Source organism: Lepeophtheirus salmonis, chromosome 14 (assembly GCF_016086655.4).
Source record: "Lepeophtheirus salmonis chromosome 14, UVic_Lsal_1.4, whole genome shotgun sequence".
In the NCBI taxonomy this organism is placed as follows: Eukaryota; Metazoa; Arthropoda; class Copepoda; order Siphonostomatoida; family Caligidae; genus Lepeophtheirus; species Lepeophtheirus salmonis.
Window position 1 is genome coordinate 41,863,231 of NC_052144.2, and position 72,089 is coordinate 41,935,319.

The 72,089-nt window shown below is 31.2% G+C and overlaps 2 protein-coding genes and 1 long non-coding RNA gene across 4 annotated transcripts in view; 1 reads left to right on the forward strand and 2 right to left on the reverse strand.

The window, feature by feature from the left end:
• Nucleotides 1-16,020: 16,020 nt before the first annotated feature.
• Nucleotides 16,021-17,508, reverse strand: LOC121129888 (uncharacterized). Its single transcript, XR_005868560.2, has 2 exons — nt 17,276-17,508; nt 16,021-16,347 (listed from the first exon to the last, which is right to left on the reverse strand). It is a non-coding gene; the product is annotated as an uncharacterized lncRNA (long non-coding RNA).
• Nucleotides 17,509-17,713: 205 nt separating this feature from the next.
• On the reverse strand, nt 17,714-42,065 carry BckdhB (Branched chain keto acid dehydrogenase E1 subunit beta). The gene is made up of 6 exons (XM_040724859.2): nt 40,208-42,065; nt 20,211-20,491; nt 19,243-19,398; nt 18,745-18,916; nt 18,453-18,685; nt 17,714-18,398 (listed from the first exon to the last, which is right to left on the reverse strand). The coding sequence occupies exons 1-6, from the start codon at nt 40,317-40,319 to the stop codon at nt 18,258-18,260; spliced, it is 1,095 nt and encodes a 364-aa protein (XP_040580793.1). The 5' UTR covers nt 40,320-42,065; the 3' UTR covers nt 17,714-18,257.
• Nucleotides 42,066-70,926: 28,861 nt separating this feature from the next.
• LOC121129519 (potassium channel subfamily K member 1) overlaps nt 70,927-72,089 on the forward strand; it is a 24,600-nt gene continuing 23,437 nt past the window's right edge. Inside the window, exon 1 of one of the 2 annotated variants that reach the window (XM_040725240.2) lies at nt 70,927-71,233. In XM_040725240.2, coding sequence (XP_040581174.1) covers nt 71,233 — 1 coding nt within the window. In that variant the 5' untranslated portion in view covers nt 70,927-71,232. The remainder of the gene's footprint in view (nt 71,234-72,089) is intronic. The other variant, XM_040725241.2, reaches the window with a different exon arrangement.

The following is a 72,089-nucleotide window of genomic DNA, read 5'->3' on the forward strand; positions in this document are numbered from 1 at the left end:
TTGGATAGTTCATAAAACTAGGTTTTTGAGATAGTTATTTTTTATATTTATGTATGATTTTCCCATTTTATCAAAAGAGAATATTAATATTTGTCTTACCAACAACTTTTCCCATTTGTTTCTAAACCTCTTAAAAGTATTTTACATACACTGTATATAAGTAGGTATATGAATATTGGATAAATCACAGTGAGCATACATTTTAAAAAGTGTAACTGATGTTAAAAGCTCTTATTAATTATTCCTCCCTATTTTTAATATTCTTACGTATAAAACAAGCAAGGAAGACAACAGTTTATAGACTTGGTTAAAGCGCATTTATAATTGCTATCTGAAAAGAATTTTTTTATTTACCAAGTCTGTCATAATTATTATCTTAACCTTGGAGAGAGAACAATAAGTATAAAATAATCACTTGTGCAGGAAAGACGAAGAGTAACTACATAATAATAATAATAAAAAGTAAGAAGATATGCGTGCTAAATTGCATGTACGCACTTCAGTATACACACCTTAAGTCTTTGTTGTACTAAGAGTAGAATTAAGGATTGACATCTCTGTAATTCCTATCTGCATATGTCATTGCTAAACACAGAGTGGAGATTGTGCTGTTATACTTCATGACTTGGTTGCATTGTAACTGTGAAAATTTTCTTGGACAAGAAGATTTTCATAGTTGATCAATTCCACAACTGCTTGCATGTGGAAACAAAAGAAGAGGCCCAAGGAGTTTACCCCACCAAATGTCCGACCCAAATAATGGGCCTCAGCGTTGTGGTATCTGATGGAAAGAAGATGCATCCGTTCTTTTCAATGCTGTAAAGAAAAACAGCTAGGAGGCCTACAATAAGGTGCCTAGGAACATCATCTTACCATATCTGAAACCCAACTACCCGGAGGGTAACAACGTTTGTACTTTGGATGGTGCCCCTTCTCACGTACACATTTCAAAAGTTATGTGCCGATAACATGGCTCAATTCGGGTCCAAAGAGATTTGGCCCCTTCCTCACCAGATTTGAACCCACTTGACTTTTCTAGATGATGTACTTTGGAGAGGGGAACCAACAGGACCTCACACCCAAATATGGACTGACTGAAGTCCTACATATGGGCTGCAGTGGATAACTGGTCGGAGGAGTTTATTATCAACTCGTGCATAGCCTTCAAGCGACGTGTAAAGGCTATGATTGATAATGAAATTTGCCATTTTGAGTGAAAAAAGTTTTGCAAAAAAACCTTGTTTACATGTTTAGTTAACATTATTGTTTCACTTACTATTGGAAATTGGGATGAATGTATTTCTAGATCCATCTCTCCTGTATTTTATTCCCAAGAGGGTGTGACATTCTTTAGATTGGGCTAATCTTAGTATAAATTGCTTGAAGGTGCTGGTGTTTCCTCTATGCAATAATGATATTTATTACACAGAAAGTTTTATTATTTTGTTGCAATACGGCGCTACTCTCTATCACAAACTACTATAAATAAAATACGTTTGCTCCCTATTGCCACGCAGAAATTATTTTCTTGAACTCAATGTGCGTAGATTTGATACACGGTTGTTCCTAGAGAAGGAAATATATTTAATCAATATAATTAGACTTCAAAGACAATTCCCAGATCAGTTTAAGTAATTGTTAACGATTATGTTTACTTATGCTTAATAAGTGCTACTTCATCTGACCAATAAAAAGAGCATATAAATAAAAAAGAGAGAAAGGATTTGTTGCAGTTATAATTTGAAGTCCTTGGTGGACTCAGTAAAATTAAAAAGTGGCGTAATTCTTGCCTATCTCCTATATTTATCTATTTCTTCCCTCCATCAGCCCCTCGTCAAATCTGCTTGTAGCTAATTTTATGAAACGTCGTGATAACTAAGCTACTCTCCTCCAAAACATAACTTCAATGGGTTATCCTGTTGATCTTTAGTTTTGTTTAAACATGCCTTAAATGCTTACGATTTTCATAATTATTTATTTCTGTCGGAAGATGTGTCGTTTCTAAAAGTTAACATATCATTTATTAAATTATCTAAGCAAGGGTTTTTAAACTCAAAGTAATTTAGACAATATTATCATCCCTATATAATCATAAAAGCAGTCCTAGAGTTGTTTCAAATATTACTTTAACGTGTAACGATATTAAAGAGTGAGATGCATTCAAAAACTCCTCCTCATATATTTGTTGAAAAAGGATCCGTTTGACTATTGTATACTTCAACTCACAACTTGAAATGCAAATAAGAATACAAAAGTGTTGAATGATTTTTCCCTTCCTTTTCAAATGCCTTTCAAACTTTCCAATAAAACCTCTGAATCCCTTTACTTCAACTTCTGTTCTAGCCTTTGACAAATATACTCTATTATTATTGAGAGGAATATCAAATATGAGTTTAGATCCAAGCCACAAATTTATCTTTGGAAGATGAGGACGACAATAATTCCTTAACCTAAGTATGTAATAAGTGTTTATTGAAGGAGTTGATTCTGCATTTATAATTTCTTTGATGTCTTCAATGCTGGAGCATTCATTATTTTAGATTTTTATTTTTGACGAAAGTTTTTTTTTTTTTTTGCACTCATGTATGATAACTAAATTACACATAAATGTCAACATTAAGTACCCAATGAAGTAAAAACACGGATTTGAAAAGAGGAAGACAATGGATGGGACGTACAGAAGTTGACTCTTGAGTTCCTTTCTTTTAGTAATTTGAAGAAGCGACTGATGTATATTTGGGTAATACTTCTTAATAATCCCTTTGATGTTATGCATTCTTTACTATAAACTAAATTAAATATATATTACTGGAGAAATTGATGTAGATAGAAGGCCTGAAGTCATTAAAGCTCAATAAGTCCTAAAATATTTTTTCCCCTCTTTTTCTCACAATTGATTTAAGGAGCTATATTCCTTTCTTGATATTGTTTCCTTTCTTCTGTTAAAAGAGCTTTTTCAAATAAATAATTTTTAGGAATCAAAATTGTTACTTATTTAAATGAAATCATTTTCTTTAATATACTCAACAATTTAATTTATTTACTGTTGGACCACTCATTCATTCTTACAATTCCAGGATGATCAGAGGAGAACATAAATACGTGATATACTTTATTCATTTTATCTTACTAAAGCATTCAGACATTTTTTTCTACAATTGAATAAGTTAACTTCATCTTATTTTGGAGACGTATTATTTCTACTGACCGATATAATAACTGGATGCACAACCTATATAATAAAAAGGAGCTTCGCCCTTCATATGTCGGCAGCCATTTTATATATTTCTAAGTAATTCATAGCTAAGCTTTAAAGTACAAATGTGTTTCTCAGAATGAATTTTCATTTAATCAATTTCGAAATTCAAAGATGTGCTGGCAATGGGTAAGGACCCTCAAGTTGAAGAACTTTACTCCAAAGGAGCATTCCAGGCTTTGTTCCAACATTTTGATCCAGAGCATTTTAATAAAACTTTGGATATTATAAAGTAAAGGAAAAACGTTGTGCCTACGATATTTAACGCATTTCCGCCTCACTTTAACGCCCCCAGTAGTGAAAACGTCTCCTGACCCAGCACTAGATATTATACTCTTGCAAGCTCAAAATAATGTAGAATTGGATCACCCCTACCCTCTTTCATCAGCTCAAAACACCAAGAAGAAACTCCAATGGCAAGAAGATATGATTTCCCACCTTTAATCAACATCATAAAAGTCCAGATAGAAAAAAAATAAGTTAGGCAAGAAGTTATCAACCTTAGTTGACGTAGTCAATGAATTGAAGTCCATGAGATGGATGTCAGAAGAGTCAACACACAGTCTTGAAACAATGTCGAACGTACCTAAAAATCTTTTGCAGAGTAGACCACTCGGAAAAAATGGAAAGGGAAGTCGCAGCAGCTACTCCCCTGAGCTTCGAGTGTTCACTTCAACGTTGTCATTTTAATCCACTAAAGCCCATATTTATGTCAGGAAGACTTTTTTTTTTGCTACCAAGTCTCAGTACAATTAGAGACTGTTATTCTAATTTAGATAGTGATCCGTGTTTTACTCAATCTTCTTTTGATATCCTACAATCTAAGGCCAATAAAACCCATGAATCTGACGAAGAAATTCTTGTTAATTTGACCTTAGATAAAATGTCAATATTCAAAAAAACTTAATGGAATGGGAAAGGCTTTAATGGATATGTCAACATAGGGCTTAACGAGGAAGAAATATGTGAAACTTAGGCGACAACTGAGGTTCTTGTTGTTATGTATTTAATATCTCCTTACATGTTTTTATCTTCTTGTATATTCGTCTATGTATTATAAGTACTGTGTTTTACGTATTATAAATAGTATCGTCTTTTGTAAATATATTAGAGTATAATTAGAATACAGATGATCTAAAAACAGTGTTACATTATTCCTCCACGTGAATTCTTCTCCTCATGTCTCTTGGTCATCCTGGATCTCTCCTATTATAAATAAGCTTGTGTCTCTCCCTCGTCAAGACGCAACACTTGTATTCATGGGTGTTTCTATAAACTCGAATTGGAAAGTTCCTGTGGTTCAATTTTTCATTCATAGTTTGACAGGTCCGAAGAAGCCAATCTTGTAAAAGAATAACTTAGAAGACTCCATTCTATTAATATAAAAGTGACTTCGTTAGCTTTTGACAGGCCTAGTAGTTTGTTGAAACAATTGGGAGGTAATTTGGAACCAAGAGTGATATTTCAGACCTATTTCTTTCACCCCAGTGATCGCCACCAAAAAGTATTTATGCTACTACGCATCTCCGGAAGTTATGATGGATAAAGACGGTAGAAAAGTTGAATGGAAGTACCAAGAATTGGAAAAACTTAAAACGTCAGAAGGACTACTAGCTGCAAATAAACTAAGGAAAAATCACATTAACTTCCATAATATGAAAATGAAGGTATGTGAAAAATCTTACAATTTTTTAAACGAAAAAATGGTATTAAATTTGTTTATTTCAACAGGTAACTCATACTCAACTCATTAGTTTATTTGTAGCAGATGGGATCGAGTTCTGTAATAAGGATCTTCAATTACCGGAATTTAGAAACTCTGAAGCAACAGTCGAGTTTCTTAAAAGATTTGATAGATTTTTTGCTTTCACCAACCACAGAAATCCATTGGCAAAGGGATTCAAATCTCCTCTGAGAATTGGAAATGAAGACTATTGGAAACCGATCGTTCAAGATATGTTTTATATATATCTGAATGGAAGGATGACTTTGGTAAACCTTTTGTCAAAACGCGTAAAAGAACTGGTTTTGTTGGATTCATAGCATCAATTACTGTAAGCTGCGATCGTAATAAAATGTTTAAAATGTTGGATCAGTTATGAAGAGGATTTATCACCAACTCTAAATCCTACATTAACTTAAACAATAAATAGTTTATAATTTGTATTAAGATAATCGATATTGATGTTGAAGCCTTTTACATTCTTCGGTTTCATTTCTTATTAATAACTTAGATCACACAGTCTCCCTGAGACATCATTGAATTAAAATTCTACAAATATAAAGTTATTATCTTTCTTGAGAATAGTGTTATTGATTTAGTTGGAAGCATAGAGAAATAAATGGATAGAGACGACAAGGTGTGCAAAAGGTTGAGCAACTAAGAGTATGGGTATGTTGAAAGAAATGAGATTGAGGACTTGGACTACAAAGAGTGATATCTTGGACTAAAAAAAGTATGATCTATTCACAGCAAAGAGAATTGAGTGAATAAGGAGATAATTATAGTGTCATAGCGCTATAACAGATATTTCAGTGAGTTTTTGTGGTTTAAAATTGATTATATAACTATATAGTGTATAGTGATCATGTATTAATATTAAGTTAGATAATACCAGAGCTGCGATACTCGTATTTTTTTATTATAGATTTGTATTCTGATTATGTAGTGACAAAAAGAGCGAATAAAGCCTTAAGTCACAACTAGAATGATTAATCAGACTCAACTCGGAAAACATAGCAGGAAGGCCCTGAGGCATGATAACTTAAAGTTGTCTGGGAATCTTTAAAATAACTTAAACTCGGGAAAAATGGAACTACAGCCAAAATTACATTTAAATGAAGGAGTGTTCTGTTAAAAGTGCTTTGGGCATCTAAGAATTTTTGTGTATTAAGTAAAAAGGAACATCATTATCTTCTCCGCTTTCGTTGTATTTTAAAAGTAACTTGAATGAATAGTGCAAGTTGGATTTAGGAAGAGTACGGAACTGAAATGATCAAACAAACAACTATAATTAAATATTTATATATCTATTCATCATATATTATAAAATAAAAATTAAATATCTATAAGATGTTAGGTACTAACAATTTATTTCAGAGTTTATTCGGAATATTTTTATGTCTTTTATAAGGTGGATCATTGTCTGATCCGTATTTCTTCATGGAGCTGAATACGTTTATCTCGCTATAATTTTATTTTGCAATGGAAGTATTTGTTTTCCAACAAAATTGAACGAGAAGGGTTCCCAGGACAGTAAAAAATAATGTTCTTTAATTTCTTTTAAATCCGAAAAATTTAAGAAATTATTATCATACAAAGAAGAGAGTGATGCCATAAGGATTGAAGTTTTGTTCTTAGCACTTTCACATCTATTAACTGTTTCTGTAACCTTGTCTTGTATCAATTTCATTTCTTTGACTACCATATTGCTATATTTTCTATATCTTATGAGAGATTAAATTAAATTTTCTAGAAACAGCGTTATATTTTAATTTCCTAAAGATTCTCACTTTATTTTTTGCTGTTTAAATGGTCCTCCAGCAAAGTAATCAGGTCATAATTACATATGACATACAGCTTTTATCCATTTATTTCAAATCTTTATCGACTATTAATTATTATAATACAAGAAAACGAAACTTGAAATTGAATAGTATATAATGATTCAATCTAAACTTTACCTGTATCTGTAAGAAATTTATGGAAACTATGTTCAGATCATGGTTAATAGAAAGACACGGTTAAACCATCATCTCATCGGACTGGCTTGAATATTCCATCTGATGTATTGTACCGACTGCTTGGCAAGACAGGCGGATTTTGACAAAACACGCAACCACTTATAGTCTATGACATCACTAGCGCAAGAATTTTCAATTTAATGTATCGTACCGACTGCCGGAAACAAAAACAGATTTTGACAAAACACGCAACTACTCATCTACTATGACGTCAATATCAAAAGCGTGGTGGAAGTCAAACATCAGTCGTACACGCGTTATGGTATAGCCTTGTATTTCTATATACCTTGGTTCAGAAGAAGAACTCCTTGCCCAATTGGCACAAACATAAGCAGCACAATATTTTGCCATTTTATTAAAAATCTAAAACTATCATCAATTTAGAAATACAGAATATGAACTTCATTGACTTAAAAATCTTCTTCTCTTTTCCTGAATTTGAAAGTAACATGGCCCTTCCTCAAGCAGCAGTTCATTGCCGCAGACTGAAGATTTTACCCGGCGTTACATCGATAACACAAAAATACCCTATGTATTTGATTGTCAACAGTCGATTCCCTTTTCTCCCTTCATACGTCATGGCTAATTTATAATTCATTATTTTTGATATATACACAAACTTATAAGTTATTCTTTATGATGCTCGGCTTCCAAAAGAGTAGGAATATAATTTCTTGCTGATCCCTCGTCCTTTATAATATCTATATATTGGGTATTTTTTTTTTTTTTTCATGTTTTTTACGTTTTACGGAAATCTGTGGCAAGTATTTTTTTTAAACCAGATGCATAATTCTACGTAGCCCCATCGGAGGAAAGTATCTTCAAACAAAATTTTGTGTACCTTGCAGCAGCGGCTATAAGTATAGATCTTATATCATTGAGCTTAACAACCCGGTATACACTAATGTTCTGTGCTATAAATGGATTGTAATTACTAAGAGACGCGTTTATTGCCTTTTGTTCTTGAGAAATTTCAGTTCTTCGAGAGGAAACACCAAACAGAATATATCCTTTAAATCCCTCTTCCTTATAGTTCTCCATAAATATTTGATTAAGCACTATAAACAGCTTAATTATTGAAAGAACTGGGCAGTCCACAAAACCGTGGATACTATTATAAAAAATTACCCACAGTCTTTGCAAGGACTTGAAAAATTTAACACTTTTGCCGTTATCAAGAATTTAGCCGTAAATTTCCTCCCATCAATTATCTTCAAAGAGTGTAGAATTTTCTTTTACCAGGATTTGTCAAGGCTGAGAACAGATATGAAATGAACAAGTATTTACTCAGCCTCGTTGAAAAGAGAAATTCTGTTGACTAATTTTTGGCACTAAGGAGTTAGTAGACGATGATATACAGCCATTCTTTGTTAAGAGAAGGAGAATTTACCTGTATCAAAAATTGGGTTGCGTTTTAGGTCATGGAGAGTAAGGATATCTTCGTTTATTAGAAATCCAAGATATTTTACCCTGTGTGAGAACATTAGAGGGATTCCCTTTTGTCTCCATATCGGTTCCAAATCTCAATAGGTACGTAATATTGTCCTCAGGGCATCAAGTGTATATCTTCCCTGTGATGTTATCCGGGCCTGATGCTTTATAATGTTTATAATGGTGATTCATATAGTAGAGTATATTCTCTTCCGTATATACAGAACCATTTCTCACCCTCTTTGGTCTACGAACTCCCTTCCTAGAACCCCCAACAATATTTTGGTAAAACTCATGGAAATATTTGGGAATTTTCCGTTACTGTTTTATTAATTCCTCTAGTCGATAGTTCATTTGTTGACGACATACTTTTCAATCTTTTGTTGGGGCTTCCTTCTATTAAAACTTTATTCCTCATTTCTTGTTCAGAAATGTCAGAAATTCCTATAATGTTTGAAAAGTCCCATGTTATACCTCGAATAAACAAGGAACCTGTCTTCATTATGTCTTCAACATCCTCTTTTAACTGAATCTTTGTTTTCCTCTTCTTATTGATCAAAGTAATGGTTGTATCTCGATTAATTTTTGTTAATATTCTATATAGGTTATTGGACGATAGTGTAGAGTCAAAAGAAATCCTCAATTTATTTTTTAATTTTAATTTATAATCATAAGAGTCAATTACCCAATTAAGAATTCTGATTTTTTTGTAAGGAGGATTGGTATAAAATTCCATGTTGATCAATTTGTGATCCGATCAATCTTCGAAACTAAAGGTTTTTTTTTATGGTATTGTAGAATACTCTTCAAGACTTAGGCATGATCAATTCATGACAAATTCTTGCCCGACCTTCAAGAAACATTGTCATTCACATTGGAGTTTACAAACAGATCGACTAAGTTAAATTCAGGGATAAATTTTTTTAAGTATGGTTACATTTAGGTATAAATTTTTCTGTTTTTCAAGGTCTACATTTAAATCACCATCAGAATCAAAGGGTGTTTGTTGGTCTTCTCGCTATTAATTATTGATTGATAAAACGGGAACGACTTTTCATTAGGACCATAGGTGTTGATAATATCTCATTCCGAGTCGGCTGTGTATAACTTAATCTTATGCCAATCACTCTTATTGGAATATAGCTTTATGCTTTTAGAAGTTTCCCAAAGACTTGGATACCAGTGTGAGGATCCTTCGGCGCAAGTTAGATCCAGTAAAATATCTTGAGTAATTCAATGGAAGGCAAAAAGAGTATGAAATGCAGGAAAAAGACGATACCTTAGACTTTATATCCTGCAAGTATATTATATCTGGCCTTAAAGTTAGGATTCTTTTCATCATTGTGTGTCTGGATTTACAATCCCTTCCTCCTTTAGAGTTTAAGGAGACTATTCTTCGCACACCTATATTCTTTTTCAGATTATAAGAAATTGCCTTGTTATTAATAAAAGTCTGCGTGTCTTTGTTATGTATGTAAAAGGAGTTTCCTTATGATATATAATCAATTACAGTGATTAGGTTCTTGCACTTAGGAATAATTATTCACTTCTTCACCTATTGAGTTCCTTCTTTATTATATAATATACAAGATAATATATACGAAATGACTTTGCATAAAATGTAACGCAACTTAATATACCTAAATAAACACGCAACTTCTCACTCCCACCTAAGATTTTAAGGGAATATATCTAAGGTTTTAAAGGACATTAAATCTTTTTCAAAAAAACATATTTATACACAATTTAGAAGTCAATATTAAATTTAGCAGTTTTCTTTCTATTCCGGTCACTCCTCCTCAACATTCTATGCTCCATGTTTTCTTCTCCAGATTTGAGATTCTCCGAGAATATCCCTGATTAGTTTAGCCTTAGGAACTTCCTGTTTCGAAACAATTCACGATTGTTCTTAATCAATATATTTGATCTCTCATGATCTTGAATGTCTTTGATCACAGCTTCAGTGTTCCAAGTTTTGGAAATAGGGTTTTGTACCAATACATTGTTCCCAATCTTGAAATCTGGTGGATCACCGTTTGAATGCTCGGTAGTTATTGTTTTCTCTCGTTTCTCATCAACATCATTTGAATCGATTTTTTCATAAACATAAGGTAGTGTAGGCAATTAACCACGTTGTCTTCTGCTGAACATCATTTGTGCCGGACTAAATCCATCTGCCCTCGGTGTATTTCTCCAAGCAAATAATTCTACTTCTATATTGGTATTATCTGTTTTCTTGATGATTGACTTAACTGACTTGACTGCTTGCTCTGCTAAACCATTACTTTGACGAACGGCGTTCCACGGAACAAGTTTGTACTGAAAAAAATAAAAAAATCTTAATCGGAATTCATCATACCAATTTTTCTTCATATTCCTGATACGTAGAAGAAACAAAGTTTATTAGATATTAGAAGATATCAGTTTAACTTATTTGTTCTTAAACAAAAATATGTAATATTTGGAATATTCTCAGAAGACAATATACATATTTTTCTCACGGGGCTAGTTTTTTAATGATTCCCTTTCAGACAAAAAAGTTTTGGCACCCCATACATACATGAAAGCGTTCTCGTTCTTTTACTATAACATCCACCTCCAGTATTTTAATCTCAGTAAAGATGGTTAGAACTAACGCAGAGCATCAGCAACCTTTTCACTAGTCAATTAGGGTCAATCCAGATAAAAATACAAAGTGTTTAACTGACAAAGTAGCATCTCAACGTGCGAGCCGTGCTAAAAAAACTACAGCAATGTCAGAAGTAGATCTAAAGGTACAGAGACAACTTGAAAGAGATAGAAAACAGAGGCAGCGAGAGAAAAAAGTCGAGTAAAACTACCACAGGCAAAAATTAAGCCGTTGCCTACTATTTTCAACAAGTATTTAGAACTTTTGTTCATTTTGAGGTAGGTTTTTCTAATAATAGATTTGTTATTTAATAGCCAAATTTGGACCTCGTGAGTCTGAAGGAAAACCCATAAAGCAGCTATATGGATCAATGCCAAAAAGTGCTAGGAAAAGTGGACACGTGGTGCCAAAGGTTGCAACTCAGCTTGGATTACAAATTGTGAATTATGGTAACAAGGAAACAAGATCAGAAAACGATTGTCCAATAAAATATTACAGAATGTCAAACATTAGTGATATATTTGAAGTTTACAAGTCGGAGAACGAAGAAAATCGCACAAAAGGCAATTCAAAATTTGTGGCTTTGCAACAAGAAAACGTTCTATAATTAAACGACCTGCCTCATAATGTTTGCGTCTGTACCACCCCCGAGAACATCCTGCAGTGTGTTTCGGTGCTTTCAAAACTGAGAAATCAAAACTTGCCTACCTCGGGAGAGGAGTTCATCAATCGTTTGATCTGCGACTGCAATACTTCGAAGTGTATGTAAGCACTTAAAAACTCGTGTGAAGGATGAATTTCCATTCGACATTATTACATTCAGCAATTTACAGATCTGAAAGCTAAAAAAGCTTATTTTCAGTGGAAAACAGTCGATAAAAGAGTTCAGAAAGGGGAAGAAGTAGAAGTTGTAGAAGACGTTCTAAAGCTCTTGGAAAAGAAATGGAGACAATTTCTAACTCACTGCTATATTCAGGATGTCCAGGCGTCTAACTATGAGTTAACAAAGAAGGAGCTCACCAGAACTCAAGCTGCTACTCAGACTTCAGTCAAAATTATTAAACTTTCCATCAGGATGACATTCAATCTGCTCACTGGTAGTACAATCAAGTCTCCCCTATTCACCTGCTGCGTGTGGCTGCCCGGAAAAGATATTTCAAGTATCGACTTGGTGAGGGACTGCTTGACCCACGACAAATTCTCTGTACATATATATATGTACCGGCTTCTCTCTATCCTCAATGAAGAAAACAAGGAGATAACTGATATCAAAGTTTTCTCCGATGACTCAGCTATTCCTATTCAAGAATAAGTATCTCCTAGCTAATCTTTCTTGGTTTAAAACCAGCTATGATTTAGAAAATTTTGAGTTGAAGTACTTCGCCACATCTCATGGGAAAGGTCCAGTAAATGGTCTACAGGGAGGGTTGAAGTGTTTAGTGAGAAGACGTATCTTGAGCAGGAAAGTGGTTGTTTCCAATGCAACAGAATTTGCACAGGAGTGCAAGACTTCAACAGCTAAAGTCATTGTCATAACACCTTCCAAAATAGCCAAAAAGCACACTTTTCTACAGCAGTACTTGATGAGGGCCTTTAAGCATAGAAACATCTAACAGATTCATCTCGCCAAAGTTACACGACCACATGCTATTGAATTTAGCAGTATGAAAAGTAAACAACCACAGAATCATTGCTTCAAACAATAGAATTCTTGTAATCAAACATTATGTTGCATTAAAATTTCAATTTACATACTCCTAAAACGTATTAAACATATCATTTTTATCCACAACCTTGTAGTTTCACACTTCAATATAGCATTAATAGTGATAAAATAGAGTATCATGCTAGTTGACATAACATATGTATACTTGTTTGCTAGCAGTCAATTAAATTTTAACAAATGTATGTCCCTAGAATTTCAAATGTCCTGTCACTAAGGTTTTTAAATGGATGTGAAGGATTACCATTATAATTTTAATGCTTGTTCAACTAACTGTCCTAAGCAGAAACATCTCAAAAATAATCTCTAAAAGAAATAGTGAATACTTCAAATATAGACGCAGAATTTATTAAAAACTTGATGGATGGTCAAATATACCCATTTCTCTAATGTTTTGTCACTAAAGGATGTAATCGACTATATCAAGGCACCTAAGCATGCTAAAGAGATAATAATTACATCAATACATTGCTGAGCTAATGATCTTTCAAATTATAGCACTTTTAGATCTAAATTTTTCGTGATATAATCGAAAATGTTTTCTAAATTTACTGAAACTTATTATGGATATGTCCATGTAGGTTAAGACTTCCTTGGAATAAGTTGCTCAACATATTTAAAAAAATAAAAAATGCTAGGATCCTCCAGTATTTAGGAAAAAACAATTTACCACTACATTTGTTACTAAATTCAATTTCTCATTGATTCGATAATTTAAGATTTCATTTATATTGTTTAATTTATAGTTTTACGTATCAATTAAAATAATTATATAATATACAATTCATATATAAATTAATTTTGGTGCTTGAATGATAAATTATTTCGAATATATTTCTTTGATTGGATAATAACCATTTGGTGAGGTGGAGCATAATATTTCTGAATAACTTTCTGTTGTTTTCTCATATATTTCCCTCAATAAAAGATATTTATCCAAATAACTTCCAAATTCAACTCTACACTTTGACATTGCTTCCAATGGAATTGGCGTTAATGCAGTCAGACTTAATATTATTCGTATGAGCATCTGTCAAGGGAAAAAAACAATTATTTATGCTTGAACACAAAATATTGATAGCTTACCAGAGTGATGGGTTGAAGTGAAGCGACTGAAACTCGGAGATACTATATAGACTATACCATACTTAGCTAGGGTTAAAATCCGGAGGGAGGTTTAATTGTAAATTAAATATTGGAGCTATCCATAGAATAAATGGCATTATCTTACCAAATTGAATCTGTTATATTCATTCCAGAGACAGAGTTCGAAAAAGGATGATGATATCCCTTTTAATAATATGATCGACTGGGGATAAAGAGTAAGGGAGGGGTTTCTTTCTATTCTATGTACCGTGCGTCTGTTTCTCCCTTTCTCATTCCTTAAAATATTATCGTTTCATTTGGTTGATTTCACAAACTCAGACACTGTTGACACATTGCCAATTATTTGGTTTATATTATCAGACAGTGATAATTTTGCACAAAATATTATAAAAATGCAGCTAATAAATAAAATAATTATGTCAAAACTCCTATTGATATAAAACATGGTAAGATTGTTCTCATACAACTTAATAAATACAAAATATCTTCACATTATCCCACACCAGAAAATATAAACAATAAATATAAACTGGGCTCAAGGAAAGGCTCGCCTGTTTGGAAAAAAATTAGAAAAATTATTTTTTATTAGTATTTAAAAAAAAAAAAAAGTAAGCGTTCATTTTTTTGCAAAAAAATTCTAAAATCTACTGTTGAATTTTAAATGCATGTTATTGGAACCTCGAACTTTAAAGTTGTGTTACTCAAAAGTATGTTATCAATCGATTTTAAATTTTACAAGATTATTCAGCAATGTGTACAAAATTACAATCTCTCTTGTTATCTTAGGATGAAATACAAAATAATTGTTGTGACTTAACCGTTACATGTCCGACAATTTTAAATCCTACATAGTATTTTATTCGATACTGTATTAGAATATTACAAAGTAACATTTTATTACTAGCGTTTATTAGCAGGCAGCTGATATTAAAAAGGGTAATACAATTTGTCTTGCTCCCGTTTTCTTCTTGCACTCTTACAAAAACCTCATTTCTAATCATTAGTCCTAACTTATTAGTTTGTTTATTCATCAAGAAGAATAAATTATGAAATAGGTATGACGTATGAAATAGCATGAGCTAGATGCCAGCTGAGAACGAAATAAAAAGGGTATTTTTCCTTTAGTAACTATCAGCAGAATATATGTCCCGCCGGTATGTAAAAATAAATTAAACAAAAGATTAATGTGGTCACACTGACAATTTTTATTATACCAACTATTTTAACTAACCGTGAGGGAACGAAAATAAATACAAATCCCACTCCTTATCTAGCAAGAACATAGGTAGGAATTATTCGGATGACGATCATCAATTTTACTCCAAGTCAACAATGAATTATACTTACAACTCTCAAACAAACCCTCATTATTACTCTTTATATTTTATGTGCAAACTCACTAGTTTTTAATGTATACTTAGATGTAGTACCTTCAAAAATTTAATAATTTTGACAACAGCTGTGGAAAATATAAAAAAATGTTCAAATTACCAAATAGAAAGATGTTTTATACATGTTGATATAAGTCATGCAATTTTTTTAATTGGGCCGTTTTTTTTTTTTTGTTGTTTTTTTTGGAATTGATAATATGAAGAATGAATTTTTATTTTCCTTTGCAGTTGCCATTATTATTTAATTCCTGAGTATTGAACTTCCTTTCCTAAATAGATTTAATTATATTCTAAACCTGATGGAACATTCGTGTGTGGTCATACAAGACCGGAAAGTTCTTCGTTCTCACTGCAATGGACCGAATAAATAAGTAGTGACCCAACACTACGGTCCACTCTCTCTCTTTCTTTTCAATTATTATTATTATATTTCTTTTCTTTTAGAACAAGTCAACCGCAGTCATTATTGCACAAATAATTTATTAAATTAATAGTTGATGTATCGTTGAGTGTATGTGATTGACAAAAGTAAATGAATAAATTTATGACAACAAAAAATGAATAAATTAAAAAAAAGAAAGATGTAAGAGCCTTCAAAAAATGTTGGACAAGTCCATAAATAGAAAAAAGGGGAAATGTATTCATAAATATTTATGAGATTCTTTTATACCTTCAATTTAATGAATTTCTCCAACCTTTAACTTTGTTTTTCCTCCCATTTTCTTTGAACAAATTAACATAATGAATTTCCTAATCTATTTTTATAATAAGTATGCATACAAAATTTATAAAATACTTGGCTACAAAATTTATTCACAGTTCGTGCTCAACTATTTTCTACTTTGAATTTCAAAAATTCGTAAAATATAGGAAATTAGGTATTAAATAAATTACTATAATGAAAAACTTTTAGATTTAAAAAGTAACCCGGTAATGCATTAAGCTTTAATTCAACGTTCGTACATGAAGGGGGTCGTAAACAATACCGTACATATTTTCCTTATGTAATCCTTTTTTATAGATCTTTATTTTGATGCTCGGTAATTTTGCTTCAGGGATATGTCACCTAAATATATAAATAAATGAGATTTATACATCGTTATTGTTTATTTTTTTGTTAAAGTTATCTTCCCTTTTAATTTTTTAAATCGAAATATGTATTAATTATTTTTATAAAATTCATTAAATGTTTGTTTTCTGTTAAAATAATAATTTGAATTATGTTCTTCCAACATATTATCCTTTTTTTTCAATCAATTAGTATTTTTTAATTTGAATAATCTGTCATGTCTAATGATAATCACTAACACAGAAGTGATTGACAATTTTTCTATTCGAATCGTTGCTGTGTTTATTAATTACATTTTTTCTTATTTAAATTTTTGTGTACTTAGTTAACAAGGCATACGGAAAAGCTTATTTGCAAATCGTACGGAAAAAACATGATGTAGTTAACAAGCCATACAATTTGGAAAAGCTGATACTCGTAAGGTTATTCTTTAAAAACATGAACATGCAGAGTAATTATTTTCAGACTATAAGTTCTCACTTGGAGTTATATACTGTGTTCTGCTTTTTGAGCTTTTCCACAGTTACTTGTGAAAAAGCTTTGTATAAAGTGTTTTGAAGTGTGATTAGTCTCAAATGATTAATTAATCATTGATCCTTTGCTTATTAGGTATTTTAATTAGTACACTGTCATTTATATATGACGAATAGTTACCCGTCATACGGATCAATTCAAATAGTTCCTTGCGGATTAGTTTAATCTCATCAGCACAAAGTTGACATATGTCAGAACCACATCTTTTTATTTTTGCATGTACAATTATTTTCTAGGAGAAGCGCTTTAATACAATGCCTTCTTGAGGATCAACACAAAAGTAATTGACAAAGTTAACATAATTCATAAAACGACCTCTTTTTAACTTCTGATTACGTTTCACGACAATTATCAAACAAGATACCATTGATTAATTGTCAACTTTCATTACCTTCTTCTAGCTTAATAAGATTTATTGATTTCGCTTTTTTCTTCGCCTCATTCCTACAGCTGGATCTTATAGTTGTTGTTTTTCATGCCGAATCCATATCACTTTTTTCTTTTGACACTTTTCCCCATATCTATCTGAAATTGGAGATAACTGTTCTTTTTTCTTCAGTAATTTTCATTATGCAGAGCTAAATCTTGATATCCTTTTATTTCTTAAATGGTGAATTATTGAAACTCAGCAAAAAAAGATGGATAATTAGATATATTTTTTGGAATAACGAGAAATTCTATAAAACATATTGTTTCATGTTATACTATAATCTTGTTCTTAAACTTGAGATTAAGATCACGAAATAATATGATACAACAATTAAAAAGTAATAGAAACGACTCTAAAGATGAGTATTCTTATGTTATTAGTTACTGATTGAAAATTGGGTTGTTTCTATTAATTTATTAAATTTGACGTTACAAAAGATAATATGGCACAATTTTTCATAACAAAGATTATTTCGGTTAAATTGACATCAATGTAATATTTTGATATCTTTTATTTTTTACTATCCTCGTCATATTCAAAGGTCAAACTCTTGGAATTATCATCTTCAAAATCGTTGACAAAAAGTCCATTTTTCCTTGAAACCCAAAGAAAGTGTTACAAAAAGAATCTCTTGAACCTTAGAAACCTACATGAATAATTTCAGTAAAATCCATTCATTTGTTTGGCCGTAAATCCCAAAGACACCCACAGACAATTGCATTAAATATATAGATAAGCGCATAAATATTATTTATACTTTATTTGGTATGAATAAAGTTGACTTCTTTTACATTTGGACAAAACAAGAGCATAGTAAATGAAACAAAAAATTATTTAAATTCCAAAAATAGTAATAATGTTATATTAAAACTGCAAATTTATCTTTATCACAAAAAATAACGGTTGAGCTCAGAGATTTTCGCGAATATGTACAAAGGTAAAATCAATAGTTGATGGCTTTTTTGATACCTTCCAAGCATCTCCATTTGTCAGGTAAGTAAAAAGGCTCAAATATAAGTGGAAAGGGAGTATCATAGCCACATATTCGCTGAATAGGAGATTCTAAATTGAGAAAGCAATTCTCCTAAAAGGAAACAACAGTGGAATAATTTTTGATTAAATATAAAGTCAAACGTACTGTTATTGAAGCAGCCAGCTCAGCACCAAATCCACCTGTAATGGGAGCTTCGTGAGCAATTAGACAACGTCCTGTTTTTACAACTGACTCAAATACAGTTTCTTTATCCCAAGGAAGAATTGAGAATAAGTCTATAACTTCACATGATACACCCAACTTTTCTTGAACCATGGTTGCGACTTCAAGTAAAACATGAACTTGAGTGCCCCAACCGATAAGGGTTATATCCGATCCTATAAAAGAAGATGACTTATAGTTAATGAAAATGATTGTAACTGACTTATATTGTTACCTTTTTTAACAACTTCAGCCTTTCCAATTGGAATTGAGTAATCCTCTACAGGAACTTCCTCTGAAGCAGATCGATACAATATTTTGGGTTCGAAGAAAATACAAGGATTTTCGTCGTTGACACAAGAACGTAACAAGCCTTTTGCCTTTGTTGGACTTCTTGGAATGACAATCTACAAACAAATAAAAAAATACATATATTTGATACATCTTTTGACATATTTTGTATATCAAAACAACAGAATACCTCTAAAAAGCTTAGGCATATTTAAAGAATTGTTTCCATGTATTTCAGCGTAACAAATCTATCATATTTAATTAAAAAGATTCCATATATATATATTTTGACCTACAAAATCATTCTTTTTAAAAAATAGAAAATGTTGTCAACTAAAAGTGGTAAATAATACTTTAATACAAAATAAGTTAAAATCCGAGACATACTTCATTTTGACATTCTGTTGCTTGTAGTATGAAGTAATTAAATAATGTTATATACCTTTAATCCAGGAGTATGTGCGAAATATGCTTCAGGACTTTGAGAATGATAAAGTCCACCGTGACCAACAGCTCCCCAGGTAGCGCGAATAGTAAGACTACCACAATCAAACAAATTTCCAGAGCGATAACGATACTTTGCAGCTTCGTTGACAATCTATAATTTGACAATTAATTATTTATATGATTTAATCAACAATTATTTGTGCTCTTATAATTAGTTGTTTAGTCCGAGCTTTTTATTTAAAATATATATATATACTGACTAATTAAGCACGCTATACTTGTATTATTGTATCTCACAACTTTACCTCGAAAAAAAAAAAAGGAAAAAAGGTCTAAAAATCCGTTGGTAGTTATCTAATATTCTTCCCTACTATGACATTATTATTCAGTAATTGTGAAGAATTGGTTACAAAACCTAATTCAAATTCAATCAATGAATGTTCAAAATAACTCTGATTAGAGGGAAAAAGAAGAAAAATCGACAAACAGAATACAAATTTTTGTATAATTTAGGTAACGTCGTGTTAGACGAATAAAATGTACATTATAAATAGAGATTGGGATTGGTGTAGGAGTGTGAATAAATACCCTTGTTAATATCAGCTATCTAATTTATATTTTTGGAAGGGAAAAAATGAATTACTGCTATAAAGACATAAAATTTAAAATAGCATTTGTGACGTGAAAATATTATAATTATATTTAAATTCATAAATATATTTACTTTATTATGGATTTTTATATCAAATTATTTGAGAGGGAGATTTTAACACACCTCTACTTATTAAATAAGAAGAAGACCACATCCATTACAAACATCCCCTCTAAGTATAAACAACAATATTCATATAAATTTTACTATCGTACGACTAGACTCAAGTGTATGCCCCGCATGTCTTCAGCAAAATTAATATATTGTAATTATCGATACTAAATTCAAATGGAATAAATCATTCGTCATACTTGATCAAAAGCAGGGAAAATGTAATCTCCAAATTGTATTTCAGCAATTGCTTTAGAGCCAGCTACAGCCATACCAATTCCAAATCCAACAATTCCTTGTTCACAGAGGGGAGTATTAAATACACGATCCTTTCCATATTTATCTTGAAGTCCTACAGTACAACGAAACACACCACCAAAGGCAACATCCTCTCCAAAAATGCAAGTGGATGCATCTTTTTCTAAAGATATATCTAGGGCTGAAGTTATGGATTGAAGCATAGTCATTTTCTCAAGTTGACCTGTAAAAATAAATGCAATCATATAGTTAATATTACAAATACAATATATGGGTTGAATTTAAATGAATTAAACGTAGATAAACTTGTATCCCCCTGCAAACAAAAGTATGTAAAGTTATGTAAACTATAAACTAGTAAATTGAAAAACTATTAATGTAATAAATAAATCTACTTTCAAATCCATTAAGTAGTATTTAAGTTTTCTTTTACATTGTATTTACAGGTGGTAGTCTCTCTCAAATTAAACTTTTATTGTATTTAAATTTGTGTGACCTTTGGTCACTTAGTTAACTAAATAATAAAATTTAATATCTTAAGGAAGAAAAATTATGAACTAAAATATATGGTTTTGAGCATATTGGTGAACAAAATCATGAAAATTGAGTAAAAATAATGGAGTTATTTATACTTGAGAGCGTAGTCCTTAGTTTTTAAGTTCAAAAGAAAATCAAATGGGTTCCATTGATCAGATTAACATAATACAGTCAAATTCGGATATAATATACATACGCTTATGTTCAACGTTCTCTCATATTTTACCAATTAAATATAACATAAAATACTTCAAATAGAATAAAAATGGAGTAAAAAATCCGCATAAAGTCAACTATTTTTTCTCTTTTTCACAAAACTTCATGAGAATAAGTAATTCCTCTAATGATTTTTCTTTTTTAACGAGTACAAAATCGTAAGCTGGTACATTATTTATAAACTGTATTTTTCTTTTTAAATTCATTACACATTGTTTTTCAATCAGTACATATTCATAATATGAGTAGTGTTGTGTCAATCCTAATTTAGGATTGAAGACTTCAGTCCCATTAAGTTCACTCTCGGGTCAGTATAGTTCAGTCATGTAAATCATCCCTAAAAACTTATAGGACTTATGTTCGGTCTTTGATGGCGTCACTCAACTTTATTTCTTCTTTTAAAAAAAAGTTATAGTACTGACTGTCCACAGGACCGGCAGTCTTAAGGATTTGTCAAAAGGGCTGGTGATGGGACCTGTCCTAAGATTGGATTTGACTAAATAAATAACGAATGACACAACCCTAAGCATGAAAAACTCATTAACTTATAAAAATCTTCTACTATCTATCAAAAACAGAATATAATCGAGCACTGGTTTAAATACAAAATTACTTAATTACACATGAGTAAGTATCCAAAAATAGTGGTTTTTTATATATATCAGATATAAGAAAACTGCAGATATAATTAACTTTTACTTTGAAAAATAGCAGTTTCTTTTATCCATATTTGACTTTAATTTTAAAAATCCCTTTTTTTATTGGAAGGATTAAATTGCAAACCAAAATTAAATAATTCAGTATGTAGTGTCATAAATATGTGTGCACTTGACGTGGAATGTCCTTATAACGTCAAGCTAGTCTCAGCCATGTAAGAAAATCTGTAGACAGTTTTACTAAACTAATTCAATTCGTAAACTGAGGAGGTTAATTACTCAATTATAAATATTGAGGATATGTCTTAGAAGAAAGTGTTTACAAATTTGTGACGTTTTTCAAGGATAGATAACAGGAACGAGACAGGCCAGGAATGGTCGATTTTAATTTTGCATCTATTGTGCGTTTACACGTATCAATGTATGGTTATATATATATTATCGGGAGTAGAGTTGCTCTTACAAAACTATCATTTATATATGTACACGTAAAATACATGTGGTAACCCCTCTTTAGGACTGATACAACTCCATGGCCTATGCCCTACACACTATCTTTTAATTCCTCAGTGTTTTCTTTCTACATGGGTTACCTTCAGTCAAGTTTGTGACGATAAATCGTTTTTTTCGATATTTAAATCTTTTTGTAACATTCATAAGGTCCAAGTTTTAAGGCTTTCTCATTTGTAAAAGGAAAAAAAACAAAACATTTTCTGCATTTCTATTTTACCAGCTAGTTCAATATTTTTTAAATGATATTTTAAAGAAAGCATGTTCTTATTCATTGGCTTGAATGGAAAAAAGAGTAGAAAAAAGTACTAAGGAATACAAGAGAATTTATACGTGCACAAATAAGTACAAATCCCATATTTTTAAGAGACAACTAAATAAATATAATTAATTTATGACTAAAATAATTAAAAACATTATATTAACAATATCATTTGATATTTTCTTATTGTGTGGTGTATGTTTTTTTTTAGAATGAGGACTCACTAGAGCATAAACCTCTCCCTAAAATATTTCCACATAAAATCAATATTCATTCGAGTTATGTTTCTTAATTTGTTCAAAAATGATGGTCCATTATGAGTTTTTAATGTTTTGTGTTATCTTAACTACTTAACAATGAACTCTCCAAACTTAATTTGAGTGATGCGTCTCAATTTGTTATGGTCGATATTGTGTTTTTTATATTTTGTAGTATCTTGAACTTTGACTTCTCAAAATGTAATGGATTCTCATACCCCTAATTTATGTTGCCAACAAGACTCGCCACCTGGTCATAACAATTTAAGCTTATTCAAAGAAAATCTCACCGATTGCTGGCCTACAAATTAGGCCCCCTCGTCTCCAAACTGCTCGCCACTGGACTATAGAATATGGGGCTTTGTGAAAAATCCCCACCACAATGTTGATTTATGAATGCTTCCGTTGAGAAGAAGTATGCTTATAGGTAAGTTGACTAGCCATCTAGATGTGCAAGGCCTTCTGGCCCAGACTCGAGGCCATATTGGCCGCATGAAGGCGGAATTTTGAGAAATAATTGTAGATATTATGAGGTATAATTATAATTAACAATACTACTGATACTACGTATGAGTTGTTTTTAATGAAGTTGATTTTAATCTTACTATGAAAAACTTCTCTTACGCACGCTGTATAATATTCCCAATTTTCTGTATGCCTGGAGAAAATAATAGAAGGAAACTACACGGTTCTAGGACAAAAACTCCAATTGGCTAAAAAAAACGTGCATAAAAAGTTAATACGTCGAAGGAATAATTACTCTTAGCTATTTTGTTAAGCTTTTGGCGTCGTTTCTAAAATAGCGTAAGATGAACGTAAATTCCTCTCCATTACAGGTTGCTGAAAAAGTTACTCATAGCGAATAACAATGGCTGACTTCATGTTTTCATGTTTGAATTTGTATGCACACAATAGGTGACGTAAAAAGTTCTGAGCGTTTCTGTACTTTATTTTACTGGATTTTTTGGTGGTTATATACATTTTTTATTAAATATGCTCAAGATAAGGTAATAAATAATTCATTTTTTAAATACTTAAATGTTTTTATCAATTTACTATTTTCTTTGATTTTCATATATATCGTTTTTTCATGTCGAAATATGGAACTGAATCTTAGTTCTACCCTACACTTAATTTTGTTTTAAAGGCTTTAAAGGCCAAACCTTCATGAATTCAAAGTTTTAATGGCCATATTCGTGTTTTACTACTTAAATACCAATAATAAATGTGGGTTTCAGCCAGAGGGCAAAAATGCTGTTGCATTGTGTTATCATTTATGAATAAATATTTTTTTTATCTTGGGGGTGGGCGTTGTTTTTGGAGGATTTTGACCGAAAAAATAAGATATCCTTCTGGTTTTAGTCCTGCTACACAGAGAGTAACTTTATAGCTGACAAGTATCTACAATATTAAGAAACTTAGAATTAAGAAAGAGATGTCCTTTCAGCAGTGTTGTCCTTTTTTGTCCTAAAGCTTTCCTTTTTATAAACAACAATAAAAAAAGGCCAAAAATGTTTCTTTTACAAAACCACAAACGATATCTGTAGTATGTCAACATACTTGCTTCTGGAACAAAAGTCAAGAAAAAGGAAAAATCCTAATTGAATACTTCATATATTAAACAGGCCTATAGTTCATAGACATATTTGAGTCAATTATAGGTATTACATTAAATAAACAAAAAACAAAATATTGTACTCATAAACGTAAGCTATTAAACTTAATGGTTCAACTTCATCTAATGATTTTATAGTTGAAAAAAAAGTAAACAAAAACCGTTGAATAAAATGAAAAGGTTTTTATTCTCATAAAATTTGGTTGTTAATGCTTTCATAATGATGACGTCACGTGAAAGGAGTCTTACAGTATACTGAGATCGATGTATTTTTTGTTGGCCCGAAATAATTCAGGTCTTTTAAGAAATTCGTTCTGAATTAATTTCATTTAGAATTCGGTGTAAACCGATTTTTAAAATGAATTTTAAATGACGTTCTGTGTATTTTTACATTGTAAACATCTAGACAAGGGCGTCAAACGAAGTTTTATGAGTTTTATTTATGCACGCACAAAGGGTTATATAAAATATGACATTCTGATAACTAAAGAAATCATTCAACCCTGACAATCTGAATAATATATTGGAGGAAAATAGTTTATCTGTCACGATGTTTTATATCAGCTGCAAGTAGCCGTGAGAGGAAGTAATAAACTCAAATCCCCCTCTGTAGCTAGTATTGTTGTGTTAATCCTTCTTTATTCAGTCCAGTCTTCCGACCGATCCTATAAGTCCTTGGGATACGTACATTGGACTGTCAGTACAAGAACTGATTAAAAGAAGTAGAAATTAAGTTGAGTAACGTCATGATGGACCAAACTTAATAAGTTTTAAGACTAATATGGAGGACTAGACTGGGCCAAGACTGAACTAGACGAGACTGAAGTCTTCAGTCCCTTATAAGGACTAATGCAACACTAGTAGCTATCATGAACATATGTAGGACTTACTTAGGTGCAGATCCTAAATTAAACGAGGACTTGCACTAATAGTTCCCCTAGTTATTGTCTGTCATTCATGAGCCCACTTACTAGTCATTATTTTATGATTAGATAATCTTTCTTCAAAAATTATGATAACAGCTTTAAAAATAAAATCTAAACATTGTTCAAATTGACAATTAGAAAAAAATAGCAATTATAGATTATATTCTATACAACTCTATACATATAATTCGTACAACTTGAATAAACGGTTTGGCATAAGGGTTCGTCGACTCAAACTCCATATTTAGGAAATGGGGCCATTTTTGAACCTAGAGTTTATAACTTCATTCTTTCTTCCTTGTATAAAGATTGTGTATAAAAAATATCATTCTATAAATCTGTTAATCTCATATTAAATGAGTTATAACGTATTACTCAATCAATGTGATTGCATAAGTATTTTTATAGATTTTCTAGGTGGTTGGTTGTTCCTGACCTTTTTGTTATATACCTAAAATGCATATATCAACTACAGTCTAAGAAATATGAAATTTGATTCCTCATATAAAGTCAATATAGTGAGATAAAAAAAAATCGTGTGAAGGGGTTAGGGCCGAAGGATAGTTTATTATTTATTTATTTTTAATTAATAAAGTGACTGTGAAATCCACAGATTCGGAGATTAAAGTTTCTTGAATCTACGAAAAAGTCATATATAAGATCAATAAACAACAATCGAGATTCTATGGGCGAAAATACTTGTGTTAAGGGAATATATAGAACCATAACGAATACTTTCACCCCTTGGAAACATTTGTGAACAAACTCTGGAAGAGAGACAATGGTTTTTTACAAAATGTATATTATTAATATATAATTACCGTAAATAAAAATTTATATTATATTATGTAAAATCATATAAGATATAAACTATCGTCTGTTAATTAGAGAACATCAAACCCATCATTTCAGTAAGTGTAATAAATGGATAAGGAAATGACTTTCAGAAATATTGTATGAGAGATACATATAAAGGCAAATCATTTTGGTTTATACATATTGACCCCCATCAAGAAATTATTAATTTAACCGTTATAAAAATAGGAAGTATGCCTTCTAAATCTAAAAGTGCGAGGTTTCCTTTACCGCTGGATATTTTAGATTTTGTATACAAGATTTGGGGTATGTACTAAGCGTACAATTCCAACATTTTTTAAGTTAATATTGGATAAGGTGAGAAGAATAAATGCAAAAAGATTTGTTCTAGTTTGTAAATTAAAATAACTTTATTAATTAGCATAAACTTTGGTGTAAGTGATCAAATTGTAATTTAAATTTTTTTTTTCCTTCGAAATATCCACTCTTTTCCTGGATGACATTGCGGAAAGAGGAAGTACTTGAGCAGAGGGAACACAGATAATGTTGTTCACCGTTGAGGCCATGATAAGTCCCAAAAATAGATTGAGATTGAATAAATCAATCCAGGATTTGAAAACAATTGAATTTCAGAAATGATTGTCGATTTGATGAAAAAATCACTGAAACCAAAAAAAAACAAAAAATGATCATTCCAAATAACCTATTTTTCTATTTTTTAGCTCCGTTTTAGAGTTTAGAACATTGATTTGATGAATAACGAACGTTGACCAAAATTATTTAAGGTCTTTTTTGGGGGGGAAAGGTTGCGAGATATAGTAAAAGTAATGAGATTGATTGTCCTCAAAATGATTTTGTTCATATGCATAAATTGTAAACGACTTTCGGCGTTCAATGCAATACAAGTGTGGAATCCGCCTTTGTTTATAAAATAGTATGAAGGCAAAAAAGAAATAATTTATCCTTTCTTAATTTATTATGATTTTCCATGCTATTAATGAGTTCTAATGGTATAATTAATATCCAGCTCAAACTGCAGTTAGTAACCAAGTAATAAAATAATATGTTAATGGTTCTCATTTTCAGTGTTTCTTAGAGGTAAATGTGTATTTTTAAGAATACATTATCGAAACATAGAAATAGAAAAATAAAACCTATTAATCTTATAAAATACTTAATATTTTTCTCTAATATCACACTCATTATGAGCAAAATATAATGCATCCAAAAATATAAACAGAGATGCAAAAATTGTTGAAATCCACAAGAGCGTAAATAAATCAATAAGTACTTTTTAGTAACTTTGAGAGACGATATATCACTCATAAAGATTATAATATAATTTACTAGTATCCAGCATTGCCTAGAGTAATGTTCGTTGGCTTTAATAATATAAAAGATAGCTCCCAAAGAAGTCTTCAGTCTCAATTTCCCTTTTCAATAAATCAATTATTACATAATTGATTTAAATGATGAAATTTGATTAAAATAGATCAGGAACAATAAAAGTAGAAATATTGGAGAAAAATATATAATCCTTGCAAATATACTAGTTAGTTTATTGTCCAAAATATGTCAAAAATAATGTATAATGATGTGATAGAATGTGTCTAACATATATTAGTGTCTGATATTTAGATCGTTAAAATCTGTTAAAAATCGGGTGTATTTTTTAGAACATCTAGGGTTTTTTTTGGAATTGATAATCTGACGAATTAATTTTCTTTCCTAGGCTGCTGTCATTATTATTCAACTCTAAATATTGAACCTCCTTTTCTACTACATTGAATTACTTTTAAAAAATACCTTGAGGATATGTTGCAAAGTTATAATTGTAAGTCCTTGTCGGACTCAGAGAAGAATTGAGGATCAGAGTAATTCTTGCCAATGACCTTTTTTATTCCTTCACCTCTCCACCTTTGTCGCAGATGATTGTTGGTGGTCTAATGAAATGGCATGACAGTTAAGCTGCTCTACTCAAATTCTTACCCTCTTGAGTTTTTGATTTTTTTCAATATACCCAAAATACACGCGATTTTCATCATCAAAGATAACATAAAGCTAGTGACGATAGAAATATAGATTTTTAATAGACGGTGGAGGCTTAAAATTTTATTCTAACATCTGAATAGTGTTTTCCTAAATCTTAAAGAAAGAGCGTTTGTTATTCCAATAAAACATGGAACTATTTATGTAGGCTCCCAAAATGGCTGACATCAATAGTGCTGACGTCATTTAAATTTTATTTAATGGACTCGGTAGAACACCATTACATGGTTCCTTTATCAAACTTTAATAGCTTATTAGTGTTGTGGTAGTCACTCCCGTCCAGTTTAGGGTCGGTCCGGTACAGTTCCATCCTGCATATCAGTACTAAAACTGATAAAATTCGGTCCTTGATGATGTTACTCAACTATATTTCTTCATGTTTTAATCAGTTCTAGTATTGATAATTCGAAAGACCTACTGTCTTAAGGACCAGTTCCAAGGATTGATAGGACCAGTCTTACGACGGGACTGGACAGAATAAATACGGACGGACACAACACTAATTACAACATATTTATATATTTTTGCAAAAGAATATAATATATTACCCATTTTTACATATGAATATTTAATAATTCAATGTCTTCAAATACTGTTTGCAATTTCACTAACAACAAATAAATATTATTAGTTCTTGCGCATAAAAGAATAAAAAGGATCATGTAAATAAATATGTAGGAACACATTGCATATGATATAAATATATTACAATTGGTAGAAGGTATATATGTACCATTAGACTGTCCCGGTTTTAAGATTATATATTATATAACATGCCATTTTGGAACAAAACATTTGGCCACCTCAATCACCTGTTTTGAATCCCCTAGACTACAGTGTGTGGTGGCAAATTGAGAAGAAGGCCTGTGCTATCCGCCATCCGAATTGGGACTCATTGAAGGCCAGCGTCAATGAGCAATGGGCAGCCATGGAAGACCATTGCATCATCAATGTATGCAAGGCCTTCCGTGGGCGCTTGGAGTGTGTCATAGCAGCTGACGGCAGTTATATTCAGTACTTATATTAAATTTTATACCAGAATAATTTTCCTATTATATAATTCTCAAAAAAAAATTAAATCATACGAATTTTATTAAACATTTAATTATTTGCCACAAATAGTCCGCGTATTTATGCAACTACCGGCATATATAATTTTTTAATGTTTCTTAAATTGGTCAAATGGACTTGCAGTTACAAAGTATAGGTAGGCATGATATTATTACAATTACTCCATATAACTGTCTTTGAAGTCCATATACATAAAGTATATATCCTTTTCTAGGAATGCGAAAGATTAGTGTTGTATAGGTTCTTATTTATTCTGTTCACTCCATTCCAGTCTTAGGGCCGGTCTATCGGTCCTTAGATTTTTTCATGAAAATGTCGATGGTTTATGAAACCAAATGAGATAAGTGAGATATGTTTTATGATCATTGCATATATCTTGCAAAATATTTCAATTTTCATTATAATAAATTTTTAATAATATAACAGAATAATTAATAAAAAGAAAAAGCCCCTCTATGACGTCAAAAGGGATTGATTTTACCTTCTTTAACAACCGACAAGTATGACTAAACTGGATAGGAATGGATTGAACTAGACCACAGTCCTAATTAAGGACCAACACAGTACTAACCGAAACGCGAACTTCAACACATTAAGTTCAAGATAATATTTTCTCCCAAGTGCATTATTCATTGAGCTACGTCGATCCATTATATTTTTTTACACTCTAATCAATTTTCTGCAGCATATTGATACAAAAAAGAAATTGCTTAAATTGTTTTCAAATTGATTCATTTTAAAAGATGTTGTCAGTCGAAACATTATAACATTTGTTTTCTCTTAAATTAGTTTAATTTTTAAACCATCAACTAGATTTTCTTTAAGAGTGTTGTTTGAGTAATTATCCATTTAAAAAAAGAAAGAAGCAAAGCCAATTGTAATATTTATTATGTCTGATGTTGAGTTGAAAATGCCAAAAGTCAAAAATATCTATAAATATGATAATTGTCTGGAGAGAAATACGCATATATTCTTTATTGATTGAGCAATTTTTAAAATTCAACATCGTGTAAAAGCTTTAATTCACTTTAAACTGAATAATTCCGATTTTATTTTAAAAAAAAACTGAAGAGAGAAAGTACTGCTACAACTAAAATACCAATAAAGATCAGCTTCAAAGATATCACCAATGTTATTTCAAGGTTTGTCATGAAGAATATTTTCTTAATTTGTTAACCGATCTTATTAAAATTCAATCACGAAAAATGTAATTTCAAAAACAAGGCAGTCTAATCTATACTCTATACATATATAAAAATATAAATAAAAAATGTCCAAACTGTCTAACAATCTATCTTGACTCGATACACCACTATAAAATGCATGTAGAAATATATTTAATGTTATTTTGAGATAATTTTGAAATAGGTTGATATCCCTTTTGTTCAACAACCACCATAGTATTCTCTATAGTATGAAAATTTGGACAAGAAAAAGAGAAAGTTGTTTGCAAGATGGGGTGTGCTTTTTATCACACTCAAGCAAAACCAGTGTTGTGAAGAAATTTAACAGGTTCAAAGCAAATAACTTTAGTTTATAAAAATCAAAAATTGGACCAGAAAAAAAAATAGGTTTATGGAACTGAAAGGAGATTATTTTTTTTTTTTAAATCCAGAAGAAATTGGGGTTTCTTAGTTGGGTCAGGTACTTCTGGGGCCGCACTCGTATTAATGATCAAAGTGGGGATGTGTGTAAAGAAAAAACTAAGTAAAATGATTAAAAAGGAAAAACGGTTGTTAGCCATGCGCTTTCTTCTTTTTTGTTCATTATTTAATAAGTCGTCGGATGTAAAAATCTCAATCTTAAAGAAGAATGATCCCCTATCTTTGCTGTAAATATATATAAAAATGCATTATAAGATATACGAGTATATAAATTGAAATATAATTGTATTATATATTTACTGGACTAATGCTATTTTCAATGTAGAAGGTTCTCATCTTTATAACAGTAGTTCATTTTCTCCCTCCAACATCGTAAAACAGACAGCTGATAATAACAAAGCTCTTCCTTCAGGTGAACTATAAATCTCACTCCCGCTTTCTAGTCGCGTTCTTACAAAAAAACGATTCTATTCATTTTTATTTTGAAAATAGTAACGTATCAGTGAGCAAGAAGCATTATAGCTCATTTTGATTCCTGTCAGTAGATATATATTGCCTCTCAAAGTTATCATAATTCTCTCAAGCGTGACTTTGACGCTTAGCTCAATTTAGACAGTATTTTCATCCTTATTGATGGCATTCAACCACTAATAAAAGACAGAAGTAAACAAATCGACAGTGAAAAAACACGTCTCTGCATGAAAAGTAAATTTTCATTTTATTTAGATAGCGCAAACAGAAATAGAAGATTCCAAAGACATTGTCAAAATGAAGGATTGAAACATCGGTGTATTATGCAGTCAAATAAAAATTCAATTACCATTAAAACATGTCAAAAAGGGTTATACAAAAAATACCATCCCATTACAACCTCTCAACACCAAAACTTAAGTATGTATGTTTGTTAAAAAAATTAAAATAAAATTATTTGTCGAATAAAACTTTTTTTCAGGACTTAATGAAGAATATATTACTCTCATATACATTTTATATAAGAAATAAGAAAATCTCATAACTTCTTTTATAGCATTTCTCACTCCCGATAGGTAATATTAAAAGGCTTTTATCTTTGGATATATATTGTAAAAAGACTCGGTAAAATTGTCAGAGTATGACTTATAATAAAAAAAGTAATAAGCAAGCACCCTTTTTAAATTACATTCATGTTGCTGATCCATAAATATGTATTGTAAAGCATCATGAAAGCAGCATATTATATTCAGATATTGGGTGCTAATATTAATCCATCCACAAATACATTTAGTCATGGACGCAAATTCATATGAAAGAACACCCACCATATCAACCCCAGTCAATCTCCAATGAAATAAGTTTTTAGCTTTTAATCTGATCGATAATCTCTGACGTGAGTTTAAGTTCAGAATGCATTCGATTAATTCATTATTTGATTTTTTTTTTTCTTACTAATTCCTAGTCTTTAATTATCTTGTTAGGAATAAATTAAATTTACCTTACATTCAGAAGCGTGGATAGCTTTCATCATTTGGTGGAGCTTAGCCCAAAAAATTATGAGCTTATGCTTCTTTTTTTTTTTTTTGAGGGGGAGGGACTTTACCCCCCCCCTTCACCAAGGAGCTAGCGACGCCACTGTTTACATGTATAATTAATTTGCAATGTCATTGAAATAATTTGGTTTAATGATAATTGAAAACACCTTTGGTTTCCCTTGAACTCAACTGCGTTAATTACACTATATTAATGGTATAAAAGTCCTTGGAGATACGTATTTTTTAAACATATCTGTTTTTAAATTATAAATAGAATATTTTTCTTTAATATAATCTATGATATAATTCGTCATCACTATATATTATGAATAAGTAATAAGGGTCTAAAGATGAGTATCGTTTTTATCTTTTTTCAGCCTAAAAATGTAAATATATGGGGGTCAAAACAAATTCCAGAATCAATAAAAACATTTTTTCAACATAAAAAACTTACAAATAAGTTTTATTAATCTTATTTTAATTTGAAGATTGTTTAAGGGTAAAAAATGATTCTATACGATAATAATCCCGAATTACTGTAGTCCCAGATATTTCAAAATTCAGATTACTGAGAGAAAAACTGAAATCAGTTTTGGATTCTGTGTTATAAGATAAATTCATTTTTTGGCTTAAATTAATTTGTACAAAATGATTGTTACTGTGATAATTCATTGTATTATATTTTTCTTCCTGACAAAAAGTGTTTCCTTCTCTCCTGTATGATATAAATTACTTCAAACTGCCAACATTAAGGATGGAATGAAGTAAATATCTATACAAATAAGCGAGAAAATAAAATGAATTGACGTAAAGGAGTTGAATTTTAAGTTTTTTTTATTTTAGTAATTTCAAAAAGCAAATGATGATACTTTGGATCTTATTGTGCAATATGTTTTCTCCAGTCATCCTTTTGATGTGATGTGTGCTATAAACTTTATTCAATTTACATTACTTGTGAGTCATTGATTAATTTTACTAAGGAAAAAATAATGACTACTAGAACGAACATGCATCTTAAAGATAGCCAATGAAAAATTAAAAAGATTTTACTTACAATATATAGTTTGTTAATGTTAAATTTCTAAACTAAAGCGATCTACTATAATTATATAATAGGTTAATTTCTATTGTAAAACCTCCTCCTTGTTTGAACTCTTACTTTTTTCTGTCCATTTGATGTAAGTATAATCGAATCTGGACCCTTTTTTGACACTCTTGAAAAAGCAATACATAATTGACAAAGTGAAAACACTGTTTTTGGTAAAAATAAAGCCATTTTTTCAATTGTTTGACCTTGTGTTTTATACCTATATGTATTGTCCTTGCATTGCTAATTTAATTAGGAACTGTTTTCTTATAAGTAATAAATAGAAACTCATCGCCACCAGAAGTAAGAGTGATTACTGACATAATTACAACTCTTCTAAAAGATGTTCCAGCTTCAACCATAATGAAGATAAATACTAATCATAACTCGCAAATCTTCTTTTTCCCTTATTTAATTCACATTTAATATAGGTTTTCCCTTTTCCCTCTAGTACAATAATTAGTGTTTTGGATTTCTTAACTTTATGGTGCATTTTCGAATCAACAACCGATCCCTAACAAGACTTTGAGACACGGGGAATCGATCTTGTTTAATGAAAAAAATCAACTTATTAACGAAAAAAAAACTTCCCCTCCAAAGCCCATGAATCTGGTCTGACCAGAATGAAACATTGCTTAACATACGTGATACAGTATTCTAAATAACTTTTATTTCATGTCTAAAGTATGTATCTGCCTCTGTTTTTGAAATAAATGCTTTTTTATCATTGTTTTTCTAAGTGGGACATACATCAAACACACACATAAGTTATTTTAATACTATAAAGGATGTGATATTTTATAATTATTGATCATTCAGTTTTTCATGGGTAAGTCAAGTGTTTTAAGTGCTTCAATAAACCTGGGCATATGGGATGATGCATTAGTAGATTACAATTGTGTGTATATTCCTTTCATATCTGTGCTTTTAAAATTGAATAATACATTATTCAATAGGTAAAAAGTAGTTGAACAAGTTATTAATCCTAGTACAACTGAATAAAGTATATGTCTTTTTTAAATACTTGTTTAAACAAAATTTACATTTTTGCTCTTCTTTCTGAAACATTTCTTCCAAATCTTAATGGCAAGGACTGATGGGTAAAGACGGAATGTGTGTATAGGAAAAACTAAGTATAGCGATTATAGTTGGAAAACCGTTGATGCGTGTCTTTCTTCTTTTTTTCATTATTTAAAAAGTCGTGCTGCTTTAACATCTTCATCTAAAAGAAGAAATCTCGCCTATTTTTTCAGTAAATTGTTCTAAAAATGAATAATAAAATTAACATATAAGAATTGAAATATAATTATAATATTTTCCTGTCACTAATGCTATTTAAAATAAAGATTGTTCTCTTCTTTATAAAAGTAATTTATTTTCTCCCTTCAAAATCATAAAAAAGGCAGCTCATATATACTAGGGTCTGTATTCAGGTGGCTCAGCTCTACTGATGCGGTAGGAACAAGAGCTTGTGGTAGAAAATTGACTCAAGTTGGGATGAGCGCATGAGTTACGAAACTCAAGACATGGAGTGAGAGGAGGGATTGAGATGAAAAACGGGCTTGATGTAGAAGTAAAGTTAGGTTTATGTAGAAGGCTTGAAAAGTACTCAATAATTCCCTATAGAAATGTCTTAGTCTTCTTCTCACAATGGATCAAAGGAATTGTATTTTTTTTTTCTTCAATGTATTCCTTCGTTTAGAAGAGTTTCATAGCAAATATAATTATAAGCAATTAATGTTGGTAATTCCTCAGATGAAACTCCAATTAACATGTGTTGTGTAGGGTATGTGTAACTGACTTTATTACAATATCTATATAAAGGTACGTAGAGAAGAAATATATACAGTATATATAAACAAGTAAATAGGGTAACAGACCATATCAGATATATGAATAATATTTATATATATAAACCTCAACAATAGAAAAATAATAAATTTAATATATAAGGTACTGTTCTTGGGTTTTGCTGAAGTCTTTAATTTAAGAAATGTTTCATTCCTTATGTAAGTTCTTCCATCAACAATGATTGATTTGGTAGGAGTGTCAACTAGGAGTTACAGAATTTACGATTCCTCCCCTATACCATACTTGGCTTGTGTATTTTGAACGAGCTCGTAAACTTCGTTGATTTTGGATCTCTGTATCATCGGTAATTCGTATCCTGCAGTCGTTTCTTGATTGTTTGTTCTAATATGGGGCTCTATATTTGAAAGGTGTGGAACCACTGGTATAGATGAAAATAAGCTATAAAATGTTTCCAAAAGGTATCATTTTTTTAGTTACGGACGAAAAGTCCATTTGACTCCATGGTTGGGCGGGCAATGTTGATATACTTTGATCTTTTTTTATGTATTCTTCACATTTGCAGAATCATGAAAGACAGACACAGGATCTGGTAGCAAAACGGGGCACCCTGTCACATCAGCAAAATAACACTCTATTTTCTTAATTTTGAGGATGTGATGTACGTCCTACCGAGTTTCTGAGATCATAACTCCCCGAAATTTAACCCTGTAGACTATTTTGTATTTAGCAATATTGAAAGAGTTTTTAATGGAGGAATCTACAGCACCACAATATCCCTGAGAGCTGGGATACGGAATCCATTCCAGACTTTACCCATTTGGACAGTCAAAAAAACAATGTGGTACGTTTTCGGAGACGTTATGCCCGTTTGGTCCGAGCTAATGGCAATTTATTGAATTGAATGTCAATTTTATGTTATAATATTAATTTTTTGAAATTTTTAATAAAATCGGTTGAGAAATATAGTCCCAACAGAATTTTACTTTTTTTTTTCTAGGCTTGCAAACGTTTAGATGAACCACCTTTTAAATGCTAGGATTTTGCAAAATGTTTTTTTTTTTTAAATAAATATAATATCCAGATCATTTCTATATATACAAAAATAGAAAGCATTTACTATGCAAAGGGATCACGTAATCTATTGAATTTGCAAGTGAAAAACTCATTATAGAGTATTCAAAAAGAACATTTTACATTCAATTTAATCAAAAAATGAATGGGGTTAGTTGATATGTAGATCAACTGGGTACATATTACTTATTTCTGAAACTTCTTTAACATATTTCATGATATAGTGAATAGTTTAGCTATAATAGTAATTTTAGTGTATGTAATTTTTTGTATCAATTTACTTCATCGATGGGGCAAGTTCATACGGCAATGGGACAAATTCTTATAGAATTGATAAATATGTAATAATAGAAAAGAATAATAATTATTCAAACAATTAATAACAATATAAATATTAATTTAACAATAATATAAGAGGTACACTTCAGATATTATAGACACTTTTAACTCGGTCAGATTAACAGATAATGAACAAAGAGTGTATCACGTATTCATGTTATTCTACCACGCAACCTTTTTTCGGAATAGAAACAGAAAAAAAAACCAGTTACTTGGTGGTTAGCCAATTTTTCCAACTATGGAGCTATTATTGATTGACTATTAGGAATTGTTTACACCTTAACAAGCACTAATTCTAATTCCACAAATCAACATTCAGAACTCTTATTTGGAAAAAGAAGCAGAAAAATTGACAGTTGACAATAAACTACACTGTCTATATTTTCTTTTATCTAGGTAAAGCTATGATATACACTGGCAAGAAGAAGTTTGGAAAAAAATGGAATTTCACTTATTTATCTAACTACCTATGACTTTACCATCAGGTGACATAGTAATTAGGCTAGTAAAATGAAAAATATTACAGGTATATGTCCATTTCTAACAAAATAATTCAATATTAGTTAGGAGAAAATAGTTGAATATGGGTATAACCATTTATTTCTAAAAAAAAACGAAGTATTTTTGTTTCAATTTTAGCTCCATCAAAACCCCTTTGCCACTATAATTGCTTTACATACTTTTGGGATTCTTGCAGTTAGTTTTTCAAGATAGAAAGGTGTGATATCATTCTTAGCATTCTTCAAAATGTTCCACAACCAATTCTTATTTGTGGGGCACTTTTCCCGAACTTTTTGTCTAGGTGTTCCCACAATAGCTATTTTGGGTTCAAATCTGGAGATTTAGCTGGCCATTGTACATATAATAGATAAGATTTGAGAGGCTTCTTTCTTTTCAAAGAAGTTTTTGCAGAGCTTGGATATATGTTTTGGGTCGTTGTCTTGTTGAAAAAAAAACTTCCTTCCTATTAATCTCTGTCCAGATAGAAGATAGAATGATAACCGTTTTACTTCAGTATTCCTTGGATATGCAATAAGTTTCCAACTCTGCAAATTCCCAAAACAACCCCAAATCATCACATTTCCGCCTCCAAAACACTTGATTTTTACAGACAAAATAAGTAAAAAATGTTTTATGGATCTGTTTTATCATAATAATTTTCATCGGGTTAAAGTAAAAAATATTGAAAAAGTCATATACATTGATGAAAATGACAAAAAAATATTTTTTCCAAACTTTTTCTTGTCAGTGTATAATTTAATAAAAAAAAAAAAAAAAACAGAAGAAGAATATTTTCTTTAACATATTTGGCCTAACTAGTCATCAAGCAACACATGAATTTCGAGAACCCCACGTCCCGAGCCAATGTTTGGATTTTTAAATTGAGGAGAAATTTAAGCGTGTCACTATAATGCATAGGGAAGTTGAATTTCTTGGGAGAGGATTCAAATTATGCTCCAAAAGTTATGAATTGCATTTTTTTTTTTTGTACATTTATCAAAAATAAATACTGTTTAATTAATGCCCAAATACCCTTGTATCTATAATCCAATTTTTAGACTCCATGACTATGACGTAACTATATAAATTGGCCCCAATATTAAATATATATTTATTACTGAGTACTTGAAAGATCAACAATATTTAACCCTTTAATTAATCACAAATAATTATATTTTTACAAAATTTAAAAGTATAAGGGGATGCTTGAATTTAAGAAGAAAATTAATAAATATGAAAAAACTACCCCCATAGTGTAAAGTCAGAAAGAATGAGTCACAGCTCAAGAGTAAGTTCACTCATCATACTAAATTAACCTTAGCGGATGCATCACTATAATTGCTCAACAATTATCGATAAATTACTGTTTTGAGATTAGAAAAGGAAAAACAGTTGTAGAGTGTTTTTTTTTTTTTGTTATTTGCCAAGTAATTGTTATGATAACGTCTCCCTCTATTAGGGAATCTATAGTTCGCCTACTTTGTACTTTAATTTATCTATTTACTAGTAATCTACTGCCACAGCCAAAGTGATGATCATTACTTTTTGATTTCTCATCGTATAACATATCATATTTGCAACTTTAAGGGAATAAATTGTAGAGACCTCAATGCTATTAGACCTAAAATATAATTTTTTTTTTTTGAGTTTTACGAAGTGAGTCAAGTATCCCTGATATTGAAATTTTTTTTATAATAACTCTCCTTCAGTCTTATTTGAGATAATTTTATAGCAAAAACAAAAGAAATTGAAACACAACACTTGAATGCACAAATAATTATTGCTGGGATACCCAACTAATCTCTTATGGACCGGAAAGGTTTATGTTCTAAATAAAACTTATTTCGTCACCCCATAAAGTAAATGAAATTTAATATAGTCAAAAGTTGACTGTACGATAGGGTATACTACGGGTATACATATATTATAACATTGAAAGTTGAAATGACTGAATAATTGATCAATTGAGATCCTTCGGAAGGTGCTTGGCATGCTTCTGCAAATGTTTGACAAATAAAGCATTTGTCATAAAAAACTTTAAGCATTAAGAAGTATCTTACTTTATTCAGATTCGTTAACAAAATAAATTGTCTAAGTTGTAGAAAATATGATCTGCCGAAAGGCTAAATAAGAAGAAACGGAAAAGCATCATGGTAATTCAGACACTTTTAAACATGTTTTACAGGAGAGCAGCTTAGTTCTAACAAAGTTTCATTGGATTAGCTGCAAACAGGCTCATAAATAACATTTCGGGTTGCAACTACAAAAAGACATATTAGTTCTTCCATTATCATATCTTTTTCCATCACAGATAATCATTGGACTCGGTAACAACAGGACATTACCAAGTTTTGACATGTTCCACACATGAACTTTAATTACATTGTAATAAGTCATAATATGCGGATATTCTTCACGGATTTAAAATGAACTATACTGTATCTACAGTCATAATAATTTATGAATAAAATCATTTCCCATTTGCAATTAAATATGCTGAATTAAGTCTTAATGTTATAGAAAAAGAAGAAACAATCATCGGTTAAAGTTATACAAAAATTAGATATATGACAAAAATAAATATCCTTAAATAATTCAATAAATATGAATGGTGGATGCAAATGTTTAGCGGATATTACTATATATAATAAGAAGTAAGGCACTAAGAATGGTATAAATATGTGATTACGGAGGAAAATAATTTTAGGCCAAAGGTTTCGTGATTTTTAACAAATACATGTTCCGTGATTGACATATTAATAGTAGTCCTTTGATCAACATCGTATAGTATAATAACTTCATTAAAATCGAAATAAAATTGACTAAATGATAGTTTGAACTTCCAAGACATATTTATAATTACACAAAATAATATACTAGACATAATTTTTACACAATTCGTATATTAAAAAAAACGAATAACGATGAAAAAACTCTTTACGAGTTCTTTAATCGCTATTATATTTTGATTATTTAACACACACAAAAAACTGTATTTACTAATCACTGAAATAGCATGTCTTTATGAGTAGCTACATTTCTTTCTAATGTAAACTCCATATTGAGAGTCTTATGACTCCATTATACCTGTATCTTCCTTACCTTTGTCAGTGATAGGTTGATCTGGATGGTATTTAAAATGGGCTATAGTCCTGGCCCCTGGTCTTGAGACGAGGGATAGCCTCGAAGGTAATCTTGCTAAAATAGAAGCCATGGAGTTACGTAAAAAAGTATGTATTTAATCACAAAATTGAGCGGAAGTTCACAACGTTAAAAACATGCCAAAGACTTGAAAATATGAACAAGTATTTATTATGATCTGCTGCTGATATTATACGCAGGATAGGGAAGGAAAGGTATATTCTCAATACAATATACAGGCAGTACTGACTACCTTGTGCATGACTCGGCGTTCATCCAGGCCACAGTTTGTTATTGATGAATTTCATAGGTCTAAAATAATTTATTCATAATAAAGCCATTCATTTAGTCATAAATTTTCTTAAAATATAACCTATGAAACAATTATTTTATCATATATTGTATTTATATAGTTGTCACATGATTTTTAGACAGGTAAACGTAGGGTAGGCTAATAAGTAGTGATGTTAATCGTTTGAATTTTTTAGCATGCCCGTTTTTTTTTTTTTTTTTTTTGAATAAGTAACCTCAAGAATTCATTTTGTTTTCCTTAGCAGTTTTCATTAGTGTTGTGTCAGTACTTATTTATTCAGTCCAGTCTTATGACCGGTCCTTTGGAAGTAAAAGAAGTAATAAAGTTAAGGGACGCCATCAAGGACCGAACATTATAAGTTTTAGGACTGATATACAGAACTGAGCTGACCTGGATCGAGACTGAACGGCATGGGATTCAGTGTTCAGTTCTAAATTAACTAAACACTTCCTTTCCTAAATTAATTCAATTATATTCATGACCTGGTTGTACATTCTAGTGATGAGGAGTCGTTCGCGAACGTAATGGATCAATGAGCTGGCTCTTTGAAGTGAACGACGGGAGCCTGCTCAGAGTGTCCTCATGGGGGGGCACCAAATGAAGGAAGTTTTACTCTTTTTTTTTTTTTTTTAATCATCAGGTTGGCAAAATTTGAAGCAAAACCGGGAATAATTTTTTTTTAGGATTTATATTCTAAAATAAAAGGCATTGGGACAATTATGCAAGAGAGAAACTTTGTCCAAAATGTAATCTTGTGACAGGAGTGTTAAAAAATTTTAAAATGAAATTACAAATATTAATTTTTGATACAAAAAGTATAAAATGAAATTGCAAATATTAATTTTTTTGTCAAAAATCCACAGCTTACCATTATTAAATTAATTTTTGGGAAAAAAATATTCAAGTATTATGTTTTTTGGATATTTTGGTCGGCTACAACACTTACAGCCCACCCCTACGGATGCCTCTGTAATATATTAAAGCAACAACAAAATCTGAAGAGCCGTTTGGGAGCAGAAAGAGCCGGCTCTTTTTTGTGAGCCGAGCCAAAATTCCCATCACTTGTACATTCTTTTGTGCTCTTCAAAGACGAAGCGAAATGGTTGTGGGTAATATGATTATTAAAGAGTTTATTGCTATGTAATTTCATCATTAAGGGTTTGATTGTTTTGCCAACATATACTCAAGTTTATTTTCATTGAAATATATATTGCACGCAAATAATCAAACTATTGTATGATAAGAAATTGTCTCAGAGAGACTCAGTTCTATTTTGCAAAATATACCCCGGACAACAGGTTGTGCTGGTGAGCAGATGGTTCTTAAGTGGGATTACAGCCTTTCACCACCACTATCCCGAGTATCAAGGACTTCTTCTAATATTTTATAATACACCCCAGCCCATAGATTACAATAACGAACCACTTGTCCACAAAGGGAATCAAAATCTATCGCCACCGCTATCCTGTGTATGTAGGACCCACTTCAATATTCTTTGATACACCCCAGCCCACGGATTGTGCAAGTGAGCTAACGGTCCAAAATGTGGATCATTACCCACCCTCATCGCTTCTTTAAGCATCCAGGAACCCTTTTGATATCCTTTCATACACCTCGCCTACAGGTTATGAAAATGAACTGCTTGTCCACAAACGGGATCAAAACTTATCGCCATCCTCATCTTCAGTATCAAGGATCCCTTTTCATATCCGAAAATACATCCCGCCCATGGGATGTGCTAAAGAAGTGCAGATTAAAGAATTGGATCTTTATCCACCTTCACTACTTCCCAGAGCATAAAGGAACCCCTTTCAATATCCTATATTAATCCCATAAGTTATGCAAGTGAACCACTGTTACAAAATGTCAGCCTTGGACATTGAACAGAAAAACAAATGGTGTTCACTCTTTCTGTTCAGTTTTTGAACGAATGAACGACAAACGGAAAAAATATATGAACGGTATTCATCTTGACGTTCATATTCTTAGTACATAGAAGGTAGCTTTTTGACTTCTTTTTCCAAAGATTACTACATCTTTTTTTCTTGATTATGGGTATAACTATTATTTTTGAGGGTGGTTAAGTTTATTTAGTTTAATTTTTTTTTCAATCTGTTGCTTCGTTTAATTGCACCGTTCACTGGACAATTGCAGGTCATCTCAAGATGGCCTTCAAAATTATAAATGAAGTGCCATGGATCAAATAAAATGAATAATGGACGTCAATGCATTTATTAGTTTAGTATTAATTCAAGTTTTTATTTAATTTGTGTATGCGAAGACGTAGATTTTAACCCGATATTAGCACCTTCGATCTTCATTACTGCGCAATATGAAAGTACTTAGTCATTAATTTTTAACTTCTCTTTTTTTTCAATATAAATCATTAGTTATCTGAAGAGCGCGAGTAGATATTAATATGCTCGAATTTCGTATTATACAATTCAATTCCAGGTATTTAAAAATATTAACTATTGCACAATACTGTACTTTGTAATTCTTGAAAATTTCATTCATTTCTCTTGATGTTTAAAAAAGTTGTGTCGTTTTATTGAAATATCAAATTTTATTAGATCACAGATTTTGGTGTAGAAAATTCGAGTATATGAACAGACTTTCCAGAAACAAATGAAAATTATTGAAAAAAAGAGATGTTAAAAATTAACAGAAAGTACTTTCATATTGAGCATTAATACAGATTACAGGTGCTAATTTCGGGTTAAAATGAATGTACATCTCATACACAAATTAGATAAAAACTTTACAAAATACTATATAAATTAATAATTTTACATCCATTTTAGTTTTTACATGATCCATTAGACGTAATTTGTAACTTTGAAGGCTTAAATGAGATACCTATTTTCCTGCAAATAGTGGAATTAAACATAGCCATGAATTAAAACAAATTTTAAATTGTATGAAATATTAATAATTTATCTACATTAAATGTAAATACATGAATTTGATTTCTCACATTTAAGTAATGAAAATTCAGCACTTCTATGGGGATATCCAAAACACTTCTAAATTTCCGTGCACACCTTCTTTTAGTTTTTTTTTTCTGCTTCAATCGGCATTTTGTAACATACCTACTTTATTTGCTCTATTTTTGGAGAAGGTATTATACATAATTTACACTTACAAACATATTTTCATCGGGAACTCCAATCCCAGGTAATTAATTTACTGAAGCTCCAAAATACTAGGAAATCAAACTGTGATATATTTGGGAAGTTACCCACCAATAATTATTTTAAATGGACCTATCAAGCCGTGGATGACTTATTATTGCAATATTAAATTCAAATCATTTGTTTTAGACTATAATTTGCAGTTGGAAGTCTTTGAGTTCATAATTATAGTCAATTTTATAGCTTTACCTTCGAGTTAGTTAGATTTAGTTACTCATTTATGGGCCTCAGGCAAAGCCACTTGAAAAATCAAAAAAAAAAAAAAAAGCGAATGGATGACGTTTGACGCATCTCCCTACTCTTGCTTCTTGTATTTAAATTGAATTTAAATGGTATTGTGATCAACCATGTAATCGAACAGGGTCAATCTGAATCAATTTGGCACCCTATGCAAAATATTATCCAATAATATGTATATTCAATATTATTCTGTTACACAAAGCTAAACATATTAATTGCCTTAGACATTTATTATATTCTGATAAAATACAAATACCTCTAATAATGTAATAAATAATTAAAAAATGTAACATCCAGCCAATTCAAAGTATAAAATTGAACTATATGAAAAAAAAGAAAACTGTGGACAATTGTTTTGCTAAATAATAATATTATCCCTGCACGAATATATGTATATTGTATACCGTTGATATGCATTTATTATTTTCATTCTAAGAAATGCATCTATTAACTGGTCGGAGCAGTGAATTCAGGTCGGGTTGTATACAAAAATGTAGACAAGTCATTCGGTACTAATTTTATCCACTCACACAGAAAACCCCAGCCCCCTCCACCCCAACTCTTGCATTAATGTACCTAACAATAAATAACAATAATAAAAACAGAACTAACCTATCTGGAGAGGTTAACACCACTTCATGTATATGAGAGATGAATCACAAGAGGAATTTACAACCTCTTGAAAAAATCAGTTAAGCAATTAAAAACCAATCAGAGGCCTTTTTAAAAAAATCAAACAGAAAATAAAAAATGAACCCCGTAATTGGCCTGACAATTAAAAACCAATCAGCCCCTAGTTTTATTGGAGCAACTTAACCCATGTATAATTTTGGAAAAAATGAGTCCGGCCCGGAAGTTGGGTTAGGCCGGGAGTCACTTTATTTTTCTTTGCACCAATTATGGCACCCCTGAATGAACGGCCCACTTAGCATTTGCCTATATTGTCTATGCCATGGGTCAATCTTTCCAGTAAATAAGGTAACTCAGAAAAAATATGTCAGTACAGCTATTTTTTAAAGGAGGGTGGATATTGAAAATAAATAACAAGTTGCCTTAAATAAAAGTACTGCCTCTATTTTGAGGCTATTAGAAAAACAAAAACAATTTGAACAATTGTACACCATTTAAAAAAATTGAGAGTATCATTTTAGAACCCCTGGGATTGCCTGTTTTGCTTTTAAAAAGGTACGTCCATTTTTATGTATTACGAAACAAAAAGGGCTTTACATATAAATGAGGTTTTTTTACGTTGGACTTTTTAAACTAGATAAATATTAAATGAAGAAATAAAAATTCAAAAATGAACGATGGAACGGAAAAATGAAAGAATGAACGGCGACCGGAAAGTTTTTACAAAATGAACGATTGAATAAAAAAAACCGGAAGAAAGAACTGCTCATCCATACAGGGAAAACTTTGGATATTTGTTCTACCCGGTGGTCCATTGATATCATAACACTTACTAATTCAATAATAAATGAAGTTTGAGTGATTAAAATTAATTCACATTAGAGTAAGTTTGCTGGGTGTTGCAGGGGAAATAAATAAATTAAAATTAATTAAGAATTCTACTACTTAATATTACACAAAAAATAAAAACCATAAAATTTTAAGAATGATTTCGATGTTGGTTTTATGAGTACACAAAGATAACTATATGGGCACATTTTTCACGCAATGAGGAAGTAGTTGCTTTATTCTGGGCCAGAAGTTGAACTTGCCGTCTTGCAGCCGCTTTTCTGAGCATCAACGAATCCCCCTACTCTCCCAAAATATACCCCAGATCAATACGGGAGAAGTACAAGGCTAAAATATTGTTTAACCTCTTCCGTGTTTCTAGACACCAAGGAACCCTTACAATATACTAAAATACACCACACCCACGGGCTATGCAGGTTAACTGCCGGGGCCGAGTCAAGTTAAACTTCTCCACCACCCTGTCCGAGAATCAAAAACATCTAATATCCAAAAATACACCCCAGGTTGTACAGGTGAAGTATTGGACCAAATTATAGTTTAAACTCTAGCGCTGGCGCGTTTCTAGGTACCGAGTAATCCTTCTAATATGCTTTAATACACTGCAGCGCACAGAATAGGCAAGTGAACTACTGGATCCAACTCAAGTAAAATGTCTCTGCTTCCGCTTTCCTGAGCATCAAGCAACCCACTTAATATCCCAAAATACACTCCGACTCTTATGTTGTACAGGTGAACAACTGGGCCTCAAGTCAGTTTAAACTGCACCGCTGTTGCATTTCTAAGCACCATGAACCCCTTCTAATATGCTAGAATAAACACCCCCTACAGGGCGTGTTTATGAGATGCTGGTCCCTCATGCAGGTTAAATTCTTCCACCGCCAATTCTTTGTGAATCAAAGAACCCATTTGATTTCCAAAATACACTCCAGCCCTCAGGTTGTACAGTTTAAGTGCTAAAAAATGATATTTTTAGGTTGCTATGGCCCCAAAAGACAAAAAAAAATTACCAGAATCGTTTCTGGAGCCATTAAAATATATATTAAAAATTCGAGGAAAATCCATCCATGGGATCGGCCGTGATTGAAGGACAAACAAACACAGATATTCACATTTAATATATGGATTTCGATATATTAAAGCATAAGCAATTATTTACAAAATAAAACAAATCTGAGCTCTCTAGCTTACATACAAGTCGAGTCACTTGAACGTGATCGGCAAATTTCCATATGCACACTCCAAGCAGTTGGGGATCTTCAGGACCACCGTCTATGCCATCAGCAAGTCCAAAACGTTGGAAGAACGGCTCTGTCTTAAAGGTTAAACACACCAGCCCAATCCACTCCAGTCCATGAGGGGTGTTACTCCAGACTGTCCGGAGAGCTATAAAAAAGTGGGTGGAAAGACCCTTGTGAGGCTGGAGATACCACTTTTGACACCAGTAGTGAAAGAAACACATCTCTTCCGTTACAAGACTCTTTTGAATTGATTTTTGAGTTCTTTTGAACTATTTTTTGACACTTTTAGCCCACTTATAGCCAAATCTCTTGGGTTCATATCGAGGGAAAGGTCTGCATTGTCCATCATATAAACACCGAGACCCTCAAAGCCGCTGTCAGACACCACTAGGACGCTATGGCAGAGGACTGCCGCAGTGGATACCAGGTCTCCCACCACTGCCATCATTGTCGATAAGGGTGGCTACATTAATGATTAAGAGAGCTCAGACACATGTTAATTTTGTTGAAACTCAATTGTTAATTAATAAATTTTATCTTGTTTCAGTTTCAAATTCAGATTTTAATATTCCAATCGGTACTATTGCCAATTCATTACTCAAGTAAGAATTGCAACTAATACGTTGATTCTGGCTGTGTACATGATTGTGCCAAACATCCGATTCCCCAGTGGCCACTAATTGAAGGGCCAAGGGTGGATTTAAGATTGAAGCAATGATCTTGAAGGTGCACTATATACTGAAGAGCGCAGGGTCTTCTGGGTCAGCTATGCCTAGAAGCTTGGAAGAGGAAGTGAAAATGCACATAAGAATTTTTGTTGCTTTTGACGAGAGTGGAGTGTCGGTAACTGGTTCAAGATCCTCTCTGATTCTGCCGGTTCTGATTCATTTTTTTCCAGTCTTGTTCTATATTTTTTTTTCCCCTATTGTCTTGTTTTTTTCTAAGTGATTGTATGATTATTGATTACTTACATTTAATCATAAATAAATAATAATTTAATGAAATTTTTAGATAAATAATTGTTAAAAATATATAAATATATGTTAGGGTGATCGCTCTGTCCCGTTTTTTTGTTTTTTTTCTTCAAAAAGTTACGTGATGTGATGGGCCTTTGTTCTGGTTTTGAGACTTAACCTTTAGAACAACTTTTCAAAATTTAGCAAGGATTAAACAATATCTTGTGTTAGCACATTTGGATTAAACATATCCGGTTATTTTCATTTTATTGTATAACATAAACAAATTTGAATGATTTATATTTTCTTTCAATATAGGTTTACATCACATAAAGTCGGATATAATATTTAATATCATGACAACTCTCAACTTCTTAAAGTATGTTTTGAAAGTTTTTCTCGTGTGTTATTGTATCAACATAGTCATTACAAAGCTTAGCTCCCCTTTCTGTGTCATAATATATAACAGATAAGTTTTCCATAATTTATTTTACATTTATCAAACTACTGTTAGATTTCCATGTAGATACAGGTTTTCTTTAAAAAGTCAGAACTGATATTTAATATTCTAAATAATTCTCAAAATTCAGGCCAAATAAATTCGGATAAATCTCATATCTTGGACTTACAAAAAGGAAAGTTGATATTTTAATATATTTTATTTTTAATTTCGTACACAAATGTAAGCCCCAAATAAAATATATTCTTGTTACTTGTTCGATAGATCTTTGAATAGTAATATGCTTTACTAAAAAAGTCAGTAGAGTCGAGTTTTTTGCACTATGGGTCAAATGGATTTGGAGTTGTATAATATAAGTGGTTGGATTTAGAGCCAAGATCACAAAATATTATTCCAAACTGAAACTATTAATTCAGAATAATTCATTTTTAGATGTGTGTAGTTATAATGAAATTGTTTATATTTATTTATTATTTTAAGGACCAAGAATTACAATTTAATTTCTAGAGTATGATTTCAATAGTTCTTGAGGTTAAATTTATAATTTTTAGAGATCCTGGCTCCGAATCTGCAGCTATTTCAAAATTTGCAACTCCAAATCATAGATACATACACATATTACCTGTATTCCAAACCGACTCCGTAAGTAAATTCATTTGATTCCGATGACTCCCGGCCCACTCATCAGTCATAATTGTTATTTCATGGGCATTAGAATTTGATCCTTTTAAACTCATAAATGGAAAATAGAGAATACAGTCTGACTAATGTTTCCAAATGGTTCTATTTCGGCACCAAATATAAGAGATTTGTCCATCTCAATGAATGAATTACATTATTAATGCAACATTAATTGGAGAATATTTTATATTATTTGAATAATAATCAATTGGAGGCTGACAAGTATTTAATAGTAATGGATAGACTGGGATCCAATATATCTTGGAGAAAGACTGGAGAAACACATGTAATGGCTAAATGTCATAACCTTCCTTCAAATTGACAAATATAGAGAGCGTTTTTAAGTTAAAGTTAATTGAATATTGCATCAAAATGAATAATTCATAAAATAACGTTTTTTCTAAATTTATCTTTAGTTAGAAACAAAAATGCCTTCATATCCTATCTGCTCTCGAACCTATTTAGAAATGTACATGATATTTACATTATTTATCTTTTGGGTGTAAAGTATATTTTTGAGTATGATTTAAATTTGCTCTCATAATTGAATAGTTTTTATTTGAAAATATACAGATTTCATGTATCCCTTGATCGACCGTTTGGTAGAGCACATTTTGAGTCACCATACCTTTGATATATGCAGAGAAATATATTTTCTTATAGTGCAATGCATTAAAATCTATGCGCCTTCTTTAAAGTTCACTTTACCTTGAAGCGACATCTGAACCATTTGGTAGAGGAGTATAAAGCCCGTGTGCGGTATTTCAAGAATAAAACATTGATTTTTCTTTCAATGAGAACGTTGAACGGATAATTGGATTGGAACTCAAATTCGAAGGGAAATAGAGGACTTCTTCAGCCGAATAACATGCATAGGAATTTTAACCTTCGAATGACAACACACAAAATAATGGACTTCTTATAACGGGGGACGTATTCAGTTGTGAACTCCAAACACAAGGGTGTATCTTATATAACTTTGATATTAAGTCGCTAATAAAAAAGTGTTTCCACTTCCAAATCAAAATTTTTGAACGTAAGTTCCGAAGAAAAATAATTTCAGAAAATAAACTAATTTAAACAAAAATTAACTAACGATCTCATTTCTTTTTATCGCTAATTGGAGTTGGAAATTTCAAAGAAAAATAAACTAAATTGAATTTTAGTATTTTTCATATTAAACATGTCTTAATAAGCTCACCGTCCACTTAGAAGAATGAGATCCGAAGTAGTTGATGGCCTCTTAAAGCATGACGATTCAATAGGTTTTTTGAAATTAATACACCCATTCCTTCCCCATAACTCATATAAAACCAACGATTTCAATATTATGATTAGTAGTGATAAAATCTTGTATATTTTAAGCTCGCGAGTTATTTTTTGTTTTTTGAATTGGTAATCTGAAGGATGAATTTTCTTTTCTTAAGGCATTGTCAATACTATTTCCTTCCTGACTACTGAATTTCCTTTCCTAAATAGATTCAATTATAGTCAAAACCTGATTGAACATTCCTGTGTGCTCATAAAAGACGGACAGTGACCTTGAGGATCTGTTGCGGAGTTATAATTGTGAGTCCTTGTTGGACACAGAAAAGAAGTAAAGATCGACATGGGATTAATTATAGCCTCGTTTATTTCCTTCTTTCTTCGTCACAACTAATCTAATAAAACGTCATGATATCTATTCTGCTCTCTTCCAAAAAAATTTTCAAGTTTAAAGGTTTTAATTTTTTTTTTTTTAACATATCCAAAATGTCCCTGATTCGCATCACTGGTAAAAGTTGTTGAACAAAAAGGAGGAAAATAAATTAAAAAAAAAAAAGTAAACCGTAAATTATTGAGCACGTCTTCCATCCCTTCATCATTTAAAAAAATATATATCTGACACAATGTAGGACAGGCCAATGTATAGTTATATATCTAATTAATCATCCTTTGTACAAAATATTTCACACCTTGCGAACATTTTCTCATTTGTAACATTTTAGGTAAGGATATATTAATTGCTTCTATAAATCTTTGCTTTCAAATGAAAAAACGGAGAAAGAAAAAGGCTCAAAAATCAATAAATAGAGAACATTTTACGTCATTTTTCTTATTTTATGAATATCTTTCATAAAGAGCTATCAATGATCAGTAACAAATAAATCGGAACTTTGAAACACTAAGTCAATAAGAAATATAAACATCCGTTAATTAAGAAAGGGGACAGGAGATATTTGCCACACTTCTTTTGTGACCCAATTATTTGGATTAATTCGTGTTCATAATCACCAGTTGAACCAGTAAACTAGAGCTGAGGGTCAGATCAGGTCCATGACGTCAGTTCATCCCCCCCCCCTTTACTTTAATTTCCTGGATAAAATGTATGAAACATGAAACTTTGTCATACAATTTAAATTTATTTAAATATTATGCTTAAAATACTAGAAGATCTTCATTGATATGTGCCCTAAAATTGACTATTGTTGTAGTGTATTTTATGCATATTATCTTGTAAATAACTTTAGAGTAGTAGTTGGCGAGTGTTGGGTTTTGAATTAAGAGTGGGGAGTAAAGAAACTTTTTTTTGGAAACAAGGCAACAGTAAGCTAGTTGTGTAATAAGCACCAAAGGGTTGTAGCATTGAAAGAGTAGAATCTTCGCTGTCACTATGAAACAAAATATCTATCAACATAATTTAATTTTTCAGGAAAATGATATTCTGAGGAATATGAGTACATTAAATGTGGTTTAGAAACTCAAATAAACTTTTAACGATAAATTTTGTTGAAAATGAATCTGTCACTCTTACATGTTTCGAAATATTGTTTGAGATGGCAGAACGAGAAAAAACGTTTACTGATGGGAACTTCATCTAAGAGAGTGTATGATAAAAGCAGCCAAAAGATTTATGTCCTGGGAAATCCAATTCGTTTGGAAGTATCATTTTTTCTGCAAGTTCAGTTGTGTGGAGAATAGAAGGATTTGGAGAGAACGTAGTGCTTCAAATACACAAAAAGTTAGAAACTTTTTCAGGGAATTCTTTGGAGCCGGATGAGCCTACTGATCGTTCGAGTACTTAACAACTTTTCGTGTTTATTCGTGGTATCAATCTTGACTTTCAAATAGCATAAGAGTAGGTACTCATTTGAAGCATGCATGGAACAACAAATGGAATAGTAATATTCATGAATCTGCAAAAAACTTTGCAGAGACTGTAAACTTCAGTAGAATCAGCTTCGAGGTGTAACAGTAAATGGAGTAAATAACATGACTGGATTAAGAGTCTGGTGGGGCATATCAGGACCCAGTTGGAAGATTTGCAAATTGTGGGTGCTCTATTCTTACACTACACCATACATCAGCAAGCATAATGTGGGAAATATTTATATACATTTTTTGCACTGAAGAGCTTTCAAATCCTACCTGACTGTCAAAGTTGTCCTTTTTGGGCGATATTACATCCCATATTAATAAATTGAACTTAAAAAACTTTAGATGAAGGATAATCTCGTCTGTAATCTTGTTAGAATAATCAGAGGATTGTGGAGAAAGTTGTAATTTGTTTGAAGCACAACTGGAAAGAAAAAACTTTGCTCTTTTTCACTCTTTCAAAGAGTTTTGCAGTACAGTCACCAAGATATCAACGTCAATTTTCCGAATAAGATTATTGGAGACTTGAAGAAATAATTTTTTCGAAGATATGAAGTCAGTACATCGAACTCGAAAAACTGATACACTTTTGAAAGCAATTCTCTGAATTTATTGCAGTAATTCCCAACTGAATATATTTATCTTGAAAGCCAACCGTCACTTTCAGAAACCTCACTAACCTCTTTTACTGATTAGTTTGAAAGATTAGGGTCTGTGCACACTATATAAGATGTAACAATCTCTTTGCTAACATCGCTTCTTTGATTAATTTTTCATAAATAAACATTTTTTTTTGTTCATTGCACACCACTCACCCATGATTAACATGGAATGCTAATCTTATTTTATGTCTTTTTTCCCAGAGCTTTATTTCTGGCTTGCAAGTAATGATTATATAGTCCAAGCTTGCCATTTTCTCACTTATTAGGCCTGCAGTAACACAAGTTTGGTGACCTCTTATCTAGAATGACATTCTTTTTTTAATATTACTCAAACTTCTGAAGCCATTATTCAGTAGTTACCATACGAGGTTTGAATACGTCAAAAATGATAATGAATTTTGTGAGTGGATAAATATGGATTTTTCTTAACCAAAATGAAATATGAAAGACACATGTCATTTATCCTAATCGAGTTTATCTTCTTTTTTTTTTTTTTGAGAATGACAGAATATGAATATTCAATATATCCTATATACAAGGTGTCCACGATAAATTAGAACTATCTTAAAATTCAACCTGCTTGATAAAAATGGAATTTGGAGTGTATTTGTTAATATGAAAAAGTTAGTCATGGCATTAAACAATAAATTTATTCAACATGTCCTCCCTCAGCAGCCACCATCTTCTCCATCCTGCCCCTAAAGTATTTGCATGCCCTGATGACTTCCCCGGAATCGACAGCATTCAACTCCCTCGTTATGGAGCCCTTCAGGGCCGCGATGCTCTTGTAACTGACCTTGCACACCTCCCTCCCCAACTTCCCCTACCAGTAATAATCACACGGATTGAGGCCGGGTGAGTTGGAGGGTCAGATGTTGCGATCTTAGAAGGGGATGTCGGGGGAGTTGAAGAGGTTAGTGGTCCTCATGGCTATGTGTGCGGGCGCTGAGTCTTGTTGGAATATGAACTCCCTCCCAGAGGCCGTATCCTTCATCTAGGGGATGACGAACTCCTCCATGACTTCGCAGTACCTTATTGCGTTAACCCTTTACTTAGGATTGAAGAAGAAACGAGGCATTACCTCACCGGTGCTGCAGATGACACCCAGGGCCATCACGGAGGCCGGGAACTTTGTGGTGAAGACTGGAGAGAGCTCTTCTCTCTCCTTGGCAGGCAACCTGTCATTCTGGACGTTGTAGCTTCTGTCGACAGTCCAGTTCTTCTCGTCCGAGAAGAAGATGATTCTTCCTCCATGGCTCTTCAGGTCATTGAAGAGACGCTTACCGTTGGTGAGCCTGGTGGCCTTCATGGATACCGTGAGGATGTGTTGTTTGGCCATTCGGTATGAACTGTACCCGAGGTCCTCATTCACAGTGCATATTCGTTCACTTCTCATATTGTGGGCCTTGCGGCAGACCTTCCCCTCAACCCCCCAGGCATTGAAGACCCAGTACACTGTGGTCTTGGAGTAGTTAAGAAGCTTGTAGATAGCAGAGGGCTTGTGTCCTGCGCGAGCCAATTCGAGGATGGCGTCTCTCCTTGCTTGTTCCATGATGACTATTGTTTGTTGGCAAAACAATTGTGGTGGAAGTTATAGTGTATTGTTCACGCAACCTTTTATATTAGTATGATTTAACCCCGAATATCTACATTATGGATCTGGATGAAGTTTAAAGTAGTTGCAATTTATCGTGGTTTTTAGTTGATCGTTAGTATTGAAAACTGACTCCTAGCCTTTGATAAGCTGATCGACTGTCTGTTTTGGAGTCACTTTTACAGTTCCTATAATAACTGGGATATGAGGAAGACATCTTGGAATAATACCAAGACGTTGAAGTAACTTCCAGCTTAATAAGACCTCTTCACAGGGGGATAAGGTGACGATAGCACGTATTTTGGTACTTTGACTTTCAAATTCAACCTTAAACGTTACGGACCCAATACAACTCAATATATTATTGTTAACAGCTTAGAGTACTTTATTTTGCCTTTTGTCAATCACCATGTCGTAAGTATTGGTAAAATCTTCTGTTGTTATTGATTGATAGCAAACGTATCTGGAACCACTTTGTGTATGAATGGAGTTCCTGATTCAGGAGTAATGGTAGCCCTATTCATTCCATGGGTTTGGAATCATTTCTGTCCATAGTTATACCAAATCGAACAGACATAGCTTGATGAGTTTTCCTTCAGTCTAAAAACCTCGCTCGAACGTAAGATCGGTCCCGTTCATGAGACTGTTTTGAAATCAACACAAGCTTTCGTAGTTAGTACAGGTACCAAAATTTGAAGGACAATCTTTCTTTTATTGCCGCGTCTTTGAGCCACAGTAGCTGCAGTGTTGAAGGGAAAAGATATATATTGCTTGGCATATTCAGACAACTTGTTAGCTTTATTGGACTTGTAGTTAGAGGTTCTCCAAGCATTGATTGAATCATCGTTTAATTTTTTAACCCATATTTGATTCACTTTGCCATATCTTAACGACTTTTATTAATTTGTCAAGCGTTGGATTTATCTGTTTTAAGAATTCTTCTTGGAGTTGGAGATAGCGAATACCCTGAAAAAGTTCTAAGTCCATTACCTCCTGAGAATTATTTATTTGTAGGTCGCATTGACCAGTGTTTGACTTCTTTCTCATTCAATACTCTTCGACCGAATCCTTTTGTTCTTGGTGGCGTTTTTGGAAAGATATCTTCTAAGGAAGAGAGGATTTTGCTCTAAGAAAATATAGTTGAACGTGATAAACAACTGTCATCTTTAATGATGTTGGTATTTTATGGATTATATCATCAGTGTCTAATGCTGAAAGGAGTCCTGCCTCTATATGGTTACATAATAGCTATCCAGATACAAGTGGGCCGCCGTTTTGAAGAGCTATTTCATTGAGGTTGTAGTAGGTGGTGAAATAATTGAACCATAGGTTGGCTTTCTCGATTCTAAATTATCTCTGTAATATAGACTATGATCATAAAGTATCATGCATTTTTGAACTACCTGTATTTGAGTCGGTTGGTTGATAGCTTGTATCCTAACACATTTTCTTGGCCTTTGCTTTGGTTTTGTATTCGAAATTAAGCCTTTTATTAACTCGATCCTCCATTTCTTTCACTTGGTGCTCTAGTGATGTAATTTGAATATCTTCTGTGATGCTGACCATGATCATCTGCCATGAATTTTCAGCTATTGACAACTTATTTTGTAAATCTGAGTTTAACTTTTTTAAACGCCCTATGTATTCTGAGTAGATACTCTCATAATCACTTAAAAAAGAATTGATTGTACTTGCTGTATTTTCACAGGCAGTCCAATTTGCAGTTAGCACTCTTTAGGGGTTCTTGAACTCGCCCATTCTCCTCTACTTCAACTTTATTTGGATTACGCACTGGAGTGGTTGTGATGAATATTGTTTTTTGAAGATAAAAACCGGGAGTGGATCTGCCTCTTCTCCTTCTAAGTGTCATGTCAATTCTGCCATGATGTAATTTGATTAAGTTCGTATAATTATTTTATTTTAGGTATATATAATATTAACAAGAATGAGATCATTTTCTATACACATAATGACTGACAATATATTTACTTTATTAATACAAAAAATATAGAATTAGAACGGAAGAATAAGTCGTTTAATTTTCTCTAAACCTTTCATGTTTAATTAATCTGAGCGGAAAATATTTTGATATCAGCCAGTATATAAACACAGCATCTACTAAAGTCAATACCTACTAATACAGTAGTGTGTAATTGAAATACATTTTAGACTAGTGTTCCTGTACTCTAAAAGGAATTAAAAAAAGTATCACATTTTCACCTTAAAATCTACTTCAGGAGTTATATACGTAAAATATTTTTCTGATAGTACACAAAATCTTTTCATAATTTTTTATTAGAACATGGAATTTTGTCTGGTTAACTTTTACTATCGATTCCTAATATATATATAGATTTATACTTTAAACTTGAAGGGAAAAATTGAATATCTTATGGAGACTTCCGTTCCTTCGGTTTCTTGTAATGGAAAAAACCAAACCATTTTTTTTTTTGGATATTTAGAGCACTACGACAGAAAAGATTAGAAACTTCATTGGAATCACCTACTGCTGGTGTTGTATTTATATAATGATCATTAATCAATATAATTAATAAAAAATATTCTGCAAAATAACACTAACTTACCTGTATGACATATATTGCATATAAACAATATCCATTTATCATAAAATTAGGTATTCTTAAAATTGTGTACATAAATATATATTGTATATAGAAACATGAAATATGGGGCATGTACTTTCTATTTATTTATATTTTAATTTACAAATAAACAAACATACATACAATATTTATTTTTTTTACAAATAGGTTATATTAATAAAGCAAAGTGTGTCTGTCAAGATATTCACACCTCCCTTACTTTTGATTGTTACTACTTTGAAAAATCAACTTAAAAAAAGGTATGAAAAAAAGGCCCCGCACAATTATTTTAGCCCCTGGCTCTACTCACTCTTTAACTGGCAACCATGACCTCGTTTTTTATACCTTATACATATATACTAACTCTTGTATCCCCATTGCCGTAGTTATTCGGCGTCGGTGAAGAGAATTTTTTTTGATTTAATAATATCAAAGATAACTCCCCAAAAAATCATCAGTGCTATTTTTCGTATTTGATTAGCACACACACACGTAGTTACTCAATACTTGGGTGTTCTCTCCTTAAGAATGGAAAAATATTAGTTTGATATTTGTTAATATGATGACCCGACCGATAAATAAAAATGAAAAGGGGGAGGGTGATTAGGAAATCACGAATCAAACACTATTTGGGATAGAACACGTCTTTGTATATATGCCTCCTTTTTTTTCCTTATTATATATCGTACACGCTCGATTGATTGTAATTTTCTTAGATCAAGTATTCAGGCATTCCTAAAATACAATCAAAAATGACTTAACGTAGTCATTGACCAAATACAAGCGGATAGACTTTCATTTAATTTTCTTTTTTTAAATTGTTATCTATTTCAAATTTAATATCAAGAAAATTTAACAAACAAAATAACAATGATTACATACAATAAATTACGCCTAATAACAAATTTAAAATACTCAAATATATAAAAAATTTAATATCTAAAATAATAGAAAACCAATAAATGATAAATCCAAGACATATTCATGCACTTGTAACTCGGACTGGGCAGAGACGGCTTTCAGGATATCCATTGAATAGAGTACACACACTTCTCGCCTAGGTTGAATAGGCAAGAGTTTATTTTGAACACTATATGTATATTATCCTTCGTAGTTTCGAAATGATATATTCAATTTTTTATTTTTCTTTGTATGTCAATGACGTTGTCACTAGCGAATCCAAAGTGTTGAGTTCCTTGCCTTACTTTTCTTGTTCTTTAGTGATATAGATACGTCTATAATTTCCAATAAAATCCCTTTAATAAACTTATTCAAACTTGATATAAAAATGAAACAATACTATATGTTTTGAGCCCATTTAGACAAATGAGTAGTTTTATTTAATGTAAATAAATAGCGTGTATATAACATATATACATGAACATAAAACATGCAATTATTTAGTTGTATGTTTTTGGTTTTATACAAGATATTTTGTAAATATGCAAGATATATTACATTTATTCGCAAGTGAATTTATTAGAAAGTAAATTTATTTTTATGTTTTGGATTTGCATTCATACATATTTAAATATGCGGCAGTCTTGAATTCATACAAATTAAGTTTCTGATAGAAGTTAAAAGTAACGATTTTTCTAAAAACTGCAGTCAAAGAAATGGAATATATCATCATTGGAGCCGTACAATATTATACTTTTTGTATCAAATATTAAATAGGCAATCCAATACAGCGGCCCATAAAATTTTGCTATTCTTAATGCAAAATAATTATTAACAAATAGACGTATGAACATCTTGGGATAATGATAATTATCAACACAAAACTTCAGAAGCTTCAAATTGGAAGTGTGTCGGACGAAAGGACAAACTAATATTCTGTTTAAATTAAGTATACCAGCCACTTCAAAAGTATTTCTCCACTTCACTACCTAGGGTTAAGTCGGGGGCACTGTAAAAGCCAAAATTCTTTTGACTATTTTCTCATATTTTTGCCATCTACTTTTGAAAAATATTTGCAGGATGAGTAGGAGCATCGCCCTGCATTAATAACCTATTAGACTTTCCAGACTGATGAATAATTTTTAACGTAGAGTTTCATGTACCCGTGATAACAAAATTTATTTTCTTAATATCTTGCAAAGGTTGTTTCGTAGTCATTGGACAAATTCTAACCGGCAATTCCGAGTGAGGACGATTCTGAAGGTCTAACCTGTTCTTAACCGTTTACTTACATCGTTAACTGAAAATTGGATGATCCCCAGTGACCTAATATGTCAGGGGGGTCTTACAGCACGGATCAAATTGTCTTATTTTTTTATTTTTTTTGCATCAATTATTACGACATTTTAATAATAATAAAATAACTTCGAAACTAAGAAAATATTATTGAGGTAGTAGTGGAGTGATTTCGACTCAATCGATAGGTGTCCACAGGATAAGTACCCTAGAATCACAACTATGCAAATTTAGGGCCAAATTTTTAAATTAGGGAGGGACCTGAGCCTTCGTCCCTGCAGACGCCCCTGGTATTAATTTTCATGTAAATGTAAATTAAACACTTTAAAAAGGACATTACTATGATTTATGTCTGTTCTACGCAGTTATAATTTAATTTATCTAGTACTCAATGGTACAAGCTCTTTGTTTTTTATTTTTGGCTGTAATTTTTCATATGGATTTAAATGACTTCACAATGAGTGGATATTTGAGTTAGATAATATAATTAACGTTAGAGGTGGCAATCAAGGTTAATAGTATTTCTATTAATCTTTAAAAAAACAAAAACTATTTATTTTAATGAAAAATACACAAGTCATATATACAAAGGTTCAATCATTTATATTATTTATAAAATGACAGGCAATATTTCGTAATAATTACGGTCAATTTTAGGTATTGAATTCAAATTTCTGGGATGAATTAAAATAACTGAGTGTTGACTTTAGTTTAAAAACTCCATTTTATATATTTGACTTAATTTAGCCAAATATCGTCTTAGAAATATAATTTATTAATTTCCTAATTCTATAAATGTGGCGGTGAATTATGGCTACTTTAAGTACATTTAGCAGTGACTCCAAAAGATTAATCAGAATCATTTGTTCATTGAAGTTAACTAATATTTGTTGCAAAATGTATTTTATGTTCAATCTGAGAAAAAATATTCTAGCTTTCTTTTGGGTTTACGTACTACATATATGTAATTTTATTACAATGACTCAGTCCAATTAAGAGTTGGTCATAAGTTATATATAATAAATAATTTAATATTTAATTATGACTTAATTCATCTATATTTACATATGTGATTAAGAAAAGATCGAAATGATTGAATAACAACAACATAGCTATTCAACTTCAGTGAAAATAAAATATTGTAATTTTTAGTCGGCTATTAGTGTTCTTAGATTTATTTGAGGTTTAATTTTTTTTTTTTTTTTTTTGTGATTCCTATGGACATTTAAGACAAAAAAAGCTTAGCCCCCCCAGACATACATGAAAACGTTCTCGTTTTTCTACATTCAATTTAATTAATTAAACACCTATTTCAATTAAACGAATTATTTTGTTTATTATAAGTTATTGAAGATAATGTATGGTTGTCACATATGGTACGGCATACTTAAACTTACCTCAAGACATACTGCTTTGCAAATAATATTGTTTGATTTGCATGTGATAATGTTAATTCTATTATTTTAATAATTGTTATTGAAAATAATTTGTATTCCCGTTAGATATGATCAAGCACAAATGTTACCTTCTAATTTATACTCTGTTGTTCTCAGCTACGTTGAGAGAGTGTTTTTTAAAGGTGGTCAGTTATTTAAGGATAATGGCAGAGTTTAAAAGATGAAAACTTTGAATAAAACTTACTTTTGTCCATGAATCAAATATTTCATAGTTAAAACATTGGCTAAATAATTTTATGGTTTTTTTAAAATTTTAATTATAATTTTAGATCTTTATGTTTGATTTATTTTCGTACCTTATTTCTTTCCATTTTTTTAGAATAAATCATATATATAAATTTGAGGATTTTTATTGTAATCATAAAGAGTTGTCGAATTCAAATACTCACATACGATCGAAAAAATCAGCGCTGTTCATTGTTAATTGAGCGTGACCGAGACTTACGCTCATAAAATCAGTAACTGAGCGGAGGCTTACTTGAGGGGACTAATGTTCTAGTGAAATTTGATTTTCAATGTAGTAGCTACTAATTCGTTTGGTATATCCCTTCAGATTTAAGCTTAAAAATAATCATCATTCCTCTAGCACTTGCAACATTTCATTACTTGAGTATTATTTTAGTTACTATTATTTTGTTTGTTTAAATAGTCGTTACATCTTGAAGTGAATTTATTTGTTAAAATTATTCATATTCGATAAATAATATTTCTGAAGACGAAGAATGAATTTCTTGTGTTGAGCAGGTGAATGATGAAAAATTGCTCATTAAGAATTTTAATGTTGAGGAATGTAAAGGGAAGTTGGTGACCATTGTGACTCTAACAGTCCTGTTTATCTTTTCAGATCTCTAGTTGAACCTGAAGATTGTGAAATTATCAACCCTGCATCTCTTATTCCAGTTATATAAGGTTTTAACTAAAATTCTAAAATCATTCCTCTTCATTCACACATTCTCTATCCTGTAAGGAAAGGGGAGAGGGTAAAAATAGCACTCTTTCCAATTTTTTTACCCGATCTAAGAAAGATACTTTTTTTGGATTTCCAGTCGATGAAGTTAAAAAATAATAGTTTCTCAATTGTCTTGTGATTTTTAATTTTCTCTCCGGAATGCGATATATGTTTTAGGAAATATTTGAATAACACTGGGAAATATAATTTTCTAAATATTTCTCACTTTCATATTGCTCGCAATAGTTTGTAAAACATACCAATAACAGTTTTACAACAAATAACAGGAAGGATATTGAAATTTTTTATCGCCTGTGAACGATCACAATAACAAAATAACATCTGCAAGCCCAAAATAATACTGAATTTGTCAATAAGATAAAAAAATAAAATAAAGGAGAATTTATAAATAGGGAATGTAAATTTTGAAGAATATCATTGATTTTTTATTATTTTATCAATCAATACTAAAACAATCGTATTATTATATAGTTACATTCTAAGTATTATTTTCAGTAAAACAACTTATATTATTTAGTATGGAAAACATTTAATAATTTATTTATTTGTGTTGAGATCCTAGATATTTGCAAGAGTAATATTCAAATATGGCAACATACAATGTTACTGTTCAGAGAAGGATTCCCGACTCAATAAGTTTGGGAATTTCAATGACATTTAGATATTTCAACATAAGTCTACAGAAGTTAAAAGGCTTGTTATATATTTTGTAAAGCACATAATCACTTGTCTGCTCCGAATAATAATTAATATGTAATTGCAGAATAGAATATGCATAATATTGAGAAAAAGAAGCATATTATCTTTACAAGTCTAGAATCATGTTCCACTTGTTGTCCATTGACAAGTGACTCAGTAGTAATAACTCATAAGACAATCAGGTGTGAGCTTGAAGTGTCCACCTTATATAATTATCCGTAATGACCGTATATCAGGATTTCAATTTTTTAAATGGAATTGATATAAATGTGATAGAGATGATTGATTTCGGCGTTATATACAATATACATCCAGGAAACTGAAGGACTCTTACCAATGAATTAGTTTTCTTAGAGTAGAAGACGAATCAGAGTCGAATTTCAATAAAGAAATCAGACTTTGAATCAGCAAGTTAATTAAGATCGGAAGTTAAGGAACAATAAATAATTTATGACCTATTTTAAAACCTTATTTATTTCACCCTACTTGGTCTTAACATCACTGCCCTAGTGGTACATAATCTGAGACTAATCCTTTCGGGGCTCTAAAAAAATTACTACCTTACATATTTACAAGCATTATTATGAATGTGTTTGATTTTACACTACATTCCCAGCGGGTTTTAAATAAAATTAAAATATTTAACAATAAAAATAAGAAGTGAATGGGTATATAGAAAATTGATCTATCCTAGAATGCCTAGAAATGCCTAGAAATCCTAGAAAAAAATATTAATTAGAAGAACAAAAAATAATGACAAAATTAAAACTGTTCCTTTCCCCCTCCCCCCTGTTAATCGTTCATTTGTTCAAAAATGAACGACTAATGGGGACGCTGTTCATTTTCCCGTTCAGTCTCTAAACCTGATTGCAAGTAATAATAACTATTTGTGAGTTCTATGTGGCACCTTTCGGTTTGCTTACACACATTATACTCAATCCATTTCTCAATTAAATGAATAATAGTCCAGTAATAAATAAATATTTAATAAATGTACTCTCTTTTCGAGATGCAATTTCTGTATGCACTGAAGACAAGCCAAAAACAATGTAGCGACAGATGGAAGAAAAAATGTGATTGCATTTGGAAAAACAATTATGGAGCAACTCAAACTCCTAATGATACAAAATGAAATAAGTAAATATATTGTAGACTAAAAGAAAAACTTTAAATCTCTTGAACCTTCGGGTCTCCCTTTTAGATTTTATCAAACGTTCGATAAGCCATTATCTTAAGTGTTAGAAAAATTCTACTATGAAAATTTTCATAATAAAGTTGTAACTCAGTGCATGAATACTGGTATTATTACGATTATTCCAAAAGAGGGGAAGGATCCTCTCAACCTCGTCAATTACAGACCTATCACACTTATCGACACATCGTACAAGATCCTCACTGGAATCCTTAACAAAAAAATTAACTTAATTATCCATCTGATTATACCTCTAGTACAGAAGGGATTTATGAAAGGTCAATTAGCAGAAGACTGATCCAAGATCCCTTCAAGAGGGTATCAAAATAGACAAGTCAAACGGAACAAACTTTACTGCCTTCCTAATCGATTTCAAAAAAGCCTTTGATTCGATAAGTGATGAATTTATAATAAGCCAATTATACAGTAGTGGTCTTCCTCCTACATTCATCAGTATGATATTTTGTGTCCTTAGCAAGCCAGTGTTAGCTCTGGTAGTTGTGGCATTGATCAACTGTGAAAATCTTTTTGCACAATTTTTTTTCACAATTAACCCATTTGCCTTCATCCATGTGAGGATTTTCTTGCACCTCTCAAGCCTTCTGGCTTTCGAGCCCATTGTCAGAAGGTGGTATGGGGTCCTAGTGAAATGAAATAATCCTATGCTATACTTTATAGTCCTTCTGATGGTTGTCATAGACACAGAGAAGTCGTTTGCAAGGCGATTTAGTGGGAGTTTCCTATATATTCTTCTCCAAACTTAACAAGAACTTTGTATCCCTCTTTAAATTATTTCCTCCACTTCCTGACATCCTAAAGAGGTCTTCTCCATTTTTTTTCACCTTGGCCAACTTAAAAACAAGGCTCCTAGAACACTTAAAAATGTCCGTAATCTCCATCACATCAACTCCAGCATCTAGAAGATCTGAGATGCGCTGCCTTTTTGCTTGTTGTTCCGTCATGATGATGAAATGACTTAATGATTAGTATAGTTTGCTGATGTAAAAAGGACAGCGGAAACAGAATATCAAAGCATAATGACTAAACCTCTTCATAGTAATGGGAAGTAAGCATTAATTAAGAGTCCACGTTTTTCTGCCCTAACCTGTAGATCTAAATTAAAACTTTGATTTAATGTCAATAAAAAATAAAGAAGTAGCTTATATATTAGCTCTATAATAAATTGATTATATATTAAAATGTAATTATATTAATACATAATCTTTTCTAGTCATTGACTGAAACTACTATAAGTATTATTTTCCCCTTAAGGATCAAAAATTGTTAAGCAATACAAAATCATCGGATAAATAAAAATGTTACAAAAAGGAAATAAACTCCTTTTTTTACAAAAATTTAACTGTATTTTGTTGTCAATTTTTCATTCTTATTTTCCATAATTAATATTTTTTATAGTCAATTAATTAAATTTGATTTAGTTTTCTAGTTATTGAAATTGAATAATAATTTCTTATTTGAAAAGAATTAGGTAGCTACCAACTGTTTTTGGGCTTAATTTCATGTTTCTTCTTTAGATTGCAAAAGGTTGTGAGTGACTAGAAACGTAAAAACTTGATGTAACGACAACGACAATGGACAAAGCGCCGGAAGAAATTATCAAAAATATTTCATTTTATTTTTCTCCTTGAGTACCCGGCATGTCTTCTTGTTATTAGGCGATTATTTACATTTCTTAACTATATAAAGGACCAAATTATTATTTGGCAAATTTAAATTTATTTAAAATATGTTTTTAGCATTAATATGCGTTATTTATTAAATAACTAGGAGAATATTAATAAAAACAAAACAAATAAATACTTTAAATGACTGCTTATAGCGATTTGAAAGTAAGTTTCTTTAATTTGAAAAAGTTAACTACTGATTGTTAATCAGTTAGTTAAACTAAGTTATGTTAATCATTACTGCAAGCTAAACACATATAAAAAAAATTGTACAAACAGAAGGCAACGAACACGACCACACAACGGGGTATTTGTGCTACTACGGCTGATTCTAAAACCTAGTTTACATGATAATTTTGTTCAATGACATTTTTTTACATTTCATAAATTTTAAAATACGAATGTCTTCTTTTTCCTCATTCAGGTCTTGATGTTTCTCGTAAGATAGGGTGGTACTTCTATTAATAAAATGATCTGCACTTTGCCATTCTTCCATAAAGACATTGCACGTTAAGCTTATGTCCTCCAACTTGCTTAGGTGAGGTAGAAAAGGGACATGTTCAGTCTAAGCATGTACAATAAGTCTCAATTTTTTTATTTCGAGCTTGATTCACTTCGACTTCGGCTTATAAAGCATAATATGTGTAAATGTTATACCTTGATCTTTTTTATATCGGTCACACCAATATTGAAAGAAGAAATTATAAATTATCTTCTTTATGTAACTTGGAGCTGTCCAAATAGTAAACCGCTTCTGCAAATTCATTTCCTGTCATGTCAGAATGTCCTTTGCAAAATTCTGGATGTATATTTTTCTCACTCATTCCTTTGAAGATGGTTTCTTTAGATTTTAAAATTTCTTTACTAGTAGTAAGTGGATTAAAGATTGTAAAAATGGTTGATTGAGAGTCTGATCTAATTATTAGATTGCTCAGTGTTTTGTTTTTTTTTTACATCAGAAGAGCTTCTACACCTTGTGTTATAGCGAAAATCTCTGCTTCAAACACTAAAGCCTTTTATTCAAAAAAGCCATTGAATGACAATTTGATAAATCATCCTTGGTGATGCCCATCCAGTCCCAGAGTTTCCATCTTCGTCTTTAGACCCATACGTATAGATGATCGCGTCAGGATTCTTAATCTGACTATCATCTGCGATCACTTTTTATGTAGTCACTTGGTTGATCCATTCCGACTTGTATAAGTATTTCATCACGATGGAACCACAGCTGGTTTCAGTTCATCAGGCCCAGAGCTTTCTTATGAGCCAAAGGAATTGAAGGATTCTTTGATTTTTACCAGAGACTCTCCTTTTGTGTCAATTTTTCTATCCCCCCTCCCCCCACATTTGATTTTGGGCATTTGAGTTCATAGCTAAGAGTAGTGGCTTATGTTCTTGTTCACAATGTATAATGAGACGTAACACTGCTTCCTTCTCAATAAGTAATAATTGGTCAAAGTAAGCAACAGGGATATGCGTTACTAGCCCATCTATTTTCATCCATATTGTGCAGATGTCTCTCTCTGAAAATTCTGTAACTGACCATGCTTGCAAATGGTTAGCAGATCGTTTATAAGCTCTTGGACTTAAAGCAGGTGAGTTGTGGATTGTAAATCCTATAAGAGCGATACTTTTCGAGAACTTCATTAATCATCAGAGAAGTAAAGATGATGAGAAGATCACGGTAAGAAGACCAAGTGTTCAAGAAGTAAAAATTCACATTAACACACATCTCAGTTTGAAGGAATGGAATTGATGGAATTAAAAGAAATAGAATAATTTTAGAAGTAATCTTGGACAATTGCGTAACCGGGATGAGAGGACAAATGACCAAACCGAAGTGAAGAAAAAAAACAATTTTTAAATGATTAAGTATTCTGGAGATGTTGAATAAAATCAATCACGCCATGGAAATCAACATTAAAAATGAAAATTTCATAAAAGAAATTATGATACTAATAGAAAATTACCTAAGAAAACAAACAAATATAGTATAAAAACGAATAAAATTAGTCTACCAAAAACAAAACGAGGATAAAAAATGTGATTCAATCTACACTTCAGTATGAGGTCAAGGTATAATCATTAGGTTACATGAGATGGCGTTTGATACTTGGATGTCGAATTTAATTGTACTAGTAAGTCCTGATGGATCGCATTTATAAATTATTGGTAAGTTAAGAATTACTTTAGTATTAAGTTCAGTAAAAAATGAAGAAAATGTAATTATATGTTGAAATAATCCTGCAATATTTTTGTCTTGACAAATCTGTAGAGAATTGCGGATCATATCAAACGATATCTTTAAGCAAATAGGTTCAATCTGTGAAAAAAGAAGATATGGAGATTAATACAAGAATGAATGGAAGAATTAATAAATTTATTTTGTGATTAGGAAGAATGCCAAATTATGGAGGGGCAATCTTAAGTAAGATTAACAGTCACAGTCAATTCATACTGCAAGAGACATACCATTTCCCGATATAGAAGAGGTGAAAAAATAAATTAACAGAATAGAAAGAACGAAAATAATAGGTAAATTAGGTGATAAATCAGTAGATTGATGCGATACATTAGTAGCTGAACCCAAACCTAGTGGAAAAGTGAGAATATGTGGGGGGATCTAAAGAAATCGATTGACCAAGTTGAGAGGCCAATCCACCCATTAGAACACCTTGGGACATAATATCGAGTATTCCAATAAACATTCAGTTTTTTTACAACTTTGGAAGCAAAACAAGGATATTAACAAATGGAACTGGAAGAAAAAACAAGAGAAATAACCTGTTTCATGACTCCTTGGGGCAGATATTTTTAATAGAGCTCCAATGGGATTCATAGCAACAGGGTACGCATATTGTCTTCGTAGAGATGATGGATTGGAAGGTTAATCAAACACTTACAAAGACGTAGATGGTATTCTCAATGTATCACACAATTTCGAAGACAAAAAGTTCAGTACAACAATTTGCCGATAAGTTGAATGATGTAAGTAGTGGAGATTGTCTTTTATTATATGATAATAGGATATGCAATTTCAGAAGAGAGACAAGTTTATGTTTTGTTAGAATTGCACAGTTCACACTAATGTATCGAGAAGACAAAAATCGCCCATCAATATTTTCCTTTATTCTTCTTCTCCTAACTATATAATTAATCTTATCCAGATACAACAGTAAAGATGCAACCAATAACATAAAATATAAAAATACGGCCAATATGTCATGCGGTAAAATCTCCCCTAGAAAAAAACTACCAGCAGCAAAAATGAATGGTGCAAGTTATTTTTAATGTATTTTAATCCGTAAACATCCTTTTGTATAAGGAATAAATTATGCATTTGTTTATACAAAAATATTATTAATACTGCTTTTCAGTCTTGTTTATTACTGGAAAATATAGACAAGTGATTTTTTTTCAAAAAATTTTATAAGTTCATTACGCTTGCATATTTTAAAGCAAGTTTTTGTCCTTTGAGATAATTTAAGTATATTTAGAACTAATTAATTTGTACAGAAAATAAATTACACCATGCAACAGTATTTTGGGATAGACCCCACATTTATTATTCCTATTAAAGCCCTAAAACACGGAAATGACCATTAAAACTTTCAATTTCTACAAGATTGCCCTTTAAAGCCTTTTTGAAAAATCAAGTTTTAATGGTATAGCTACAATTCAGTGCTATATTTCATATGAAAGAAATATTAAGATGAAAATCAAAGAAAATAACAAATTGATCCAAACATTCACCATTTCAAAAATAAATTATTTATTACTTTATCTTGATTAAAATTATTAAAAAATGAAAATAATATAGTTTTTAATATTTATAAAGGAATTTTCATATAAAAATGCTTGTTAGGTTGCGTTGAATATAGATTACAATAATATTCCGGGGAGATAAATTGAACTCTCCATGAGTTTTTAATTAATAAAATATACAAATATGAAAAAAAAAATTAAGATGTAAATGGCTTAAAACAAGTTCATAGATGTTTCTTATTTAAAATTATTGAATAATTAATAAATATTATTGATTAAATTTTCTCCCAGGAGCAATAATGTAATAAATATTCACGCAACTAGCTTATTTGATTAAATTTCTTAATAAATATTGAAAAATAAATTGACCAAAAAGTCCATAACATAATAATTATAATTAATAATTGTAGATTTCAGTCATTGGGAATTCCAACATCTTCATTATGCTGCATTGTATTATTAATGAATACATTATCGAAAAAAACTTGAAAAACTACATAAATTATATTAAAAAGAAACAAAAATATTTTACTATTATACTGTAGCAAGCTGCGTACAATAAAGGATGTACCCTACCTGGTACCGAACTTTGAGTTTAGTGTACGGTACCAGTCCTAGTAAAAATGCATTAAATTTATCCCGAATTGTCATGTTATTATTGTTGAAATTGTAAATTTTACTCTTCTTCTAATAAATGAAGATATTAGAAAAAAAAACATATTTTGGACACTGGATCGGACAAAAAAATAACAACAACATCTACCAATATCTCATTCCACAGCAATTTCAATACCTATTGGAAGTTTATGTAATAGTAAAACTATTTCTGAGTAATGTTTGAATAAATTAAAATAATTTTTCCTGCCTTTTCTATTTTTGGAAAATACAATCATTTGTTGTAATGAGTATATTTTTGTCTGATTCAATTACATGGTGTACATTTTATGTAAAACAAAAAATTATCTAATAAATACTTCGTATTGAAATAAGTTCAAATTTTTTTCATCCAACACATATATGAGAATGTAGATATTTTTCCATGAACAAAATATAAAATTGTAAAGGATTTTGTGGAATACAATAGTGAGGAAGCATTGGTCAATGGTCGAATAAGGCATGTCTTTCCAAAAAATAGACATATACTCAAAAGTTTATATACCGGTAACAAATGCAAAAATATTACGGACTTCATCCGTACATCCCTTCAACTTGTACACGCTAGTTTTTATAGATTAATTAAATAAGTAGATCTAAGAGTCTCAAAATTTGTATATAAATACCTTTTTTAATTCTACTAATTTTATAAAAAGTATGTTATAAAAAATTTCAAATTTAATATGTATTTTCCTTTTTAACCTGTTTAATTACAGGAAGTTATTATCCGAATTTTTATTTTTCCACTCTTTATTTGATAACCTATAAAAAGAAAATTGTACTCTATTATTCTATTTGTTATTTAAGGTCTTTTTGAATATTTATTAGAAGAATATCTTTGATTCGAAATAAATTATTTGGATGGACATACGTGGTATGGTAGCATAATCTGAAAAAAATGTTACGGAGGTACTGATACAGAACCATCTAGTCTAATGATACAGGAGTACGGATACAAAACCAAAAAAATTGTATGCTGTCTATCTCAGATCATTATTATATATGTAAATTATCTATACATTGTTTATCAAGGCAAGAATTCCTCGGCCTTTATTCTCAAATATAATTCTTTTTTTTTTCTTCATAGATTGGTTTGTTATCGTTCGTCTTTTAACACGTCACAAAATAATAATGAGCAATGAAGTCAGAGGACTTCAGCTGATCAATTCTTTCTCCAGACTTTCTATCTAGTTGCCCTTGATGAAGGTTATGCTTATAAATGTCATTAGCATAAGTGTATGTTAACGCTTCATTTATCCACTTATCCCTGCTGTTTTTTTTATACTGAGTAACTTGTAGAGAAAACTTCATAAAAGCAACATGCAATATCATTTTTCATTTTCATGTACTATATTGTAGCAGTTAGAAGCATTATAATTCTCCCCTCTCCACGACTACTTACTCCTAGAATCAACAATTCATATGCTGCATTTTTATTTATGTACTCTTTTTTAATCATAGAGGGGGGAAAATGGTAAGGGAAAAGAGAAAAAGATTCAGCACGCACGAGTTGTGAAAGTACCAGAGAGAGAAAGAGAAATTGAGTGTGCCTGTTACCTTCTTCTCTCTTTTCTTTTTTTGGAAATCTATGATGGATAGAAAGGTTTAGTTTACTTGAAGTTTTCTATAGGCACAAAGCGTTCTTTTTAGAAGCCATTTCTTTCTTATCTTGAAAAGCTCATCTTCTTTTATGGAAATTAAGAATGCTTCGTATCTACATATTTAGCTGAGTAAATATTTTTGTGTGCAAAGGGTTATATAAATATAATTATAAAAAGAAGACTTAGAATATCACTTTTGATTAGGACTAAAAAGTGAGTAATTTTAATTGTTTTTTTCAAATGTATTTTTTGTACGTTAATAGTTGGGGAAAAGGCAGAGCAAATGTATTAATAGAATATCATTACTTCATGATTTAATATTTGATCTTTTTTTTTTTTTTTTTGGATACATTCAAATTTTATTTGCATAAACCTTTTCTGACAGATAATTATTATATCTGGAATGAATAATATCACTAGAATATGCAAATACTTATTATATTGCATGATTGTCGTTGAAATGCATACAGTTGCCCATAGATATTTTGCCTTTGCGATCTATTCCGAAAAAGTTTTCAATTGTGTATTAATTTAATTTTTGATACGTCAACACAAATACAATATTAAAGAAGAACCCAGAAAATAAGAAATACCTAGTTTATTTTTGCACTTAGAGACAGCCCAATATTATATGTACATATTTAGATTAATTATGTGTTAAACATAATCACATTTCTAGAATGGATTAATATACCCAGAAGTGTTCATCATAATAACTTTTTTTTCCTGGTGTGCACTAATGAGAGAACCAAACCCATGGAGCGCACCATGATTTTTTTTTAAAATTACGTTTACTTATACGATTTAATGGCAGAAAAATAAGTTTGGGATACATTTGGTTATGCAAACGGATTGAGTGACTACCGAGTGGTCCACTAAAATCTAAACACTTTGAATTTTAAACGTCAACAGGATATATTTTTTAACTTACTATAGAATTTAAAGAATATAAATATAGAAACTATAGAATATGACTGGCTGACAGTGGCTTTGAGGGCCTGGGTGTTTGTATGAAGAACACTGCAGGTCTTTCTCTCGATATACACTCAAATGTTGTTGTCGAGGGGAT

Bases quoted from the DNA above. Each gene is read 5' to 3' on its own strand.
- BckdhB (XM_040724859.2), bottom strand. From the start codon at position 40,319: ATGGCTTCTATTTTAGCAAGATTACCTTCGAGGCTATCCCTCGTCTCA. The intron at 19,399-20,210 runs GTATGACGAATG...GTCAAATTATAG, and splicing joins TTTTCCCTGCTTTTGATCAA to ATTGTCAACGAAGCTGCAAA. The intron at 18,686-18,744 runs GTAACAATATAA...CTTCTTTTATAG, and splicing joins GGCTGAAGTTGTTAAAAAAG to GATCGGATATAACCCTTATC.